The sequence below is a fragment of the Eubalaena glacialis genome, chromosome 1, assembly GCF_028564815.1.
Source record: "Eubalaena glacialis isolate mEubGla1 chromosome 1, mEubGla1.1.hap2.+ XY, whole genome shotgun sequence".
Classification (NCBI taxonomy): domain Eukaryota; kingdom Metazoa; phylum Chordata; class Mammalia; order Artiodactyla; family Balaenidae; genus Eubalaena; species Eubalaena glacialis.
Genome location: NC_083716.1, coordinates 37938404 through 38010492, shown reverse-complemented (window position 1 = coordinate 38010492; position 72089 = coordinate 37938404). Strand labels below are relative to the sequence as shown.

General features: G+C 39.3%; 1 protein-coding gene across 3 annotated transcripts; it reads left to right on the top strand.

Annotated features, from left to right (window-relative positions):
• Nucleotides 1-21094: 21094 nt before the first annotated feature.
• Nucleotides 21095-48534, top strand: FAS (Fas cell surface death receptor). 3 transcript variants are annotated; one of them, XM_061195383.1, is made up of 9 exons: nucleotides 21095-21424; nucleotides 34208-34370; nucleotides 40504-40641; nucleotides 41701-41809; nucleotides 43539-43597; nucleotides 43757-43828; nucleotides 45043-45104; nucleotides 46174-46198; nucleotides 46936-48534. In XM_061195383.1, exons 1-9 carry the CDS (start codon nucleotides 21395-21397, stop codon nucleotides 47265-47267), a joined length of 990 nt encoding a protein of 329 aa, XP_061051366.1. In that variant the 5' UTR covers nucleotides 21095-21394; the 3' UTR covers nucleotides 47268-48534. The 3 variants fall into 3 exon arrangements, with proteins under 3 accessions (XP_061051366.1, XP_061051356.1, XP_061051375.1); XM_061195373.1 differs by having other exon boundaries at nucleotides 43742-43828; XM_061195392.1 differs by lacking the exon at nucleotides 21095-21424 and adding an exon at nucleotides 21773-21890 and having other exon boundaries at nucleotides 43742-43828.
• Nucleotides 48535-72089: the final 23555 nt, after the last annotated feature.

Sequence of the window (72089 nt, the reverse complement as noted above, 5' to 3'; positions counted from 1 at the left end):
GAAGAAACATCCCAGAAAACATAAAGGTTTAGGGGTTTGGAGAATTATTATCTATGTTGCATTAGGATCTTTTCCCTCACATTGAATGGTACTCAATACAATTTAAAAGTAGGATCTTGATGGTTGAACCAACAAGTATAATCCTAAGTGATGGAAGTGGGGGAAATTGGGACACATTATTTCCATAAAATTAAAATAGCTTTTTCCAATGCCCTGTTTGCCCTGTCACTTCTCTCATCTCCCGAAAAACTTTCTTGACTTTAGTGTCAATATTCCATCTTTTTTTTTTTTTTAAAAAAACTGCTTTGTAAGAAACAAATATTTCCACATTCTGGTATGTTTGGGGCATCAACTGTGCCTAAACCCATATTGTAACCTGAGCTGTCACTCTGCCTCTATATGACTTTGATGTCTCTATTTGAAAGGAAACAACCGGCCCAGAATGGCGTATTGTCTTATTGTGCAAAGGAAACTTTCAGATATTTCGGTTTCATCTCTCATTATCCTTTTCTGGCTGGTTTACTCCCACTCAGATTTTTCAGATCTCTGAGGTGATCAACTTCTTGGAAGCCTTTCCTGAACACCACACTCCCTCCCAACTAGATCTCAGTATGTACTTTAAGAGCACTCAACCTTCCCCTCATAGTACTTATCAGTATTTGTGATAGTGTATGATTCTTTCATTATACCCACCTTTCTCACTAGGCTAGGGCAGGGACCCTGACTGTTCACCACAGTATCTCCAGTGTCTATTAAGTGCCAAGGGCATAGCAGGTGCTCAGTAAACGTCTCTCACATGAATGTTGGTAAATGATCAACTCTGCCTGGACTTTGATGATGAATGAATGCCTCTAATCCTTCAGGAAATAGGCAATTTTTGCAAAATATGCTGATAGCAGACCACACTAATAACTAAAGAAAGACTAATTTAAATGCATTTCTAGTGCTAGAACAGTGTTTTCAATATTCAGGGAATCCATAAATTCCTTATGTTTAATGTTAAAATGCAGGATATGATGCTTAAGAAAAATTTTTACTTTTATGTAAAAAAGTAAAGCTTGCAGCTTACCAGCTCTTTCTCCACTCACAGGCAAAGTCAGCACTCCATTCAAGTAGATTTATTTCTCCAAGAAGCATCACTCCAATCTCCACATCCTATTCCACTCTCCAGAAACACTCTGAAATCCCAGCAAAGTCTTGTTGACCTGACTGTCCTCTCCTCTGAGTTCCCTTTTGAATGCAGCAAATTGCTGAGTGTTCTCTGACTTCCATCCCCACTTTTATCCCAAGGTTTCCTTGGAGCTCAGGCCCCTGCTCCTAAGAGACGCCACGCAGTTAGGAATGCGGGGACCATCTGAATAGAGCTAGTTCTAGCTAAAAACAACTCAGCCCTAACAGTGAGTACTAGGGGGTGGGAAGAAGGACATCATACCAGAATATTAATATTGCATTTGGATAGTCCCGAAATTAGACACTTTGCGTAGCTTTAGAATTTTCCACTTGGTATTTATGAATCCAAAAATCTGACAGAGATATGTCTGAATTTGTGTCTGACACTGGGATTTTACCACCAAAACACAACAAAATGTAATGACAAACTTTGTCTTCGCTTACTCTTATCCATAAAAGGGACAAATAGTAGACATATTCCTGAGTGATGGAGTCTGATTTTTAAGCTCTTCTCAGACAACTGTGGGTTGGGGCAGGAAAGGGTTTTCCAGAACACCTAAGCTGGAGAAGGCAGGCTCCAACCAAAAGACATAGACTTGCTGAATGGATACAGAAACAATACCCATATATATGCTGTCTACAAGAGACCCACTTCAGACCTAGGGACACATACAGACTGAAAGTGAGGGGATGGAAAAAGATATTCCATGCAAATGGAAATCAAAAGAAAGCTGGAGTAGCAATTCTCATATTAGACAAAATAGACTTTAACATAAAGACTATTACAAGAGACAAAGAGGACACTACATAATGATCAAGAGATCAATCCAAGAAGAAGATATAACAATTGTAAATATTTATGCACCCAACATAGGAGCACCTCAATACATAAGGCAAATGCTAACAGCCATAAAAGGGGAAATCAACAGTAACACAATAATAGTAGGGGACTTTAACACCCCACTTTCACCAATGGAAAGATCACCCAAAATGGAAAGAAATAAGGAAATACAAGCTTTAAGTGACACATTACAAAAGATAGACTTAATTGATATTTATAGGACATTCCATTCAAAAGCAACAGAATACACTTTCTTCTCAAGTGCTCATGGAACATTCTCCAGGAGAGATCATATCTTGGGTCACAAATCAAGCCTTGGTAAATTTAAGAAAATAGAAATTGTATCAAGTATCTTTTCCGACCACAACGCTATGAGACTACATATCAATTACAGGGAAAAATCTGTAAAAAATACAAACACATGGAGGCTAAACAATACGCTACTAAATAACCAAGAGATCACTGAAGAAATCAAAGAGGAAATCAAAAAATACCTAGAAACAAATGACAATGAAAACACGATTACCCAAAACCTATGAGATGCAGCAAAAGCAGTTCTAAGAAGGAAGTTTATAGCAATACAATCCTACCTCAAGAAACAAGAAAAATCTCAAATAAACAATCTAACCTTACACCTAAAGCAAATAGAGAAAGAAGAACAAAAAAAAAAAAACCCCCAAAGTTAGCAGAAGGAAAGAAATCATAAAGATCAGACCAGAAATAAGTGAAAAAGAAATGAAGGAAACAATAGCAAAGATCAAAAAAACTACAAGCTGGTTCTTTGAGAAGATAAACAAAATTGATAAACCATTAGCCAGACTCATCAAGAAAAAAAGGGAGAAGACTCAAATCAACAGAATTAGAAATGAAAAAGGAGAAGTAACAACTGATGTTGCAGAAATACAAAGGATCATGAGAGATTTCTACAAGCAACTATATGCCAATAAAATGGACAACCTGGAAGAAATGGACAAATTCTTAGAAAAGCACAACGTTCCGAGACTGAACCAGGAAGAAAGAGAAAATATAAACAGACCAATCACAAGCACTGAAATTGAAACTGTGACTAAAAATCTTCCAACAAACAAAAGCCCAGGACCAGATAGCTTCACAGGTGAATTCTATCAAACATTTAGAGAAGAGCTAACACCTATCCTTCTCAAACTCTTCCAAAATACAGCAGAGGGAGGAGCACTGCCAAACTCATTCTACGAGGCCACCATCACCCTGATACCAAAACGAGACAAAGATATCACAAAGAAAAAAAACTACAGGCCAATATCACTGATGAACATAGATGCAAAAATCCTCAACAAAATACTAGCAAACAGAATCCAACAGCACATTAAAAGGATCATATGCCATGATCAAGTGGAGTTTATCCCAGGGATGCAAGGATTCTTCAATATACGCAAATCAATCAATGTGATACACCATATTAACAAACTGAAGGAGAAAAACCATATGATAATCTCAATAGATGCAGAAAAAGCTTTTGACAAAATTCAACACCCATTTATGATAAAAACTCTACAGAAGGTGGGCATAGGGGGAACCTACCTCAACATAATAAAGGCCATATATGACAAACCCACAGCCAACATCATTCTCAATGGTGAAAAACTGAAACCAGTTCCACTAAGATCAGGAACAAGACAAGGTTGCCCACTCTCACCACCACTATTCAACATAGTTTTGGAAGTTTTAGCCACAGCAATCAGAGAAGAAAAAGAAATAAAAGGAATTGAAATCGGAAAAGAAGACAGTAAGGCTGTCACTGTTTGCAGATGACATGATACTATACACAGAGAATCCTAAAGACACTACCAGAAAACTACAATAGCTAATCAATGAATTTGGTAAAGTAGCAGGATACATAATTAATGCACAGAAATCTCTTGCATTCCTTTACACTAATGATGAAAAATCTGAAAGAGAAATTAAAGAAACACTCCCCCTTACCATTGCAACAAAAAGAATAAAATACCTAAGAATAAACCTACCTAAGGAGACAAAAGACCTGTATGCAGAAAACTATAAGACAAAAGAAAGAAAGAAATTAAAGAAATGATGAAAGAAATTAAAGAAGATACAAACAGATGGAGTGATATACCATGTTCTTGGATTGGAAGAATCAACATTGTGAAAATGACTATATTACCCAAAGCTATCTACAGATTCAATGCAATCCCTACCAAACTACCGATGGCATTTTTCACAGAACTAGAACAAAAAATTTCACAATTTGTATGGAAACACAAAAGACCCCAAATAGCCAAAGCAACCTTGAGAAAGAAAAACAGAGCTGGAGAAATCAGGCTCCCTGACTTCAGACTATACTACAAAGCTACAGTAATCAAGACAGTATGGTACTGGCACAAAAACAGAAATATAGATCAATGGAACAGGATAGAAAGCCCAGAGATAAACCCATGCACATATGGTCAATTTATCTTTGATAAAGGAGGCAAAAATATACCATGGAGAAAAGAAAGCCTCTTCAATAATTAGTGCTGGGAAAACTGGACAGCTACATGTAAAAGAATGAAATTAGAACACTCCATAACACCGTATACAAAAATAAACTCAAAATGGATTAAAGACCTAAATGTAAGGCCAGATACTATCAAACTCTTAGAGGAAAACATAGGCAGAACACTCTATGACATAAGTCACAGCAAGATACTTTTTAACCCACCTCCTAGAAAAATGGAAATAAAAACAAAAATAAACAAATGGGACCTAATGAATCTTAAAAACTTTTGCACAGCAAAGGAAACCATAAAGAAGACAAAAAGACAACCCTCAGAATGGGAGAAAATGTTTTCAAATGAAGCAATTGACAAAGGATTAATCTCCAAAATATACAAACAGCTCATGCAGCTCAATGTCAAAAAAAAACCCAATCCAAAAATGGGCAGAAGACCTAAGTAGACATTTCTCCAAAGAAGATACAGAAACTGCCAACAAACACATGAAAGGATGCTCAACATCACTAATATTAGAGAAATGCAAATCAAAACTATGATGAGGTATCACCTTACACCAGTCAGAATGACCATCATCAAAATATCTACAAACAATAAATGCAGGAGAAGGTGTGGAGTAAAGGGAACCCTCTTGCACTGTTGGTGGGAATGTAAATTGGTACAGCCACTATGGAGAACAGTATGGAGGTTCCTTAAAAAACTAAAAATAGAACTACCATATGACCCAGCCATCCCACTACTGGGCATATACCCTGAGAAAACCATAATTCAAAAAGAGTCATGTACCACAATGTTCATTGCAGCTCTATTTACAATAGCCAGGACATGGAAGCAACCTAAGTGTCCATCGACAGATGAACGGATAAAGATGTGGCACATATATACAATGGAATATTACTCAGCCATAAAAAGAAACAAAACTGAGTTATTAGTGGTGAAGTGGGTGGACCTAGAGTCTGTCGTACAGAGTGAAGTAAGTCAGAAAGAGAAAAACAAACACCGTACGCTAACACTTAAATATGGAATCTAAAAAAAACTACCTAGGGGCAGGACAGGAATATAGACACAGATGTAGAGAATGGGCTTGAGGACACAGGGAGGGGGAAGGGTAAGCTGGGATGAAGTGAGAGAGTAGCATTGACATACATGCACTACCAAATGTAAAATAGATAGCTAGTGGGAAGCAGCTGCTTCACACAGGGAGATCAGCTCGGTGTTTTGTGACCACCTAGAGAAGTGGGATAGGGAGGGTGGGAGGGAGATGCAAGAGGGAGGGGATATGGGGATATATGTATACATATAGCTGATTGTTATACAGCAGAAACTAACACAGCATTGTAAAGCAATTATACTACAATAAATATGTTAAGAAAAAAAAAAAAAATAACCCTTCCATTGTACTGATCTAATTCAAGATTTTGGTTCTCAAATTCTGTAATTCTATAGTTAAAATACACTTCCTCTTCAGTGATTTGAAAATGAATAACATTATCTGTAATGAATGCTGAAGTCATTACAATTCAGCGACATTATGTTAAAATGTATTATTTTTAAATGTATGCTAAGTATTGAGACTGATTGTAATTTTAAATGAATACAATTGTGTTCTCTTGGCATTTTAAAATGTATATCCATAATTAAGAAATTATGATAGAAAGAAAATGTTGAACAGAATTCCTTGAAAATGTTTCATTAAATAAAGCAAAATGTAAATGTCCAGGAACTTGGATAGAATTGAGGTTTGAAAATTAAATAATTATTTCTTTTGTCAAATGTTATTAGACCCTCTTAGAGGCTTAAATCAATACCATGTTTGTAGAAGAGGTTTACATTGAGATACTTGACTCTGGTTTAGGGAGTTTTGCCTATGCCCCCTAGATTCCTTTGAATAAGCAGCAAAATGTTCTCCTCCGGATCCCAAAGGAAAAACTTATTCCAGACATCTTTGGCATTGAATGAATTAACACTTTTGTGGACTGAATTACTAAAAAGCTAAAAGGAGTCTTGACTCACACTTTCACATAAATAGGTGAAGGTGAGAAAACATAACTGTCAATACACTTGTTGGAACTCTACACATCTGCACGAGCCTGTTTTCTGTGGACTCTGGAAGAGCTTGTGCACACCTCATCTGACCTGTCAGCTAGTGGAAGGAGAGAGAAAAGACTCTGTTGTATTGGTACCAACCACAAAGGAAGGAAGAAATGAAAGCTGTCAGGCTTGTGCTAAGAGCTAGTCATCAGTCAGGCCCGGTCCATTTGCACTAAAGCTCCAGCTCACCCTACTGCCAGGGAACCTAGAAGTCCCAGGGTATCTGGGGACCACCCTGGGAAGGGGATTTTATTAAAGTAGGTCTTCTCTCCCATGAACACACAGTAAATTGTGCCACTCCTGGCAGCAGCTTCTCCATAAGTCCTTCTATTGTACCTGAAGCTGTTATAGAAGCAACCCTTTGTCCTCTTGAATCTCTTAGCCATTTTGCCTTTCTTATACTAATAATAACACTAATAGGAACTAATATTCATCAAGAAATGACTATGTGTCAGATTCTGTGCAACAGCCTTTCCATGAATTACCTCTACCATCATAACAAGCATATAAAGTACTTTCTGTTGTTAACCTCTTCTTTTTACAGACCAAACTAAAAGCTCAGAAAAACTAAGCAACTGTTCCATGACCACCTACTTAATGTTTGTGGAGTCAGAATTTGACTTCCAGAATCCATGTTATGAGCCCATAGATTATACTGGCTGCCTCTGTTCTTCTAGGAGACAGGACCCATGTCCTGCCCATCTCTACATCCTAAGTCTTCCCTTTCTCCTGCCGCTGCAAAGGTAGAGACTTGCCCAAAATGCAACACATAGTTTTAGAATTAAAGCCCAGAAGTGAATTGGTCTTCAGTTTCACTTCTGGGTGGGGACAGGCTGACTTGTTATTACTTCTTCATTGAGGGACATGAAAGGGTCATGTAGCAATGTGAACTATTTGGGTACAGAATTGAAAGAAAATAAGTTTTCTCCATATACCTTCAGAATAATAAACCAAGTGAAAACCAAACCGTGGTTGATAGGGTAACCTAGAAAGTTCCCCTTCTCCCTCACCCTGTTTAATAAAGCAAATCTGTTTTCACTTGGCCACCCCACTGTATACACCCAGAATTCTACCATCTTCCATAAGACAACAGTAGAGAAAGGCCCTTTGATACAAGTGAGCCTTTGAAAGCAGTCAGTATGGGAAAATGTGGTCTGTACAGACAAAAGCTTCAGTCCTAAGAGGATGCCGGCACCCGACACTCTCCCAGAGCAGGCCTGAGGACACAGCATTTTCCTTGTCCTGATGTACATCCATACTAAGCCAGTTGTCCTTCTGTCTCTTCTGTTTATTACAGGAAAAAGTAGGATGACCAGGAGCAGAGAAAGGAGAAGAATAAAATGTGCGTCAAAAAAATGGGCACTGGCGAGAAAAAAAACATGCTATTTTATGTTTAGGAACACGGTCCAATGTCTGAAACACTGGAAAACAGAGAAAAACGAGCACAATTCAAATTATAGATTCTTTAGCTGCTATTAAGCCAGTTCTAATGGGCTGCACTGGTGTGTGTATGTTGGGGTGGGCGACAGAGATGGGGGAGGTGAAAGCTGAGATAAAGGGAAGAAAAAAATGGGGTCAGTGAGGTTCCAGGCTCTGCAGCAGAGAGGTTTGGCAGCCTTGGCTCCTAAGGAAGCCAGGCCTTGTGATTCATCACAGACCAGATTCCTGCTGACTTCAGAGAGAGATGTTCACGAGGAGAAGATGCCAGCTTTCAGGAGGGACGAAAGTCTGGCCAAGTAGTTGTCATGAACCCTTAAAATGTAGGCTCGTCATCTTGAGATGATATTAAACTCTGGTTAGTGTAGTAGTCATAAGCCTAGCAAAGAATGGGAAAGAGAACATAATGGTCTCAAGCTGAGGCATCTCTCTCTTTCCCTCTCTGTCTCTCTGCTGTTCTATTGTTGATGATGACATTGTTGTTTATCTTAACATGTCTGCAAACCCTGAGTTTTGGGGAAGGACAACATGGATGTAATTATTTTGATCTTCCTGTCAAAAATCAGGACAAGGGCTTCCCTGGTGGCGCAGTGGTTGAGAATCTGCCTGCCAATGCAGGGGACACGGGTTCGAGCCCTGGTCTGGGAAGATCCCACATGTCGCGGAACAACTGGGCCCCTGAGCCACAACTACTGAGCCTGCGCGTCTGGAGCCTGTGCTCCGCAACAAGAGAGGCCGCGATAGTGAGAGGCCCGCACACCGCGATGAAGAGTGGCCCCCACTCGCCGCAACTAGAGAAAGCCCTCGCACAGAAACGAAGACCCAACACAGCCATAAATAAATAAATAAATAAATAAATAAATAAATAAATAAATAAATTTTTAAAAAATAAATAAATAAAATAAAATAAAATACATTTACTTACAAATTAAAAAAAAAAATCAGGACAAAATTAAAACCTCATTCAATCAGAAAAGGTTAAAGGGGCTTGCCCTTATAATTTGCTAGCCATCTGGTCCTGTGTCTACAATCAAATGCCAGGTGACGCCATGCAGAAACAGCAAAAGCCATTTCCAGTGTCTATGTCCTCATCACACACCTCCTCATACAGTGGAAAGTGCTTGGGAGACTTTGGAGGTAGACCCTGACAATACGGAATAGTAAAAGTTAACACTTCCTACTTTTAAGGAGCTTTGAATCTTATTATGGAGATTGACAGACAGAAGCAGCAAAGCAGAGTTGCAAAGTCTGTGGGTTCTGAAGACATCCAGATGGGCCCACAGACTAAAGAGGGCTTATTTCCACTTGAAATTTTATTTTGTGTTTCATTTTGTTCACTGTCTCCAATTTCCTCACCTTTATGGTTTAGATGAAAATTGAACAGCTCAGTTTTAGGCACATGAAGAGTTTGAGGTGACGACTGGAAAATGAGAAGGAACGTAAACCTAAATCAGAGCATGAGGTAGAGATTTGAAAGTCGTCTGGAAAGAGGTGATGGTCAAAGCTTTAGGGCATCTTTGAGAAAGTGAGGGGAACAGAGGGCTGAGGAGAGCATTCATATAAGCATCAGGAGGCCAAGCATAACCAGTGTGAAGACAGCAGGGTAGGGGGAGGACCAGAACAGCGGTGTCTGGTGAACCAAAGGGGATAAGTGTTTCTCAAGCCGGGGAGGCCAGGGCTGACTATTATAATCACTCTGTAAAATCCATGAAGGCAGGGACCACACTGGTCTGGCTCATTGCTATTCCCAGGGCCTAGTACAGTCCATGCCACAAACTAGATACTCATTGATATTCACTTAATTAAGAAGATTGTTGGGATCCAGACTTCAGCTCAAAGCCTCTGTTCGAAGACAGTACCATACGACCCAGCAATCCCACTACTGGGCATATACCCTGAGAAAACCATAATTCAAAAAGAGTCATGTACCAAAATGTTCATTGCAGCTCTACTTACAATAGCCAGGACATGGAAGCAACCTAAGTCTCCATCATCAGATGAATGGATAAAGAAGATGTGGCACATATATACAATGGAATATTACTCAGCCATAAAAAGAAATGAAATTGAGATATTTGTAGTGAGGTGGATGGACCTAGAGTCTGTCATACAGAGTGAAGTAAGTCAGAAAGAGAAAAACAAATACCGTATGCTAACATATATATATGGAAACTAAGAAAGAAAAAAAAAAGGTCATGAAGAACCTAGGGGTAAGATGGGAATAAAGACACAGACCTACTAGAAAATGGACTTGAGGATATGGGGAGGGGGAAGGGTAAGCTGTGACAAAGTGAGAGAGTGGCATGGACATATATACACTACCAAACATAAAATAGATAGCTAGTGGGAAGCAGCCGCACAGCACAGGGAGATCAGCTCGGTGGTTTGTGACCACCTGGAGGGGTGGGATAGGGAGGGTGGGAGGGAGGGACACGCAAGAGGGAAGAGATGTGGGAACATATGTATATGTATAACTGATTCACTTTGTTATAAAGCAGAAACTAACACACCATTGTAAAGCAATTATACTCCAATAAAGATGTTAAAAAAAAAAAAAAAACAAAGACAGTAGAAAAGGATGCCCTTCTCTCAAGCAATTTGTTTTGTGATTAGCAATGTGTCTGGTGCCAAATAAAGTCAAGTCCATTTATAAGGCAAAGATAAGTAAGAGTGGGGTAGTTCAGTTTCAAGTTGATATGGATTTATCTGAAGTGTAAAGTTTTAAAAAGAGATAATTTTCACAGACTCCAGATATGAAACTCAGTCTCACTCAGTCTTCAAAAGTACTGAGAAGAACCCTCTTGCACTGTTGGTGGGAATATAAATTGGTATAGCCACTATGGAGAACAGTATGGAGGTTCCTTAAAAAACTAAAAATAGAACTACCATATGACCCAGCCATCCCACTACTGGGCATATACCCTGAGAAAACCATAATTCAAAAAGAGTCATGTACCACAATGTTCATTGCAGCACTATTTACAATAGCCAGGACATGGAAGCAACCTACGTGTCCATCGACAGACGAATGGATAAAGATGTGGCACATATATACAATGGAATATTACTCAGCCATAAAAAGAAATGAAATTGAATTACTTGTAGTGAGGTGGATGGACCTAGAGTCTGTCATACAGAGTGAAGTAAGTCAGAAAGAGAAAAACAAATATTGTATGCTAACACATAAATATGGAATCTAAAAAAAAAATGGTTCTGATGAACCTAGGGGCAGGACAGGAATAAAGACGCAGACCTACTAGAGAATGGACTTGAGGACACGGGGAGGGGGAAGGGTAAGCTGGGACGAAGTGAGAGAGTAGCATTGACGTATATACACCACCAAATGTAAAATAGATAGTTAGTGGGAAGTAGCTGCATGGCACAGGGAGATCAGCTCGGTGCTTTGCGACCACCTGGAGGGGTGGGATAAGGAGGGTGGGAGGGAGATGCAAGAGGGAGGGGATATGGGGATATACGTATGCATATAGCTGATTCATTTTGTTATACAGCAGAAATTAACACAACACTGTAAAGCAATTATACTCCAATAAAGATGTTAAAAATAAATAAATAAATAAAACGATGAAAAAGAAAAGAAAGTGCTGAGAAAGTTCTACATTTGGAAAGGTCGCAATGGGGTGAAGCAAGTCAGGGAAGGCTACGAGTTTTCAGTTTTGCCTTACGTGAGAAGTGGGATTTGGATCATCAAAGTGGAGGAAGAGCGTCCTTCCAGAGGGGCAGTTTGGATGACAGGGTGGGGAGAGGGTGTGGGGAGGCCAACTGCCAGGAAGTCAGCAAAAGCAAAGGGCAAAGACAATACACCATCAGAGAGGGAGTGGGGTCAGTTGACAGAGGGGTAAGACTGGTGTTCCAACCCAGCGCTAACATATACTGGCGTGCCATACTCAGGCAAGTTACTTAAATTCACCACGCCTAAGGTTCTTAACCTGTAAAATGAGGATAATCTTAAATAGTAAGATATTAGGATCAAATGAGATTGTGCATAAAGCACTTTCTAGTGCAGTTAAACTCTTCATAAATGTTAGTAATGTGTCAATCATTGGGCTGAGAGAGGAAATGCTTTTTTTGAAGAAATTGGCCAATGCTTTATCCTTCATCATTGTGGTTTAGGAACTTTCGCTATACTGACAAACGTGAAAAGAAGATAGGAAATTCTATTTTGCATGAGGGTTAGACTAATATCTAAGGAAAAGAAAGCAAAATGAAGAGATGCAATCCCACAGTGAGGGGAAGCCCCAAGGGAAAGCAAGGGAGGGATATTTTCCAATTCCATCCAATGTCTACTTTGTTAATAAGGCCACAAAGAGGTAGATGGGCAGAGATGGGAGACATGAGGTCATAGGAAGAGGGAACTGTGAGAGAGGTAGGAAAGGTGAGGTGGGGAAAAGGGTAGGAAAAACTTAGGCAAGGTATTTTAGACGCTTTCAGAAAGAGTCCCAGAACCAGATAATATATGTTCTAGGCTGTGCTCTGGTGTATGCAAAGGTTTCCGATTGGCCCTATATTAAAAAAAAAAAAAAAAAAAAAAGCAAGAGGCAAACTCTCATTCACTAAAAAGGTGGTAGATATCAAGATATTGTGCAAAGAGCATAGGCTTTAGAGTCAGACAGACCTGAGTCCCTACTTGCCTTGAGAATTTGATCAAGGTACCTGCTTATGTGAAAAAGAAAAGAATGAATATATGTATATGTATAACTGAATCACTTTGCTGTACACCTGAAACTAACACAACATTGTAAATCAACTATACTCCAATACAATAAAAGTAAATAAATCAAAATTTTAAAAAAAGTTAGTCTTTCCTCGTAGATGTGGGTAGAATTAAATGAGATAATATATGGAAAAGGGTCTGATGCATAGCGAATGCTCAGTTAGCTAGTATGTGCTGGCTCAGGAAGAGGGCAGCACACTGTTAAATGTAAGAAGCAATTGTTTGGCTCATATCCCAGCTCTACAATTTACTCACTACGTGAGAAGTGCAAGATCCTTAACCACTTGGGGTCTCACTTTATTGCACTTATATGATGGGTATAAGAAAGACCTATCTCTTGGGATTTTTATTAGCATTAAATGACATGATATTTATAAAACCCTTAGAATAGTACCTGGCTCATATTAAATGCTCTAAATGTGTTAGATATTATCATTAAAAGGTAATCAAAAGCTGCACGTGTACTAAGTTTAACATAAAAAAATTTTTACATGGGAGATCCAATGTGGGTTTTTTGGTTTTTTGGGTTTTTTTTTTGAGAAGGGGAAAGTAAGACATAAAAGGCAGAGTATGTGGCACCGAACTGTAAGATACATGTCCCCATGACAGAAATAAAGAAGGCAGAGATTCGCTGAGGGGGGAATTTATGGACATTTATGGTCATATTATTCTGATTGGCTGAGGGGATCAGAAGGCTTCTTGCCAGTTTTCTTTCTGTTCACGGAAATAAAAGCTCAGTGCGTTTGAAAAGGAACTAAGTTTTTTTTTTCCCTTCTTTCTCTTGATAGGAAGGATTTATTTATGTAGTCAGGGCAGACTTGTTTCTGCTAAGTGAAAATTTGGCCTAGGGAGTATAAGAATAAGCTAAATGGAAACCGGATAAAAATATGTTTATTATGACATTATTTGGTTTGTTGACTTCCCTACATTCCCTACCTAATACCATAAAAGAAATCCTCAAATAATAATACAGCTGGTCAAAATGTTAAAAGTGGAGTCAGCTTGTTTGTATCTGTATGAGATCAGACAACTGGACTGATGGCTGGTTTCCCTGAGCTGATTACCTTGCCAACCCAAGGGTCCTCTCCAGCTGTGCCATCTACATCTTGTGGGAGCTTGTGAGAAATGCAGAATCTCATGCTTCTCTTCAGACCTACTGCATCAGAATCTGAATTTTAATAAAATCACCAGGAGATTTATCTCCATATGAAGGTTTGGAAAGCATTGAGTTAGAGTGTGGAGTTATGGCCACACAATCTTAATCATTACAGTCTTCATTTCAATCCAATTGACATGGACAAGAGCGGGGCGAATTCTTAGAAGGGGCGAATGGATATAAAGACAGCAAAATTTCTTACTTGATAGAATTGCTCAGTGCAATAAAGAGTACCCTTAGCTCATGAAGTCTTAGGAAATAAAGCCTGAAATTGAAGAAAATAAAATGATAAAAGTATGACATTAATCAACAGGAAACCATGCGTTCAACAGAACCACGAAACAATCAGGTTCTGTACTTGCTTAGAGAGTTTATGTCTTGATCATAAGGCCATTGATGTAACTTGTTTGAAGAGGAAGTAGATTCAGCATGGACTTCAGAACTTCACCTCGGCTACCTCATAACCATGTGACTTTGGGTAAGCTGCTACAACAAGTTTCTTATCTATGAAATGGGATGGTAACAGAACCTACTTCATGGGGTAGTTATGAGGCTTAGATGAGTTAATAGGAAGGCGAAGAACGCACAAATGTCTGTGTTAAGATTAGTTATTATTAAGCGTTAGACATTGCTATTAACATCTGTTTATGTATAGCTGATTCACTTTGTTTTACAGCAGAAACTAACACACCATTGTAAAGCAATTATACTCCAATAAACATGTTAAAAAAATCTAATTAATATTATTGGATATTATTATGAATAATACCTTAGTTTTGTTGGATTTCACATTCCTTTCTCCTTAAACAATTCTCCCCAACATATTTTCATGGTTTAAATAAAAATAAGTTTGAAGAAAAATTTTAAAGCCCCTTGGATGACTTGGAAATTCCAAGATTTCAAAGCCAGGTGAGTGGGCGATGCCTGCTTTGTATCTTTGCTCAGTCTCAGCCTCTCCAAACCCAGCAGACTCATACCCACTACAACACTTGGGAGAGTCTTCTAGAGAACCATCCTTCCTAGAAGGTGGTGGGTATATGCGAGGAGAGGATGCTTAGAAATTTAAAACAATTTTAAATCATATATCCATGACACCCTCCCTTTTTGGGCATTTCTCATTATGGGTTTGAACAACTTTATAATAATCACTGAGGCACATCACAAAGCAAGTTATTAAGATCTTTGTTCTTTGTCAACACCCATTTGGTGGACTTGAACCAGCAAATGAACCACAGACATAGCACAAACTGGGCATGCAATTTGCATTTAGTTCTTCATGAAACCTTTGGGCCTGTCTAAATGGTCAAGTCACATATGAAGAGAGAGACCTGATCAGAGCCAACAATAGATGATCATGAGAGCGAGGAGCCTGAGCCAATGATTTCTTTTCCAAAAAGTTTAAAATATACTGTTTCCTTTGTGGAGAAGCCAAGATGAGGGGCTGCAGGCAATGTTTACACTCTCTAACCTGGTGAAGAAGGAAAAGCAGTACAGATAAATAAAAGGGCACCAATGTTGGTAACTTTGGGCCAAGGCCACATAAGTTGTTACCTATGAAAGGTGCTGGTGATCCACGCAGTCTTGAGAGGACATTTGCACACTGCAAAAATTAAAATAATATTACAAAATACAAGACCAACTCCCAGACAAATCATTATCACTGAAAGCGCTTAGGTTTGCCAGGTGAGAAAATTGAGGCTGAACGAGGTTAAATATTATGCAAAGCTTCTCACAGCTAGAGAAGTAACTGAACTAGGATTTAAATCCACGGGTCTACCCTCCTCACTCTTCTGTATTAGTTGACTAAGTCCATCTTCTGCAGAAAACTATCTACTTCTTCCTTCTCTCCAGGTGCTCTGTGCTCTAAATTAGCCTCCTGTTCCCCTATCATCTCTCCTCTAATACCTTACTCTGCATTTTCTCTCTAGCTTTACAGGACTTGCTGTAACCCTCCCCTCTTCCCCATCCATCATCTCCCTTGACCTGTCACTCAGCCTGTTCTAACAGGGAAAGGTTTGTGCCCTGGTGGAGGGTTGCCCCCAATCACACTCCTCCAGCACTAGATGGGGCTTAACAGGCAATGACTGTCCCTAACCCCATGCTGCTCTGACATCTCTTGCTGTTGACATTACCTAGAGATGGGCCTGAGGCCCAGGTTTGCTGGTCTTTTCTCTGGCAGTCATTTTGGAGGCAGAGAGGAAGGCTAAAGCAGAGACTTTCATGTCTTAGGTCAACCTTTCCAGAAGTGTAGTGGTACCCTTACCACGGGTGGTTTGGGAAACATTTTTAGTGGTATGCAGGCAAATATTTTGTTTCAATGGTTGTGTATTTATTTTTATAGATACCTTCTATCTTTGGTAAGGAATGCTGATTTTCCATTTATAGTTACAAAGTAATGCTTTGTTTTTAAAAATAAATTACTTAGGAAACAAAGCAAGTTGACTTAAAAATATATATTAGTTAAATGAAAGTACAAGTGGACCACAGATATGGCAAAATGTAGACTGAGGCTTAAGAAATATAGCCTTAAAATAAGCCTTGGGGCTTCCCTGGTGGCGCAGTGGTTGAGAATCTGCCTGCCAATGCAGGGGACACGGGTTCGAGCCCTGGTCTGGGAAGATACCACATGCCGCGGAGCAACTGGGCCCGTGAGCCACAACTACTGAGTCTGCGCGTCTGGAGCCTGTGCTCCACAACAAGAGAAGCCGCGATAGTGAGAGGCCCGCACATCGCGATGAAGAGTGGCCCCCGCTCGCCGCAACTAGAGAAAGCCCTCGCACAGAAACGAAGACCCAACACAGCCAAAAATAAATAAATAAATTTATATATAAAAAAAAAAATAAGCCTTAAATCTCATCTGCCCCAGATTAGCACTTCTTGCAAAGTGGTCCCTATCTTTTCGTGTGTCGGTTCTGAACACCTTGGGTGGGCCCACTTTTCGTGCGTGGATTCATAGAAAATCTGTGCTTTCAGGGCACTCGGGAGGAGTGCCCAACTGGATTACAAAATCAGGCCCTACAGAAAGCTGTTTTCTCCAGCTACTTGCTGCCCAGGGTGCTCTCTGCGTCCTAGCCACTACAGTCTAAATGCTCTCTAATCCATTGTTTTTTTCAAGTTCTTGCTCAAGAGGTAGGTTAATATACCAGTTTTCACGGTGGAAGACGTTGGGAGATTGAGTAACTTGCTCCACATCCCAGGGGCCAAGCTTTCCAGCTTCTGTCAGCCAGGCTCCAAGCACTTTTCCTTGGAGAAAAAGGAAAAGTACCTTTCCTGTACCTTTGGGCCCATGAACACACTCATATAGGAAATAATACAGGAAAGTGGTTGTAAGCTACTAAACTTGTCTTTCTTTCTACCTGAACTGTGACCCCAATTCGCTACCTGTCCTGTGACGGCACCTCATTTAGGAAGAGCAGTGCCAAAGTAGTAAGTAGTATTTATTGAGTGTGCTAGGTGCTTTGTATCCTTCATTTCTTTAACCCTGAGAGATATAAGATGTTCTTTGGGAGATGAAAATGTCTCTATGATCAGGTTCACAGATTACATATCCAAATCAAAACATTCTCTCTTCTTTCTTCCATTTCCCAAGAACTCAAATGTATTTCTATTCATGGATGGAAACAGTATTCAATTTTCTTCATCACTTGGCTGATGTGGTATCTGGTGCCCTCTAGCTATAGAAAAATTCTTTGGTAGAAGTGATGTCCCTAGATCTTCGGCCATCTCTACAGGCTTGTTTAGGCCTTTATCCTTACTTGAGCCTGAAACTGCAACAGTCCATTTGTAACAACTAATTTTGATAACAGAGAATTTCTTACACTGATTATAAGCTCTGATGACATAGTAGTTAAGATTCTTTTAGCTGTAAGAATCTGGCTTAAGCAAACACTGAGAATGTACTGAGCCAGGTAACTGTGGGTAGTCTGGGTTTTGATTTCAGGACTAAATCAATCCAGGACTCAGGCGACACTACTAGGCTCAGCCTCTCAGTGTGGTTTTCTCTCAGCGTGGGTTGACTCTGTCTTCAGCTCTGGCAGGAACGACCTCACCAGTTCCACACTTCAAATATTCCCACTTCAAATGCAGCGGAGAAAAAAAAAAAGAGTTTGTGTCCCACTGTTTCCAGGAAAGCTCACAACAGAATGTGATATGCTGGTTGCCTTAACCAAGTGGGATTCCCTGTCCTCCTCTCCCCTCACTACATACACACACAGGCCCTGGGATTGGTGTCAATGCCACTGTGATGGTTAATCCTATGTTGACACATAGGATTATGTGTCACTTTGACTAGGCCACAGTACCCAAACAGTTGGTACTATCTGAGGTGTTTCTAGGTGTATTTCTTGAATGGGATTAATATTTAAATCAATAGACTTTGAGTAAAGCAGTTGCCCTCCATAGTGTGGGTAGGCCTCATCCAATCAATTGAAGGCCTTAAGAAAAGGACTGACCTCTCTTGAGAGAAAGGGAATTCTGCCAGCAGATGGTCTTTGGATGAGAACTGCAACTCTTCCCTGGGTTTCCAGCCTGCTTAGCCTACCCTGCATATTTTGGATTTGCCGGCCTACATAATCACATAAAACAATGCCTTACATCTTTCTCTCTATATATACATAGGTCTATCTCTCTATCTATAGATAGATAGATAGATAGATAGATAGATAGATAGATAGATAGATCTAGCTATATAGATCTTGATATCTGTCTATATATATCCTATTGGGTTTGTTTTTCTAGAGAATCCTGACTAATACAACCACTCACATCAAATAGCTAAGAAGAGGGAAGAGGAACAAAGGCAACTTAGAGATGCTATTACCAGGAAGAAGGGGAACAGATGTAGGATAAACAGTCATGAATGTGCACTGCAAGTGGGGATTATTAAAATCAATCTGTTGCTATTTAGTAAGAGCAATTTTCTTGACAACAATTTTTAAAACATTCGTGGAGAAGAAATAAAAGTAGTCTTGGTGGTAAAAAGGTATTGGGGGTTTTCTTCCTCCCAGCTTTTTAAAATAGGCAGATGTGTGTTCAAATGTTATTCAGAATGAAATGTTCAATGGCAAGGATATCTTTAGAGTAGAAGAACAGGCTTTAACTCATATGGTGTGGTTTCAGTAAAATCAGGACGGTTGTCCAAAGTATCTCCCACATCTGGTAGAGTGCCGGAAATTCTGTTATTAAAATTGTATTTCTTTGCCCTTGAAGGCTTGGAGGCCCGTAGGAATGCACTGTTAAATAAAAATAACCCTTAGAGATGTCTGAACTGTTTCTCCCAGAACACCAGCGTTCCTAAGGTGGTCATTCAGAAGGTGTTCTTCAAAGGACTCCATAAAGAAGACAAAGAAGGCTGGGGAACAGTATATATCATAGCCCCCTCCTAGACAGTCACAGTGTATATTAGCATATTGAAGGCTCTGAGAAGTCTTGGATTAAGAGACCTGTTTAAATTAACCCAGAATTTTCTAAAATCATTTGATCATGAAACACATTTCTCCCCACAAAGCATCTATAACTATTTCATTGAACTTGAGGGTAATTGGGTGGAGGGGGGCGGAGCGGGTTAGAAAGAGCAGGGCCTCAGGAACAAGAATATCTAAGTTTAATTCCTGGATCTGCTATTTATTAACTAACCAAATTGCCAATGTTGCTTAAACTTTTTTGGCTACAATTCTTTATTTATAAAGTAAGTTTAATAATCACCTACCTCACTGGGTTAAAATGGTAAATATTAAGTAAGGAAGAACCATTTGTAAAAGTTGCTGGCTCATGATTCACTCTCATGAGATGCTGATTTTGTCAACTGTTCTGTCTCTCTCTCTTTCTCTCTCTCCTCCCTCCCTTCCTCCCTCCTTTCTTCCCTTCCTTCCTTTTATGATTTTTTTTTTAATTTCAATAAACTTTTAAATTTCAGAACAGTTTTAGGTTTACAGAAAAGTTGCAAAGATAATACACAGTCTCTCCACATCCCACACACACACTCCCAACTTCCTGGCTCCAGCCCCCTACCATTCACTTCTTTTTGTGTCTGTTTTGGGCTGGGAACTGTAGGAACGGGCCTGGCCAGCCAGGGTCTTCTTCACAGCACTATCAATCTGCAGGGAGATGAAGCAGAGACAGGTAAATCCATACCTACAAGACTGGGGCCATGAGGGCAGTGCAAAACACCAGGTGAGTGAAAGCATTTAGGAGGGTGACCTCACCCAGACTTGGGAGCCTGGAAAGGCTACCAGAAGAAAATGTCCACAGAGAGGGAGCCTGATGGATGAGGAATGAGCCAGGCAAAGGGAGGGAAAGGAGAGTGTTCCTAATGGCATACAGCCAACTGGGAAGGAAGAAGAGCACCAGAGTGAGGGTGGAAATCTTCGTGAAGGACGCCAAGGAAATACCGCTTCACTGGTGCCCAGCCTAGGAACTACTTTCAGAGTCATGCTCGTGAATGATGTCATTATACAAACTTTCTTCTGTAAAATTCTTGCAGAACTGGCTAAACAGACAGATCAACTTTTCCAAAACAATAGTGACTTCGAGCTGTTAACCAAAGCACTAAAGTACTACTTTTTTTTTTTTTTTAAAGAAAATTGGCCAGGAAATAATGAGTAACAAAGGAGGGGAAGTATTGTGAACTTCTAACACAGCTGGAGCTGTGTGATTTGTCTTGGGAGTTAGCTTTGTACTCCTCTTGAGAAATAAAAGGTAAGGGGTCCGCCCTCTTCGGAATCCCCAGAGCACAATATCTGAAACTTTTCGTTCGGTAACTCTCACTACATACACTAGTCCGGGGACTCCTGTGAGCCTCTCAGGTCACCACCATAACACGTGGAGCTGAGGGAAGACTGGGTCTTTTCTGAGAATCCCAGCAGTTAGCCGAGGCTCCCGCACGGAGGCAGGATGTCTACGCTCTGGACCCCAATCCTCCCCAGCCTTCCCAGTTTAAACTGCGGAAGAGTTTAGAAAGGACATCAAGTCCGCTCTCAAGATCCTCACCTGAGCTAGGCATGCCAGCCGACTGCGGAAACGCCCCCAACGGGGAATGCCCGTTTGTGCAACAAACCCTGGCTCTTTCCGCACTCCCGGTTCTACACCCCCGTCGCCCCCCCCCCCACCCCGCCCCGTGCGCGCGCAGGCTGAGTTGCAGACTCGAAGGCGCCCTCCCCCACCCGGGCGTTCCCCAGCAAAGCTTCCTCCTCCAACCTCGGCTGCCCCCCGCCCCCGGGCCCGGGGACCTTTCTTTAAGTCTTTTCGGGTCTCTCAGAAGAGCCACACGCAGGTGCTCGGAGACGCTACTGGAGAAAGAGAAAAGCGCTACCGGAGTAACTGTGCGTGAGCGCCCCGGGGCGGGCCCCGGCGGGAACACTCTCCCAGGCTGGCTGGAGCGCGGGGAGGGGCCCGGCGGGGCTGTCACTTCTCACGGGGTGTGTGACCCGCTCGGGTGCCAGTTGGAGAGGCTCCTTCACTTTAGCGATTGCTCCACAGCCATGTGCGAGATCTGGGTTCTCTGGCCACTGGTGAGTCTTCTCCTGCCCGGGCGGGGGCCTCTCCCAGCTCGGCCACTGAGCGCGCGCGGTGCGGGCGGGCGCTGGACTAGCTCCGGGGGCGGCGGGGGGTATGCGCGCGTGGGCGGCGGGCTTGTCCGGCCTCTGACAGGCCGGCTCACCAGGGCTGCCAGGACTTTCCCTGAGGGCGGGATCTCAGGAAACCGGGGAACTCGTTTTTCTTGGGGCTGGATGTAGAGCGGCCAGCCCGCGGGGCAGGCGGAACAGCTCCGGGTGCTCCTGGGGGACGCTGTCGGCCGCCCAGAGAGGGGTGGGCGCGGGGGGCGGGCCGGGGCCTGCGAGGTTTGAGGGTCGCTGGAGGGACCGGAGACAGGAGGGGATCTTCTGGACAAGTCCTTACAAGTCACGCCGAAGCCCCGCTGCTGTGCTGGTGGACGTGCGCGCCGCGGGGCGGTGAGAACCTGCGCTCCCTGAACTGGTAATACAAGTTTTCCGGTAGTTCCCAACTTTAGGGAATAAATCAGCCCCGAGGCGGTGGTTAAACCTGAGGCTTTGGACTGCACCGTTTCTTTCTCGAAAAAGTTATCTTGGGGCTGAATGCGCCTTAAGAGACTTGTTTACCTTCTTATCACTACACAGAAAAAGAAACTGTTTTGTTTCCCTTCCGGTAATCCCTCTCCTTAAGACCGTGAGTCACTATCTCAGGTTTGGTCTTTTTTTTTTTTTTTTTTTTTTTTTTAATTTTCTTCTCTCCATTTTCTTTCTTGTTACCTTTCATTGCTCGCTGAACTCCGGGGCGGTAGGGAACCTGGGCCTCACTGCTCAGGCGGTGGTACCCGCTGCCACTGCGCACGCGCCGGGGAGCCCGTTCTTGGCCCAGAAGCCTAAGCAGTAGCCACCTCTTTTGGAGAGTCCCTACCTCGGCAATGCCAGCCTGGTGATGGCTGATCGAAGACACTTGGCCTTAAGAGGTTCATTTGAGTTCCGAATTCTCTGAAAGCCAACGGATTCTTATTTTGTTGGGCCCCATCAAAGTGCCAGGCACTGTGCTTAGAATGTCTACGAATGTGATGTCAGTTAATTAGCAGCTGCGCAGTAAGGAAGATGTCCTCATCTCCGTTTTACAGATGGCGAAATGGGGTTCAGAAAGCTTAAGTAATTAGACCGAGTCCTAGCAGTAAGCGGCAGGGCTGGGATTTAATTTAGATCCAGTTCCAAAGCCCGGGCGGTTCGTTGATTGCACCTGATGTCCAGATGACACCAAGAGTTGAAAGGAAAAAAAGCATTGATGTCTGGAACAATCTTATGATTGGAAAAAAAAAAAATTCTCCCTGATCCTTTCAGAAATAATGTACAATATTTGGGCTCCTTTAGAAATTTTCTTCGAGAAAATTTAGGATTCAAAATTGAGAAACCATTTATACAACCTCAGATCACACTCTTCTCTTCCTTATCATTAACCACTGCCTTATTGCAGTGTTAGTTGCTTTGACAATCTCTTAGTTCTTGGAACAACAATACTAATAAGTGTAGCAAAATTATCAAAGCCCAGAGCTATGCTTAACTTTTATACTATAGCATCTTTACCAGAGGTGCATGTTTAAAGCACCAAGGAAACTGCTTTTCTGAAAGAATGCACACACATTCATACACACACATATGTGCATATATATATACACACACATTTATTTATATATACATGTTATTATAATATCTATAATATATATTAAACATAATTTGCTTATTACCGTTATATATGATATATGGCCTAAGAAATTAACATTTATCAAATAAAATTTATCAATACAGACGTGTAAAAAGAAAAAATCTGACGTAACCCTATCACCTAGATAATCATTGTTTGCATTTTGTAGTATATCCTCTATTTCTCTTTTCTAATATGACTCTTAAATTTAGTTACACAGAATGCTGCTCTGCACCCATCACTGGCACAGTATCACGCCTCTACTCTTAAAGAAGTTTCCACACCATTATGTCACCTTGTGTGTCTCCAGAAAATGCTTGCTTTTATGACTTCGCACTTAGTAGGGCTTTATTTACTAGTGTGCAAATAAATTAAATGGGGGCGCGAGTGCTGATCACATGGAACACAGAAGCAAATTTGGTTTAATCATGTCAGTGGGCTGGAAGTGGATGGGAGGGAGCGGCCATATTTTCTCTTTTCCTCTTTCTTCCTCTACTCTTCTTGTCTCTAGCGCAATCTATGGTCAGCAAATATCCCATCCTTTACCTCTTTGCTTCTCTTCCCTTCTTTCTTCCCTCTTGGAGTTAGTTTTCTCTCCCCTAGTTTCTGGGTGTCATTTCCATGGGACCTACGATAAGTAAGTTTGAAAGCCCCAAACAATTCACAGGTGTCTAAAGGATACAGAAGAAGAGGCAAACTTACTTTAGAAATTCGTGTGAGAAATAGCTGTGAAGACTGCTGCTGCTTCTTTTAATAGCACATAGTCCTGATAGGTTTTGTCTTGTACTGTTTAGGTCTATGGTTAGGCAGTTACTAGATTAGCCATTTTCCTCTCCTTTATTTCTTAGAGCACTTCTCAAAATTATGGTTGAGGACAAGGAGAGGGCAGCTGAAAAAGAAGTCGGTGTATTTATAGGTAATCATACAGAAGCGTTTCAGGGACAAAATAAAGGACAGTTGTTTAGTTTATAATTTAATAATTTTTCTTAAACCAGCCTAAGAAACATGAAATAGGTTGCGATGTGTTTCTGTTTATTGTTGTTTTTAACAGGTTTTCCTTAAATCATAAAAAACTTGAAAATTCTTATGAATAAAATAAAGTATGAAATGTAATTTAAAACATTAACAACCAGGATGGAAAAACAGAAATTTATAAAAGATGGCAAGATTGGAAAGGAAAAATGAAATTGATATATGGAAATCTTCGGGTCCTTCACGACTAGCTACAATTGGGTGAATGAAAAATCTTCTATTGTCTGTCTCCATAACACAATTACCACCCTTAGTGGCAAAATTAGAGTTTAATTTAGAAAAAGCAATTTTTATTCTTGCGTTGAGTTTATAGAAGGAAAAAGGTGAAAGGCAAAGAGGACTCAGGATTTGGATGTTGTCTCTAAGTAAGTTTCTTTGGGACACTAAACAAGTAATTTACTTCTAAATAGTTCTTAATAGTGGAAGTGTCAGTATTTCAAAGGAATCTCTCTGAAGGCTACTAGCACTATACCACAACTGCCAAGGACAGAGTAATCATTTTCTAAGAGATGATCAAAAACCTGAATAAGGAAATCCCCCACTTGAAAACCCCTAGTGAGTTAAGTGCCTTTTGGTGAATTATCTTAGGTTCCAAAAGTCCCTTAAATGAGCACATGTTTTGTAATAAGTACTAAAGACTTATTGACTTATGATGAAAAATAATAATATAAGTAATAATGTAAAGATAATAACATATATAGCTTATTACCAAAAAATTATTTGTAGGACCATTGTAAGTACCTTAATGGATAGTATTGTATTCTTTTTTTTTTTTTTAATTAATTAATTAATTTATTTATTTATTTTTGGCTGTGTTTGGGTCTTCGTTTCTGTGCAAGGGCTTTCTCCAGTTGCGGTGAGCAGGGGCCACTCTTAATCGCGGTGCGCGGGCCTCTCACTGTTGCGGCCTCTCGTTGCGGAGCACAGGCTCCAGACACGCAGGCTCAGTAGTTGTGGCTCACGGGCCCAGTTGCTCCATGGCATGTGGGATCCTCCCAGACCAGGGCTCGAACCCGTGTCCCCTGCATTGGCAGGCAGACTCTCAACCACTGCGCCACCAGGGAAGCCCAGTATTGTATTCTTTTTGCTATGTGTGTGTATCTATTCACAAAAGTGGGAAAACAGCATTTAACTACCTAATAAGTCCTTTCATTTTCTGGAAGACCCTTGCTTTAAAATGAAAGAAATAAAATGAATAAATAAATAAACAAAATGAAATAAAATAACGTATCTTTAGCTTTTTATGTAGTTGGACTCCTAACACCAATTAAGTATATTCCATTCAGTCTTAAACAGGAACAAATAATTCAAAAGTACTTGCCTACTTTTATAATATTTTCTTTGAAGTGAGACTATGAGTTGTAAGGCCCAAATTAGAAAGTTGATCATTGTAAGATTGTTAACTTCACCTTCCTCAGAAGGAAATGGGCTAGTTCTCCTCTTTGATCACAGCTCCCTTTCTGATTTGGAATGAGCTTTTGTGCAACCAAGCCATCCCCATCTTTGGGCAGTTAGAAACAGCAGCCATTGCTCTATTGGACACCTGGCCCGAGATCCACTAAGTGGGGGATGATAGACTGGTTCAAGATCCACTAAGTGCGGGATGATAGTGACTTTCGTATGAAATTGTGCATTTTGAGTAAGGCCAATCTTGTAAGTTAGCAAATCTGACTACAAATTCAATCGGCAGATGTACTCAGCCCAGCAAGGCAAGCAAGCCTACCGTAGGTAGGTTTTGTTAAGCTGTGAACTGGGATAAACTTGGACAATTAGAATAAACTTTGCTTCGGAGTCATTAACGTCAGGCTGTCCTACAGTCAAGTGATGCAGCATTATGGATTTAGTCACCTCTGTGTTCTGGGAGGCCATCAAAATATAAGATGTGAGAAACATCAACACTTTTGATTTCTGAGGTCAGAGATCTTAGAAAAAAGAGAGGGGAGAGAGAGAGAGAGAGAGAGAGAAAATGAACTCAGAACATGTGGTGTAAGGCTCTTGCCCCTTGCTGAGGATTGAGCTATGGGTTTTAGCCATCCTCACAAAAGGATCCTTGTTCCTAATGGACTGTTTTTTCACATGGATGTCTGTATGGATTTAGGCCTGATTTCAAAAATTGGGCTTACACTGCCCCAGACTATGTTTTGTCTACCCTGCACAGTATTGACACATACAGTATGTATGTATGCAGGTATGTATTTTCAATATTAGCTGCCACCACTTATATGTTGGAAGATTTTGGTTTCTCTTGAAACATGGACGATCTGGACCCACATGCCACCTGACCCCCACTCCCCTGGATCAAATGGCTGCCCCTTTGGTCCACGTGCACCTCTCCATTTGACCAGCGCCTCCTACACTTTGTTGTCTGTTCCACCTGGATGCTTTACTCCTTTGAGAGCCCTGTGACCCCTCTGGGCATTTAAGAACTCTAGGGTTCTAGTTTCGGACTTGGTAGCCCTCCCATTACCCATTTCCTCCACCAAAGATGACTTCTTTTCTTTTCGGGCTTATTTTTAGAAGGGTCATTATTTCTCCATGAAAAGTCAAATTCTGATTTGCAAGTGCAGAGCACAGATGCTGTTAGTCTATAACACTCTTATCTTCTCACATGTAAATGTAGTCGCCTGCTAACCTCAAATTTTGCTTCCTTCAGTTGGTCTTCAGCTGGGAGGAGCATCAAAATAACCACCAGGGTTATTAAATATTAAGTAACAAGGTTGAACATAATCATAAGGAGACCCCATTCTCAGAGATCCAGATTCTTTAGGTCTGTTTTGGGACCTAAGCATTTTTTAACTTTTAATCCATCACTACATGATTCTAATGTCTTTCAGGGTTTTGAAAACGATTTTTCTAACTCTAGCACTACACTCAAAATCTAATCCCAGATAGAATTCTCTGGGTAGCCTCATTTTGTTTTATTTATGGCTTGATTCAGTCAGGGGTCCTACCAGTCATGTACTCCCACTGCCTCAACTATCTCTATCCTGGTCTTCCCAAGAAACTAGCCTTAAGAAAGAATGAACACATTACTGGAATAAAATTACCTTGTGTATTTTTATTTACACATTTTGAAAAAAGTAAGAACGAGTGGAACCTTCACTTATCTCTTTAATATAGGAAATTTTATTTGTTTTTATTTCAGTTTTTCAATAATGCACCTACTATAAAATGTCATTACTATTTCCTTACCCTTTACACAAATATATTAGAGATGCATTATACAATCGGAAATGGTGAACTATTAATGGTCTTTTTAGAATTCCTTTTTCCTAAAGTATTGATAAGTAACTAAAAGTCTAAAAAGCGAATGACCAGAACTAGTCTGTTGTTCCAGTTGTGTCCTGGACAGTAGGGGACAGTGAGATTTCAACCCCCTGGTGGGGCCTGTAAGACTGGGAAGAAGTTCAGGTTCCTATGGGCCCCTGATGATTCCGGTTCTGAAGACTATTTGCAATCTCTTGGCTATTTAGTTCAGTGATAGTTCAAGATGGGAAATCCTAGTGCCCAGCTATGAGGAATTCCCAAGTGTGTATGCACCACTGACCTCCCTCAAATCCACAATCTGAGGGAATTAAGAGATGGTGGTTTAGGCCTGTATTCATTTCCTGTGGCTGCCGTAACACAGCACCACGGACTGGGTGGCTTAAACAACAGAAATTTATTTTCTCTCAGTTCTGGAGGCTAGAAGGAGGCTAGACCCTGAGGTAATGATCTCTTCCTCGCCTCTCTCCTTGGCTTGTCAGTGGCCTTCTCCCTGTGTCTTCACGTCATCTTCCCCTTGTCTGTGCCTGTGTCCAAGTTTCTTCTTATAGGGACACCAGTCATATCGGATTAAGGTGCACCCAAGAACCTCATTTTAACTAATTTCCTCTTTAAAGACCCTATCTCCAAACATGGTGACATTCTGGGGTACTTGGGGTTAGGACTTCACCATAGGAATATGGATGAGGGAGATACAGTTCAGCCCATAGGAGTCTGAATCTCTTGAGCTAGCTGTGTGACATGGACCAGTCACCCCACCACCAGTTTGGGGCATAGCTTCTCCTATAAGATGAAGGGCTTGGGTTGGGTCATCTCTAGAACTCTTCACCATGATTACTGGAGAGCTTGTAGTCAGCTTGAATATTTATAATCAGTCTGAAGTGTGTGCTCAGTATTGAAAAATCTCACTGACTGTTCCAGACGATGTCTACTTATTCTTGCCATTTGAAGGGCTGCTATTTTTCACCACCAGACACCTTTTTTTTTTTTTGCCTCTGCTTTTTAAAATTCTTTTCCTGTTTGCTTTGAACTTCACTAAGAACAGAAAAAAAAAAAAGGTGATTTTTTAAACTTCCTTTTCAAACCCTAGCTCATCTCGTAGGGCCAATTGCCACACTGCTTCTTTGAAGTAATGCTGATGGGATTCTCAGTTTCTTCCAGTAGTTTGTTTAATTCAGTCACTGCAATGTTACTCTATTTGTAATTGCCATATTAAATCTTGGGTGTTTATGATTCCTGGGAAAGTGTGGAGAGCTTGTCAAAGTGAAGTGATATACCTCAAGGGTGGTCATCAGTTTCTGGGTCTGGCCATTCCTGCTCCATTCCTGCTTTGTTTCTTCTATGTAGTAACCAGGCTGGCTATGAAAAGTGATTCATCACTGATGCAGATAATTAATAAAAATCCAACTGTTCTCTCAGTTTCTCATCATCTGATACAAGGGACAAACTCTCACATCACCCTGTTTCTGAGAGTTTCAAATGGAGCAAATGCAAAGATTGGAGGATAGGAAGACTTCTGATTCCTATTTGTGCATTGCAGATCCCCACCCCTGCAAGGGACTCACAGTGGGTATGATGGCTGTTCTCAGAAACTCAGCACCCAGATTGGAGGAAGGGAAACCTAAACTCCCCTTCTTTTCAAGCTGCAGACCAGGGCTGGGAAGTTTCACCTTCCCTGCCAGCCAGAACCCCAACCTGGACAGTCCTGCTACAGTTTTCCCAGACTAGAGGGCAGGGGACTGACTTCTGGTTTCCAAGAAGTTCCTGCCAGACTCCCTCCACCTTCAACATGCATTTGCTTTGAAGGTTCGTTGTATAATTAACACACAGGCGTCTTGCCAACAATTGTCTGAAAACAAATTGAGTTGTTTGTGTGCCTAAGTGGAGAAAGCAACTAGGAAAGTAATTTGTAAACCTGAAACAGCCCAGAGGTGTTTGGGCCAGAGGTGTCGAGTCCTCCCTTAGCCAGTCCTAACTGTGGGTTATTAGACGAGTCATTTCATATACCCTGTGCTCAGCTTCCTCAGCTATAAAATAAGACCATAATAATTCCTCATGTGTAGATTTATTGTGATGACCACGAGGTGATGTATGTGAATGAACTTTGTAAAAAGCCAGGCAAATGTCTAGGGTTTGGTTTCCTGACTTAACATTTTCACGAACGATTCAGAAGGAGAGAGAGAAGCACATTTTCTGATTTGCAGAAAGTATTAAAATCCTGTAGATAATGAAAGACGCAAGGAGATCCATTTTTAAAATCTATATTGAAACTGAGCAGATGCTCATATGGTCCCTTTCTGCTTTGACGTTCCAGGATTCTATGAGATTGCAGCGTCTATGGTTATGATCGGCTGTATGATCCCACTATGGCTTCAGTGGTCAACATGTTAATTACCAGTGTGATTCAGGAGACATTTACCTTTATCTCTCTCAAGAGCTAGCTGCTAATAATGCTTTTGCTGAGGTCCTCAGGTATGTCCCCATTTGGGCTAAGCCAAGTTCCTGTGGGTGTGACCTGCCTGGAAAGCCCTTCCCAGCTAGTCATCCACTTGCAACAAGTCACTGCCCAAATGTCTTCTTATTCCGTGGCCTTCCCAGACCACTCTTCCTAAAATATCACTACCTCACCCTTCAAACTCTCCATGCCCCCTAAGCTTGCTTTATTCCTTTAAATAGCACTTATTCCTCCTTGACATATTGCTTATTTCTTTGTTTCTTTATCATTTCCCTCCACACGATGCTTAATATTATGTGTCAACATGACTGGACCATGGCACCCAGATATTTGCTCAAACATTATTCTGGATGTTTCTGCAACAGTTTTGCTTGTTTGTTTGTTTTGGATGATTTGTACATTTAAATTGGTAAACTTTGAGTAAGTTAGATACCGTCTGTAAGTGAGTGGGCCTCATTCAGTCAGTTGAATGCCTTAATAAAATGAAGACTGAGATTCCCTAAGGAAGAAGGAATTCTGCCAGACTGCCTTTGGACTTGAGCTGCAACTCTTCCCTGACTCCTCAGCATACTGGCCTACCCCATCAGCAGAATTTGGACTTGCCAAGCCTTTACAGTTGTGTGAGCCAATTCCTTAAAATCAATCAATCTCTCTCTCTTACACACACACACACGCGTGCGCGTGCACGCACACACACACTATTGGTCCTGTTTCTCCCAAGAACCCTGACTAATACAGTACACTTCGTTTACATATAAACTCTATGAGAGCTAAGTCTTTATCTGTTTACTGCTCTGTTCTTGGATGTCTGTCTGGCACATAGTAGGTACTCAACAAAGTATTTACTCATTTAAGTAATTGATTAATGAGTTAGCTAATATTATTCCCAGCGGATTATAAAATTGAGGTCTCTCTGACTTTTTAATCTTTGTCATGATGGAAGTTTAAAATTAATTTTATTTCTTTTTTTTCCATTTGGTTATCATTTGCCTTAGTTTATCCACTTTTCACATCTTTGATTTAACTCATTTTCTGGCCTTTTCAGCTTTTTTGAAAAACAATTTTTTGAGCATTCTGATCATTTAGTTCTTTGTGGGTTTCCTGCCTTGTCGCAGTCAAAAACACCCCAGTTTCTGCCTGGAAAGTTTGGGTTAAATCTTTGCATACTACAAACTTGAGCTAATGCAAAAACTTAAAAAAATGCAAGCTGTGTGGAACACTGCTTACATAATATCTTGTAAGAGTTAGAACATCCTCTTTAGACCTATCTTTCTTTATTTATCCTTGACATAATTCTTTGATGCTGAACTAAGTAGGAGATGTTTCCAGAAATTCAGCTCTGTGAAGCAGGTGTGATCAAATATGAGATGAGTTTGGCGCTGGTATCTCTCCATGGCCAGTGATGTTTATGTCTTTCACTGTTCTACTCCAAGATTCACATTTCTCAAATTCTGAATGTATTTTGGACAGTGGGTTTTGATTTCCAGTCAAAAACTTCAAAACTAAAGCAAAATTAGAAAGTACATTTCTTTTAGACATCTCCAGAAAGTTTAGTATATGCACAGTTTTTTTGGAAATAACACTAAGGTAACAATTCATAAATGTTACATTACATAAATGTTAAGCACTCTCTGAGTGCTTGATCATTTAAACCAGGAATTGTGGACCTGCTTGTAATATTTTCACATGACTGCTGGATGCAATTAGCATACCAAGGAAAGGATGGGACCTATAGCTGTAGGGGACACACACACACACACCCACCCCCGACCATTGGGTATCAACTTTGAGCACCTTTGACTTGTCAATTTTGGCTACCCAATTTTGACTCAGATCTCTTTGAGTTTAAATCTGTGTCATTTTCTTCAGTTTCTGGTGAGAAACCAGAATTGAAAGAGAAGGAGAGCAAGTAATATCTCACTGTTAACTCCCTCTTCCCAGCCACAGAGGTGGCTGATAACAGAAAGGAATTGCTTCTACTCAGTTTGGTTGCTTAGATTCAGTTTTCCATTATCTGTTGCAAAAAGGACTTACTGATTTCTTCTAGCTACAGAGATTTTTACATTTGTTTGAGAATTTTCATGTGCTGGCAATGTCTGGAATGTTACATGGTTAGTATATTTAATTTCTGACTGTCAAATAGAACAAAGTTTGTTATGGAATAAGGATCCTAAAAGGTGAATGACTTTCATTTGAAAGCCCTTCCCATCTTAGCAGTTAACCCTTTGGTGTGATTTCAATCACATTATTATTTCCTAAAGTGCCCAATTCAGTTACTGCTCATTAACTATGGATGCTCTGATCTAGAAGAGGGACTAATATTAACGGGATGACAGGATGACCTTCTGTAGAAAAGGTAAGAAGTGGGGAACTGTCATCTTGAAAAGAGAAATTGATACTAATAAATACTTTTTGTTCAAAGCTGCTTCAGAAGAAGATCATAGATTCAAATGTGTTTTAAAAAGTAAGAGTCATGCAAATATAACGTTAAAAAATCCCCCAGTGATTAATACATTACAAATAATATGCCCATGTGCAAATCTGCTGTTGGAAACTTAACATTCATTTTCGATTATAATCAATGTTACTTGTCTCTGTGTTCACAGAACCTGGCACACAGAAGGTGCTAGTGAAATGTCTGTTGGGTTGAAAAGGCAGTGGTTTGATAGTGAAGCCAGTATATTTAGGCATAATTCCTCTGATCTGTTTACCATTTCCAATTATTCTTTACATAGAATTGTTCATATAGAGAAAGTAAGCTATATTTTATGGTGAGTTGGGTGTAGGGGAAAAAACACTGTAATAAGAGTGAGGAGACTTAGACAAGTCCTAGCTCTCTACCTTTTGCTCATGAGTGACCCTGGATAAGTCACGTATTTTCTTGCTATTTTGGTGTGATTTTCCCTCCTGGAGTCTGGATGTTAGAAATGCATTTTTAAATACATCAGTACATCCATCCCAGGAGGAAAAGATGGCAACCGCATCTCCTTCGTCCCTCCTTCCTTGGAGGTCCCATGGTATCTTGTGACTTAGAAGGGATGCAGGCTTTGGTGACAAAGGGGGAAGGGCTAAAAGGGAAGATGTATGGACTCCTGTGGCAGTGATTTATACACGAAGAATATTTAGTTCCCTTGACCCAGAAGATGCCATAAAGTAGAAAAAAAAAAGTATGCCATGAAAACTATGAAAAATGACCTTGAGGAAAAAATCCTCAGAACCAGTAGTTTAAAATTTTTTGATGCTTAGCAATGAATTTACATATTCCACATAAGATGAAAAATTATTTGTATTTGTGTTTAGAGAGACAAACAATAAATGTTTAGAAAACCTGAGAAAGGAATCAAACAGACATTACCCCCAAATGTTTCCATACATTTTAGAGGCTCATTTTTCTAAGGAACTCAAGCCTAACTAAGATAAATTTGACACAATGTCACTTGGACCTATGGGTTTTGTCTCCAGAAAAAAAGGAACAAATAATAAATTAAACATTGGTTCTCTATTAAGAGAAGTTCATTTTTCCTGAATAAAAGTGAAGAAAATCCTGTTGGATTTATTGTATGGTTAGATAACCAGGAAGGAGTTCATCAAAACTGTAGATTCTATTGCTATATGTAAAAAAGGAAGAAACAGAACATGCTGTAAGCTAAGTACAGCTTAGCTGTACTTGGGAGAAATTATCACTTTTTATCCTCACAATAACCCTTCAAGACAGAAAGTACTGCTGTCACTTACAGATCAGGAAACTGAGGATCATTGAGGCCCTTTAACTTGCCCAAAGTCAGTGTTGGCAGCAGAACTGGGATTCAAACCACAGTCGTTTTGAAATTTCACGTTTTTTCCTACTCTGCTATGTTGTCCCTCACTGGAACTTTATAATAATAATAATAATAATACTGCTTACCAGGCACCTATTTATTATGTGTGAGGAATTGTGCTAAGAACTTGAAGTGCATTATTTTATTTAATCATCACAACAAACCTATGAAGAAGAGATTATTTCCACCTTACAGATAACAAAACAGAGACTTGGAGAATTTAAGTGACTTTGCCCGCAATCATAGGGCTGATGAGTGGGAGCCGTGACTTTTGAGCCCAGAGCTGTGGCTCCTACCATCTGTGATGCTGTTTCTCGGGTAGTTTGGAGAACCCGAGGTCTGGACTGTCATGCAATTGATCTGCTCCTTTTTTGGAGACGAGTCGGTGGAAGGATGGAACCCACGTTGATTTTGCCCGTGCATGACAAATAAAATACAGCCATTTTGGGCGGCTTACACCTATTTAACAAGTTGCTTAGTTCAGGAGTCAGTAAAATTCTCTTCATGTTTTTCTTTTACAGATACTTACCTCCATTGCTGGACCATTGTCTAAAGGTGATAATGCCCATGTGGCTGACAGCAACTCTGAGATGCTGAAACTGAGTAAGAATATTACTAAAAAGGAGAGCTGCGTTGAAGGCCTGCATCGTGAGCACAAATTTTGTTGTCAGCCGTGTCCTCCTGGTATGTTATACAAAAAAAATCTAGCGATCAGAATGAAAATCAGGGTGAGGAGTAGCATATAATAATAATGAAGAGAGTGTTTTTACAGCGTTTAGTTCTCCTGCATTATGGCCTGACTGGGAAGGAAAAAAAATATGACATTATTTTCCGAAGACCAGCTTATGTCATCTTTATCACACTGGTTTGATGTGAGAATAAGTAAATATAATTTATCAATGACATGTACCTCAGAAATGAGAGGATTTATTTATTTAGCTCCATTTTTCAATAGCAAAAGCAGACTAATTTGTGGATATTAAAACTTAGCACATCAGAACTGGTTAGAATATATCATAATAATTGTGGAGCTCTGAAAGCAAGGGACTTCTATCCTTAAGAGATGTCTCAACACTTCCCTTCGATCAGAAAGTCTCTGAGAAAGCTGTTTGTCCTAGCACTGAAGCCTGCAAAATACATTTGCATTTTACAACCGAATAACTAGATAAGCTAGGAAAGCAACGGACAAAAACCAACCATTTTTTAAAATCAGTATTTTTGAAATGAAAATCGATTTCAGATTGGAAATCCTTCAAACAGTAGCAAATTGGAAGCTAAGCAAAATGCAATTGGGCAGACTTTTTTTTTCAACATGGAGTAGAGTTGACTACTATTTTATACAGATATGGATCTCCCAGTTGCATTGTGAAGGAAAACAGGAAGATAAAGGAAAACAACACAAGGGCATATGCGATAGATTAATAGAACCATAAAGGACGGTGGTAAGTTTCATGTTTGGCTTTCCAGGCCTCCAGCACTCTAGCTGCTAAACAGGCACGGGCCCTGTTTATAAAAAGATTCTAACAGTCCTTCTTGGCCTTCTCTCCAGGTTTTAATAACCCTTATGGAAAATCTCTCATAATCCAACCCATTTATATTTAAGCGTATTCACATTTACTCTTCTCCAAATGAGAATGAAGAATGGCTTTCTGGCTTTTTTGTAACTTGCTAAACACCATCTATTTTTCCTGTGAATTGAGACCTTTACTCCTATTTTTAAAACCTAAAATGCAAATTAAAATGAAGATAATAAGCTTTGAATATCAAACTGTTAAGGACTTTGTTTGCTTTTTGTTTGTTTGTTTTGCTTTGTTTTATTTTCGTTTTAGAAGTGATCTCAGTCCTGGTGAGTTTGCTTGTGAGATAACTCTCATATGTCATTCTTGGAATGTAAATTGTTAAAAAAACCTTTTAAGAAGGAAATTTGGATATGTGGATCAAAAATTTGAAAATACACTGTTACAGTAATAGGTTTATAGAAAAATGTCTTAAGAAGATAGTCAAAAATAAAAGAAAATATTGTATGTATGACATTTCACTATGATACCCAATGATGTAAGATTAAGTAAATTTTGGAGTATCCAAAGACTGGAATATTATGTATCAATCAAAGTCATGTTTTCTGATATATTTCTGATATAAGCCTCAATGTATATAAATTCCCTTAAGAGATTTCTAACTGATCTGCTGGCTGGATTAACTAATTCTCTCTGCTCCATCTCTAAAAGATCCTGGATGGTGTCCAATATATACTAAACACTCTTTCCACTTCTATTCCTTTTTTTTTTTAATTTTAAGCTTATCAATATTCAGATTGCTTCCAAATTTGTTTATGCTCGTTGGTGTTGTGATATTAATATGTAATTTAATTAAATATTACATAAACCAATATATGAATACACAGAAAAAACAGATTTTATTTCTATGAAAATTATTTTGAATGCTTTGGAGAATTTCAGTAAAGTCGGGTTACTGAAAAAAATGTTAATGAATTAGGTGGAGGCAAAATACATGGAAAAATCACAAAAATGTTAAAGCCTTTCATACAGACTATTGGTGTCTTTAAGTTTTCTTTCCATCAAAAAGAAAGGAAGAAAGAAAAGAAAGAAGGAGGAGAAAAGAAAGAAAGAAAGGGAGAAAGGAAATCAGGGACTTCCCTGGTAGTCCAGTGGTTAAGAATCCGCCTTCCAATGCAGGGGACTCGGGTTTGATCCCTGGTCGGGGAATTAAGATCCCACATGCCACGGGGCAACTAAGCCCGCATGCCGCAACTACTGAGCCCACGCACCTCAACTAGAGAGCCCGTGTGCTGCAAACTACAGAGCCTGTGCACTGCAACGAAGATCCCATGTGCTGCAACTAAGACCCAACGCAGCCAAAAATAAATAGATAAATAAAATAAAGATGAAGTCGGATTTTGCCCCCCAAAAAAGAAAAAGGAAATCATAGGCGATGCATTTTGGATGTGACTTAAGTGAGAAAGACTGTGGAATTCTAATAACTTGTTTCTACATCACAAGAGTGGCAAATAATTATATAGTTATATTTATAAATTGAAATACTGACAGTAGTTTTTTCAATGATCCCTTACGTGAACTGACATTTTTAATCAAAAAAGTCCTCATCACATCACCATATCCAATAAGAAGGATTCTATGGTACACTGCACACATTTTATATATATATATATATATATATATATATATATATGCACACACATACACACATATATATGTACACACACACATATACTCACATGTATATATGTGTGTATTTATATGCATAGGAATGCACCAAAATGAAAACAGTATCTCAGAGCGGTTGATGTATAGGTGCTTTTTACACTTTCCTAAATTTTCCAAATTTTCTACAATGAGCATATGTACTATTATACTCAGAAACAAATATATTTTAAAATATTATTTTCAAGAAAACAACTACTTTTTTAATATTTTGATAAATTTAGGTTGTATACATTGGAGGAAAGAAAGAACTTGTGATGTTATATCCCTGTCTTGCTGTAGGCATTGTGCCAGGCACATTCTGCAAGGTAATTCATTAAAGAGGCCAATTCATTTAGAAAGCAGTATAATTCCACTGACAAGCAATTAAAGTTGTACTTTGGCTTGGTTTTCTTAAACATACTGCTGCAATGGTATAGAACCCTTATGCACTGTATTTAAATTTGGTTCTGAGTTTCCACAATGTATTTTTTTTTCTATTGACCTATCATTGCCTTTGTTTACTAAAATATTGTACATGTTTAAATTTCATAATTTGTTTATGTAGTATTTTGTTTTATCAAAAAGAATGCTATGAAATCATTAAGAAAGTCATGTTCCTAGGAGAGACAGCATACATTATTTTTGCTGTTCATGCACATACGGCAGATTAAACTTTAGACTTAAACTGCACACCAGCTCTGGGAAACATCCTGGAAGGTATTACTGGGCACTTCTGCTAACATCCCATTGGCTGGGACTTAGTCACATGGCCATGCAAAGGAGGCTGGGAGATGTAGTCTTGACTCAGGGCAGCCATGTCCCCTGGTAAATATCCTGTTCCTATGGGAGAAGGGAAAATGGATATTGGGTGACAATCAGGGATCTCTGCCACATTGACTAATCCTTTTCAAAGTCCTAAATTAGGGAAAACGTAAAGACATTGTAATGTGTTGAACTGTGTACTAATCACCATTTGCAGTTAGGTTTTTGGCCTACAGAGTGGGCATACCAAGTAAATAATTCCTCCATAGAGTGAGCCCAGGAAGGCAAATGGGGAAGCTTTGACTTCAGAGAGAGAGTTATGGGACAGCGTTAAAAAGGAAAAGGCAAAGCAAGTAAAGAACCATGTCCCAGGGCACACATTCTCCAGTGCAGCAGACAAGCCACGGGGACTGTGAGATGAAGGCAGAGAAACAGGACAGAGCCCCTGACCTCAGGGAGCTTCCAGTCTTGGAATGTAAACTCCTACACTTTACCAGCTGTGGTAACACTTCAAAAGTTTTGTCTTAGTTTGTAACATGGTAGCTGAAATCTTTACCAAGCAGATATTGAATAGTGTTTAATAGCTCAAGTTCTGGCATCAGACCCTGCTTTCAAATCCTCCATCTGACACTTAGAGGATGACCAACATATTTTGGTTTGCCTGAGACGTCCCCAATTTTAGCACTAAAAGTCCCACATCCTGGGCAAACAAGGATGGTTGGTCCTCCTAGCTATTAACAAGCTTCATGTCCTTGGGCAAGCTACTTGACTTCTTTGAGTCTGGTTCTTTAACTGTAAAATGGACATAATAATAGTTCTGACCTTTTATGATTATTGTGAACATTAAATGGAAATATGTTAATAGTGTTTAGCAGAGTCCTTGGCTTAATAAAGTGTTAATATTATCATTTATTATTACCATTATAAGAATTGTTATGGATCTGATGGGTGCATTTTACTTGCATTCTTCTGGATGGAAACTACATGCTGTACTGGAATAAGTGAAACTGAGTATTTGTGTTGGTTTTATAACATATTGCTCATGAATGGCAAGGAGCTACTGTTACTGAGGAATTTTCTTTTCAAATTTAATATAGATCTCCAATGTTCCTTCTTTCACCTTCTCTGTATACTAATCTTTTTTGTTGTTGTTCTACTAATCTTTCTTTGTCGTTGTCATGGGATCTAAAATGAGAATATTTTCTGAACAGTCATGTAAAGTAATTGTCTGAAATGTTACAATAAATTTTCTTTTAAAAGGCAAAAAAAAAAAAAAAATGTTTTGAGGTTATTAAGAAAGTCATGTACCTGGGGAAAGAGCATAAATTATTGTTGCTGTACATGCGAGGGGGGCAGATTAGATTTTGCCTATTCTTTTTAATTAGTTATAACATAATAATTACAGTCACTAGTCAGGCTTTTCTCTTAGATTTCCCTTTATATTTTCTATCTCTTTCGTCTTCATTCTCTATTCCCTTGCCCTAAACTAGCTTTCCCCACAGCACTTATCACCACTTGCCGTCTTGTATTTATTTGTGCATTGCCTGCTTCTACCTTGAGAATGAGAAGCCTTTGGAGACCAGGCTTTGTCTTATTTCCTGCAATATCTCCAGCTCCTAGAAAGTGTCTGGCACACGATAGGTATTTAATAAACACTTCTTAAATAAATGAATTTTCCAGAAGGCATTGTTGTATAATGCTTACTAATAGAAATCCAATGACTCATTTTATTTTTAAAGTAAGTAAAAGTAAATGCGAATATGATTTAAACTTTTGGGTATTAAGATAGCAAACCTGGTAATAAATTTTGTTGTAAATACGTTCATGCCTGCACATCATAATGTATTCTGTCCCTTAATGGCAAAGGAATAGAAAGAAAGGGGAGTGAAAAGGGAACTGTGAGCACTTACTAGGCAGGTCCTGTGCAGTAATATTAGCCATGCAAGAGAAGTATGATTATCTCCATCACATGCATGAAGAAATTAGGCTTAGAGAGATTAAGCACTTTTTTTGTTTTGTTTTGTTTTATTTGGCTGCGTTGGGTCTTAGTTGAGGCACGAGGGATCTTTTGTTGCAGTACACTGACTTCTCTCTAGTTGTGGCACATGGGCTCAGTAGTTGCAGCGCAAGGGCTCTGTAGTTGTGGCATGCAGGCTCTCTAGTTGTAGTGCTCAGGCTCAGTAGTTGTGGCATGCAGGCTTAGTTGCCCTACTGCATGTGGGATCTTAGTTCCCTGACCAGGGATCGAACCCGCATCCCCTGTACTGGAAGGTGGATTCTCAACCACTGGACCACCAGGGAAGTCCCAGATTAAGCACTTTGTTAAAGATATTGTTGCTATTAAATATTTGACCAAAGTCTTTAGAACTTCAAATGTTCTCTTCCTTAAGCAATACTGTCCTTGTCAGGATTTGTGGACTTTGGAAAGTAAAATAAGTCAGAGAAAGGAGAATTAATTAGGTAACCTCAGTGGCCAGTGGCAGTCATCTCTACCATGAATATATACCTAGCAACCTTCTTTCCTCCTCCCCCCAAAGTTGGTAAAGGCGTCTCTTCTAGTGCTTTTGGTCATTCTAACCTCTGTTTTATATGTTCCTATTTTTAATCATCCTATTTCTGTAGGCATATTCCTCAGTGAATCTTTTAGCTTTTGTCATGGGAGAAATTCTGTCTCTTGCCACGATTTTTACAACAACTTTCTCCCCTACTATATTTATATTTCATTAGCTTAGCCCCTCCACTCCTGTTTTATTGTCATCCCTGCAGACTTCCCTTGCTGTTGCATGACTACCTTGCATTTAAACACTTGCTCCGGTTTTTTTCTTGGGCAGGCAAACGGAAAAATGATGACTGCAAAATTGATGGAGGTGAACCAGAATGTGTGCTCTGTGCAGAGGCAGAGGAGTACACAGACAAGCACCATCATTCTTATAACTGCAGAAGATGTAGAGTTTGTGATGGAGAACATGGTAAGTGTCTTAAAAAACAATCGAAAGGGACCAATCATGGTACTGCATGTAGCACCATGTATAATACAGTCTGAAATTGGGACCTATTCTGGCCCTATGTCAGCATACAGGAGGGACAGGATGGGCCTGGCTGGGGTGAAGCAGGACCAGGTACTGAGTGACATTTATGAGTCAAGTCTAGGCAATTCTCCCGGATGTAGGGGAACGACTAAATGTAGACATGGTGAACAGGGTCCATCAGCTCCAATCAAAATTGCGGGGACTTTTTTTTTCCTGCTTTGATTTATGCTTGTATAATGGCTTTTGTTCTTAGCCAGAAAGAGCTCAGACGCCTGCAGATACAAGGACAGAGAAACCCAAGAGGTGGGTGGGTTGCTCCCCCTTCTTTGGGGATCTGGTTTGTCCTGATAATTCCAACTGGGGACCTGAATTTTCATGGATATCCCAATCTATCTTGAGGGTTCAGATTAAAATAAAATGGAAGTATTCCCAGTTTTGTTAGACATCAAGAACTCTCTGGATGTAAAGCTTTTCTTATCCCTATTTAGACTCTAAAGCAGTGTTTCTCAACCCTGGCTGTACATTAGAATCAAACAGGAAGCTCTGAAAAATGCCAACATCTAGGTCCCGTCTCAGAGCAATAAAATCAGAATCTCTAAGTGAGGGTTTTGGCATTGGTCTGATTGAGTAGGTCTGGGGCAGGGCCTGACATTCTGCATTTCTAACAGGCTCCCGGGTGAGGCTGCTATTGCTGGTCTATAAGCCATACTTTGAGTAGCCAGGCTCTAGATGAGAAAAAGGGAGCCATTTAAGTACAGGTGGGGTTGTCTAGGTTGCTGGATTGTCTGTCTACTTAAAACTCTGCCAAATGATTTCAACTCTTTCAACCTGGGGTTGCCTATTTGGCATTTAAATGCTAGTTGTGTTACTAAAGGTGTGATGGTGTGACTGCCAACATAAGCGCTGGATCTCAAAAATCCATGCAGCTCCTGCCCATCCTTTTCATCGTCCATTTATAACTAGCTGCTCTAATTAATAGTCTGCAAATTGGTTTTCTAGGCCTAGAAGTGGAAAAAAACTGTACCCGGACCCAGAATACCAAGTGCAGATGTAAACCAAACTTTTTTTGTAACGTATCTCTGTGCGAACACTGTAACCCTTGTACCACGTAAGTTTTTGTCTTTCTCTGGTTAAAACACTAGGTATATCTTGAGAGAGAATGTTTTCCTAAAGGGAAGCCTCCAAGCAACTAGATAACCATTTCTTCACCCAAACATCCTATATCTAAACATTTATTGAACACCTCCTGTGTGCTTGATACTGTGCTGGCTGCTCAAGCCAATGATATGAGCAGACACGGGCCAGGCTTTGAAGGTCTAAGGCTAGAGGCAGAGGGTGTCAAGAAAAGCAATGGTTATTGTGTTCACACCACGTGGCAAGAAGAGACTTGTACTCAGGGTGTTGAATTATATAGGAAAAGCTTTCAACTCTGCCTGGGGAGATGGGTAAAGATATGACACATAGCTTGAGTCTTGAAGGAAAGAAAGAGCCTTACCAGGTGGACACGGATGGAAAGGACTTTTCAGGCAGGGGAACAGCCGCTGCAAAGAGATAAAAGGAAGCTCTGGAGAGCAGACGACCTGGCTGGAGTGTAGGAAAGACTGAGAAGGAGCCAGGGTCAGATCATGAATGACCTGTCTTTCATGCTAAAAGAGCTTGGTTTTGACCCAAAGATAGAACACCTGATTATAGATTTCACTTTTCTTCTGATTAATTGGGTGATTTTGAGCAAATCACTTAACCTCTCTGAGCTTTGGTTTCCTCATTCATGGGATGCAGATAATATTCATTTGTCTTATCAACCTAATTTCTGTGAAGATCAGACTGGGTAATATGTGTTGTAAAAACAGCTTTCGCTTTGTAAGATGTTGTTTTGTATAAATATAAATATTTAGGATTATATTCATGTGCCTCTCCTTAAACTTGTAATTCACCTTGGGAAATTTTTAGGAGTTCACTTAGTAGACTTGAAAAGCAGGGACACGATGCCTTATGTCTCTTATTTACTAGAAAATGTTAAATTATGTGCAGTTAACCTAGACTCTCCTTTCTAGCCTAAGTGTCTGAGAGTACGGTCATGGTGACAGTATAAGTGGGGATTGGGAGGGGAACTAATGTAGTAAAATAATGATAATAATAAAAATAATAATTATAAATACTTCATAATCTTGATTTAATTTTCTTTTCACAGTAACCCTCTGAGGCAAGTAATATTATCTCCTTGTTATTGATGAGAAAACAGGCTCATGGTGGTTAAGTGATTTGCCCAAGCTCACCTAGTTAAGTAATAGGCAGAGCCAGGTTATAATTCAGACAATTTGTCAGTGTTTGGACGTCTGAAGAAAATCCCACAGGAACCTCTTGAGTGTTGTAATCACCACTTGATGCTAAAATGGGTAACCTTTAAGGACCACCTAGGTAGACTCCCTAAGCAGCAGCCTGGGCAGTGGCTATTGTCTGGCCATTTTATTGTTCTATGGGACTGTTTGGAAATTGCTTTTGGCAATTTATGATTTTAAGAGCACAGTTTATGACCAAATTAAACTTTATTTTTGTGTCTATTTCATCCTTTTTCTTATATGTTGATGTTTTAATACCTTCTTTTACCTCAAGGCATTTTAAACCATAGTCATTCTTTAGGATATGTTTCATCTAAACAACCAAATTATGTTATGAATTTGCACCAGTGTAGTTGCTAATTTAGAAATATTTGAGGGAATATGTTTGCCAAAAATGCAAAAATGAATAAAATGGCCCTGAATTTATAGTGTGTCATTGAAAATGATCAAGGAATCAGTCCACCAGGCTTTTTGAATTCCCTCTGTATTTTTTTCTAGGTGTGAACATGGAATCATTGAGAAATGCACACCAACCAGCAACACCAAGTGCAGAGAAGGTAATTATTTCTTTTTATGATTATATTCTCCTTTCTCCCAACCCCACTGTAAAATATGAAGAAAAGCCAATCCAAAACTTTTGATTCTTTGAGAGTACTTTGTTTTAATCTTAAAAATTGCTTACTTTCATTTACCATGTCCAGTGTTCCAATCTACAGGATCCAGATCTAACTTACACAGTTTATGGGCCCTCCTGATCCTCATTCTAATATCTGCACTAATATACAGGGGTAAGTTCTTACTTTGTTCAAACTGTAGATTGAAGTAACTTGGGAAGTAGTTGTTCACAAGAATTCCCTCCTGTCTCCTACCTACCAGGAGAAAGAAAGCTCCTACCAGGTAGGCAGCTCTGGTATGGTGTTAAATTCCTGCTTCTAAATGCACCCCTGAGAGCTGGTAAGAACAGATGATGTTATCTCTCAGCTACTGTTTTTGAGCAACCATTCTGGGGCACTGATTGGGTGTTCCCATCCTCCCCATGAACAAAGGTATTTGTATTTAGGCAGTAGCTGAGTTGGCCAAGAATCGGAAGTAGTCCTTCAGTCTACATTGAGATCATCCCATGCACAAAGAGAATTCAAGGAGCGAAGGCATTGCAGGGGACACTTGATAAATTCACCCCTGTCTGTGCCTCCTCTCCCTTGTCCAGACTCCATGCTTTTTGATTATTTCTCCACCTTAACTTAAAATACTGTGGCAATACCTTTTATGTGAGGGTTACTTAGTAAAGTCAGCACGTAAACCAAAATTGGATATACTTATAATTACTCTAGAAAAATCCCTTTAGATCATTCATACAACACATGGTGGTGCCAACTTTCAATAACTCTGAAACATCCAATTTTTCTTTTTCTGTTGGAACAAATCACTGTTTCTCCAGGTCAGCTGAAGATAAAGAGATTGCCTTGCCGTTAGAGATTGTTTAACTAAAAATATAAACTCAATGTTTAAACACTTAAATTGTGCTTGGAGACTTCTAGATTTCTTTCTTCCACCTCATACTGACTTCAAGGCATACACTTATTGAGTATATATATTTGAGTTATTTGTGAGTGTGTGTACTTGAGTTTTGGGGCATTAAATGCCACTTCATGGCAAACTGATGCCGACTTTCCATAGCCTATGGCTTCTGTGCCCAGCTTCAAGCCAGTGAGAGGGAGTGGTGATGGCCATACAATAAGTCAAAAGCCAGCTTCAGGCTAGGCCAGTGTGTGGTAACTGGATGGCTCCATTAAGGTGTGGCATATCTCTAGACCACTTGACCCGGTGGGATGGAATTTTCAAAATCAGGACGAATCTGCCTCTTATGGTACTCGGTTGCTTTAAATTTCAATGAATGAGTTTCTCCTTTCTTCTCACACTTCTCTTAGTATGAGAGTATATTCTCACATGCTTCCTACAAGGCTGAGACATGAGTCTGATAGAAATTTCTTGGATCTTTCAGAGGTGAAAAGACGGCGCAGGAATAGAAAGAATGGTCACCAGAAATCTATAGCCTCAAATACTGTAAGTGTTGAAACATGCATCAGCTTTCTTAAAAAAGTAGAGAACGTAGTCATTCAGCTTTTTACTTTTACTTTTTTAAAAACAAACATTTATGATGCTTGTGTGTGCATGGGTTATAGGGGCATCAAAAATGAACTAAGATATGGTGCCCAGTTGATAAGAAGCTTCTATACAAATAACAAGAATTAATTCTTATTAATAAATTCTCACTTACACAAAGGGAGTTGAGAAAAGGATGTGGCCATGGAATGGAATACCATGGAATACCATGTTCCATGTTGGTATTATCCTGAAGAGAAATGCAGAGAGACATCCTTTACCAGAGCAGGGATTCAGTATCCAAGTCCAGGCACAGAGATAACACTTAAAGCCATTGTAAAGGTACATCTCAGCTCTCTCCAGACACTTGTTACCTTATCTGTCACCATATCTTTTTACAACATGGAATCAAAGCATTTCAAATAGCAAAAGAGGGAGTTCCCTGGTAGCCTAGTGGCTTTCACTGCTGTGGCCTGGGTTCAATCCCTGGTCGGGGAACTGAGATCCCACAAGCCACGCACAGAGCGGCCAAAAAAAAAAACACAAACACACACACATATAGCAAAAGATACACTGGGGAGAGTAACCAGTTCACTTGATGAATAACGATTTTCTCATTTGGGGCCAGTGGGGCTTAGGGTTCTTTAAATCAATATGGTACAAAATCATTTCAACTTAAACTATGTTGTCGTGTCAAAAATTAGAACAGTTACAGTAAAGAAAATTTTAGAATGATTATGGTTATTATGTTTATTTTCATGAGTCTATATAAAGAATAATCTCAGCACATTCCACAAATTACTTAGGTTCCTTGCCTCCGTAAAAAAAAAAAAAGCCAATATTCCCTAGTTTCTGGTTAGGCTGGAAACTTTCAGAATAAAAATTTGAATGGTGAAAGAATCCTCCTTAGTCACTTAGTCTAAATTTATACATTTAGAGTATTTTATTACATTTAGAGTATTCTATTACATTTAGAGTATTCGAAATATATTTTATCTCTCTCCTTCCCTCCATTTTTTTTTCTCCCCAGGAAATGATGCCAGTGAATTTCACAGGTAAGACTTTTATCATTTTATTTCATCGAGATGGCTTCCTTTGGAGTCACAGGCTAATTTTAGAGTTAAATAATTTTGCGAAGTTCAGTAACATATAGTGGGGTCTTGCCGTTTCTTGAGGTTCCAGTTTTTCCTGCTCACCAAAAAGGGTTTATTAAGCAGTTTGTTTAAATGTATAACCAATACTCAGGTAGCATAAGATGCTGTATTCTGAAGGCTTAATTTTCCTTCACAAGCAGTTAGGTGTAGTATAGAACTCCTGCCTACATTGACTCAGAGGCTAATCTGAATTGTAGACTCAGTTATCATTGGTGTATCCTAGTTCCGTAACAACATTCATGATTCTATTCTGTTCTGTTCTTCAACCTGTGAGTCAGTGATAAGATGGTCATATAAACTCTTGGCCAGCCTTTTAGTTGTGTGGGTCATTGATCATCAAATCCATAGGGACGTTAGAGATGATCTTTTCCAGCCCTCTTACTTTATAGATGAGAAAAGAAGGCACAGAGATGTTATGTATCTTGCCCAGGTAATAGAGCAAATTACTGGGGACACAGGAGGAGTTGGGATTAGAACTCAAGGTTGTTTCTGTTTTTGTTTTTCCCTGACTGGCTCTTTAGATCTCTAGGACTTACCCATATTCTTAAGTACTGTAAGAGGAGAAATAAACATGGTTTTCAGAAGTGGGAATTTTGTTTAGAAAAACAAATTTTCAGAGACTATTCTCTATTTTACAGACGTTGACTTGGGAAAACATATCATTAGTATTGCTGAACAAATGAAAATAACTGAAGTTAAAGAATTTGTTCGGAAGAATGGTATGGAGGAAACTAAAATAGATGAGATCAAGCACGACAATCCCCAAGATACAGCTGAACAGAAAGTCCAACTACTCCGTAATTGGTATCAAAGTCATGGGAAGAAAGATGCATATTGCACTTTGATTAAAAGTCTCAGAAAAGCCAAACTTCATGCTCTTGCAGAGAAAATTCAAGATATAGTCCAGAAGGACATTACTAGTGAACATGAAAATGCAAACTTGCAAAATGAAAATGAAAGCTTGGCTTAAAGTGAAAAACAACTAACTCAGTTCTGAGAATATACTAAAGAAAGATTAATGTTAGAATAAGTTCTGGGTAGCTGCAAGCTGTAAATATTGCTTGGCTTTTTTTTTTACTGGGTGTCTTTTCTTTTTTCATTTATTAGATTTGTAGAGCTAATATGTTTACAGGCTTTGAGCATCTCATGATTCTGCCTTCAAGGATGTTTAAAATCTAGTTGGGAAGATGGACACAGTTAAGAGTAAATACAGGGGCATGTTAAGTGCGCAAAAAAGAGCGTATGCAAAGGACAAAAGATTTGAGATCATGTTCAAGTATCTAACATATGATTCTGTAAGTATGAATGTAATTAACATATGTAAATACAAATGCCTATCCACAGGCTGACCTCATTCCATAAATCAGTAGATGTGATCTTTTGTTGTCATGTCACAATCAACTGCCTCTAAATTACCTCCCCAGCTCCACTGATAATTCTAGAGATTTTACCATATTTGTAGATTTTGTTTACAGCTTTGAGAGGAGCATACTCAGGGAAAGCTTGCACATACATCTGAATGTAGAATTTAATAAGGTTCTACCTCAAAGGTCTTTGCACAGATTATTGGCATTTCATGGTGAAATATTTCAATTTTGAATTCACATAGAAAATGCAGACTCAGTTATAATGCTTGGCTATTTTATATTTGTTCGTCACTTTGGATCAAAATAATCCACTTCTTTCTCAGGTGTCAAAACATTTTGATCAGGAAAGAATTACTAGATCATTGGCACCTCTCCATTTGCTCCTTGATGTGCGTCTTGGTGGCCTGTGTACCCCCAGACTTGGAAGGACTGCCTAAGAAACACTTAACTGATTCACGCAAAGCTGGGACTGCCCTTGGAAACACCTAGCTTAGTTTGGAGAGACTAACTGCTCTTACGGAAGGTAGCTTTGTGGCATAGCATGAACCCATGTCTACCACCAAAGCTGATAAGGTAGATTCTTACTTTGCTCCATCCGCAACAAAATGTTCAGTAACTCCCCATGTGTTCTCTCTTGATGCGAAGGCAGCTTATACATAGCAAAAGTGAAATCATATCAAGTTTCAGGAATTGCTCTTGTTATTTCCTGTAGCTTCTTAGACAAACAAGCCCCTCTCCCCACTACCACTTCCTTACTTTTACATTTAAACACTTTCGAAAGTTTATACTAAATGTGAATGTTAATAAATACTATTAATATTTATATAGTTGTAAGCTAAAGACATTTATAAGCTGAAACAGATACTCAGAACTACCTAAAGAGCTTCCATTGATGGAAGGTGTTTTCCTTTTATGTTTGGAAATAGAAAATATAGGTAAAACTATTTAATTAAAATCATGTTTTTGGTATCTCTGGTTATCTCTTTTTTTGGTGGGGGCTTGCTTTTTGTTTTTGTTTTCTTTTTTCTATCTATTGCTAAATGTAACCTGTTTATAAATCTTTCATCCTTCCTTTGGTCTCTTAGGAAGTATTTCCTTTTTAAAGCCCTTTAGTAGTTAAATAATTTCCTCCATAGGCTGTTACTCTCAAGAATACCCCTCTCCTAAACAACACATAATTAGTTATTATGTGAGGATTTACTATAACAGGATTATATATCAGGCACTGAACGTGTGGTTAAGAAAGTAAATATTTCAAAGGGTTGGTTTTACTGGTAAGAAAGCTAAATGGGGATTTTGAAATAATCCTTCCTGCATACTTTCCATTTCTGGCTACGTAGTGACCACTGGACTATCTCTCTTTTTTTAAAACTTAATTTTAATAATATATTTTGTTTAACCCATCATTTCCCAAATATTATCATTTCAACATGTAAGCAGTATAAAAACTATTAATGATACAATTTACATTTTTTTTCATAGTAAAGCCCACAAAATCTGGTTTGTATTTTATTTATACTTACAAGCACATCTCAGTTTGAACTGGTTACGGCATTGATAGTTCAGCTCTATATCTTTGTTAGGGCAGATCTGGCAACCTTAACTCTATGGCTGGTTTAGCCCTACTACTACTTTAGCCCTAAAAGTAAAGTAGTAGTTTAGCCCTACTACTTTAGGTCTACTACTAAAATCCTGTACTCTCTGCGTCTTTTCAATGGGATCTCTTCACTCTGGTTGGTTGGAGTGTCAACAGTCTCCTACCCCTATGTCAGCTTTGGGAATTGTTCTGCTTACAGCACCCGTAGCTGTCCTTTGCTGGCTCTTGGCATGTGCACATAGTATCAGCCAAAGACTCCAGAGAATCTCTGTACCGATTTCTGGAACTCTTTTTCTATGTAGCTTCCTTCTTTTCAGTATTCTGTTCCGAAAAGCCTGGCAGCCTCAGCCTCCTAAACTTTACCTTCTGGCCCTCAACTTGACAAGATGACTGTTCTCTGCTTAGAGTTCCTCCTGTACTAGGATCGGGAAAGGGCTTGTGGGCAGGAAGGCTGAGTGATCATAGGGATCACCTCATAAGTTTCTCTCCTCTAAGGCATAGTCCGCACTATCTGTTACCTGGTTTTCTGGTTCTAGACAGCAGGGGGGCAAGTCTGATACTAGTTAATCTTCACGGCCAGAAGCAGAAGTCCTACAGGCACACCTCATTTTATTGTGCTTCGCTTTATTGCATTTCACAGATACTGTGTTCTTTACAAACAGGTTTTGTGGCAACCCGGCATTGAGCAAGTCTATCAGCGCCGTTTTTTTCCCAACAGCATCTGCTTACGTCATGCACATTTTGGTAATTCTTGCAATATTTCAGACATTCTCATTATGATTATATTTGTTATGGTGATCTGTGATCAGTGATCTTTGATGTTACTGTTGCAAAAAAAAAATTACGACTTGCTGAAGGTTCAGATGATGGTTAGAATTTTTTAGCACTAAAGCATTTTTAAATTAAGGTATGTACATTTTTTTAGACATAATGCCATTACACACTAAATAGACTGCAGTATAGTATAAACATAACTTTTATATGCACCGGGCGACCAAAAAATTTGTGTGACTCGCTTTATTGCGATATTTGCTTTATTGTGGTGGTCTAGAACAGAATCCACAGTATCTTCACCTTGTACTTTGCAAGGTGAAGTTGAGTTAGAGAACATCCTGTACCTACTCTGATAAGTTCCAATCCGAGAATTTCGGGTTCCTTTGGGAGGACGAGGGAAGTTGAGAAGGTCTTGGGACTTGGTGGTATGGCTCTTTCCCTCATAGTTTCACTTGAGTGTGACCGTTCCCAATAATCACGGCCATGATCCAGAGCTTGAGGTGGCCCTTTGGTTCCAGATCACCCTTATTGTGGTGAACCTGGTCTGGTCCTCTTTGTGGTGGACATCCTGGGTAAGAGTGTCACCCATGAGCTGCAGAAAAAAGGTTAGAAAGAGGTCGTAGATCATATGGTGAGACTGGCTTACTCAGACATCTTGGTCTTCCTCATTGGTTTGCATATGGAGTTCTCCCAACTTCGATTTGATCAGAAATTTTTTAGCTATTGAATCATCAGTTTCTGTAGAGCTGTCTGGATAAGGTATATAATCAATGCAACTTAGAATTTTTTCCATCCTCGCTCCTGAAAGGTAATTTATCTGAGTATGGAATTTTATGCCAGAATACTTGCAGTTTTCCCTCATCACTTTGAAAATGTTAATCTACTGTCTTCTTACATTTATCGCTGCTGATGGAATGTCTACTGTTGGTCTAAATATCATTCCTTCAAAGGTAATGTTTATTTTTAAATTCTGATAAGTTTTAAAGTTTCCCCTACCTTTTCCTTGGTGTTCTGCTGTTTCACTACAACGAGCTTTGATGTAGATTTATTTTTACTTAACTTATTTAATAAGAGTAAATTTTTAATCAGAAAGATAGGGCTGTAGCTTCTGTCCTGTCTGGAAAATTCTCAGCTATCTTCTCTTTCAGAAGAGTTTCTTTTGAAACTCTTAGTATTATCTGGTGAAGCTTCTTGGCTTATTCTTCAGGTCTCTTTTACTTTTTAAATTTTTTAATATAATTGTCTCTATATATTGCATTGGGGGGAATTCCTCATCATTCTCTTCAAATTAACTATTTTCTTTCTTACTAATCAGGCTGGAGTATTATATCCACTGAGGTATATATTTTGTTGTCTACATTTTTCATTCTTAACATTTCTAAGTGCTTCTTTCACATTTTCACTTGTACCTGTTTCATTTCTGCTTGTTTTTCATTGGCAATTTATTAGAGTTCAATAGATTTTATTCTACCATCTATCTCTTTCAAGATCTTACAGTTATTTTAAAGTCTTTTTTAGAATTGCTTTGTTATCTTAACCTTAACTGCATGCTGATTTTGTAGTGCGGCTTTTCTGGTGTTATTTTCTTCTTGTATTTTTGAGCTCTGTATGTTCATCTTAAATAACAGATTTGTTTTTTTTTCTTATTTCTCTTCACTCACCTCTATCTAGTAGTTTTGTGGCTTCTTTTACCAGGGCTTCCAGAGTCCCCAGTTCTGAGCCTGGATTTATAGATGCGTTTTGCAACTCACAGCCCTTGGTGACACTGGGGTTGTCACATATTCAGTCATGTATCTGGGGGCAGCTTGGCTCAGTTCCATGTCATGAGGTTGTGCCTAGGTCTTCCCGGATCCCAAGCCCCACAGCATCATAAAAGCCATAGTCATAGCCATAGGCAGTGTTTGGCAGAAGTTCTGTTTAGCTGTCTTTCACCAGTCAGAAAGCTCTGCTGCCTCAGTCCCCGATTTTAAGAAGGGAGCCTGGCTCTTGTCCTCTGCCTCAGGTGGGCACACTTATTCTTGGCTAAACCCAGGAGCAAACTCTGCTTTCCTTCCAGGCATTGATCTCACAAGGCTTTGGCTTCTGTCCAGGTCATTAATTATCTTGCTGTTGTTTTCCATTCTTCTAGCAAGGAGGGATTTCTTATTCTTTAGCCTGGCTGTGCCTTTTAGTTTTCCTTTTAAAATGTGTTGTGTATCATTGCTGTTTGTTCAGATTGGGAGGGGGTGGCCCTCAAGAAGCGCACTTACAATTCTATATTAACCCCAAGGCCCCAATTTTGTCATTAGATGATCAGAAACAATGTTTTGTTTTGTTTTACATTTTTAAGTTACAACTGACACTCAAGTTGTTTTCAGTTACATAGAGCCCTTTCATAGAAATCAAGAGAGAAGAACAGAGACTGTAGGGTTTCCCAAGTGGACCTGAGGTTTATTATAGTGGTGAATCTAGAGTCCTACAGATCTGGGATTAAATATTTATTTCTCCTTAAGGGTAGAAACACATGTTTTAATCTCTTTGAGCCTTAGTTTCCCCATCTATAAAATGGGAAAATTGTTTCAATATTTTGGTGTTTTTATGGGGACTAAATAAAATGTATATGAAGTATATACCATGGTGCCTGACTCTATACCTTGGAAGATAGTAATAAAAAATCCAACTGAGATGCTTAAGCAAAATGTAAGTTGATTGGCATATTTTACTAGAAGTTCAGAGATAGGGTTCAGAAGCACTAACCCAGTCCAGTGCCTCCAGTCATGATTCCTTGTGATTCTCTTGGATTGACCCTCTTCATGTGGATCTACTTGTGGGACTGATAGTGACAAGCTGCCAGGACCTACCTGTGTATCACAACATCCAGAAAAGACAACAGTTATGTAGGGGGGTAAGATGTGCTGGTTGGCTAAATCCACATGCCTCATTCTTTGAGCCTGGGGTAGGATCAGGTTCCCCTGAGTTTCCAAATATGTAGTTGGGAGGAGGACTCTTGTTAAGAGGGTAAAAGGGGGTTCTGGGTAGGAGTGCTAGGATGTTTTGGGTACCCAACTCAAACTGACAAGAGAAAAATGTAGTACCTTCTAGCACAGGCAGTCCAAAGGCATGGCTCAGTGGTACGGCGAAGCCTGCTTGTACCAGCTCACAAGAGTCAATTGTTCAACACTCAGGAATTTTGTAAGCCAACTGTTAAACTGTTGGTAGCTTGATATTGCTATGGTGGGAGTAATTACCTTACATTTTTAAAGTAGAAGAGATCAGTTTACTATGAAACCCAGTGAACATCAGGAGACTTCTTCAGGTTTTGCTTAAAAGTCCTATGTTTAATTTCTAGCCACCAAGCGAGCATCTGTCTGGTAATACTTACATTGATGAAGCTAAGACCAAGCTCTTTCTTCTTTTTTTCCATGAGAATGTTTGAAGGGAGGGATTAACTTCCTGATATCAACAGTAATCTTTTTTTTTTAATGAGAAGAGACGAATCTAGCTGGTAATATTAGCTGCCTTTTGAGACGTCTCCAGTCATCAACTGTCAGCTCCTATTGGAGCCACTAACCCAGAAACACGGAGGCTGGCTGCCACCGGTGGCCACCGAACCAAGAAAGCAGACCCTCTCCTTTCCCTCCTGCTCACCCCGTTTTCTCAGCTTTCTCCTCTTCACCCTCCTCTATAGCACCGGCATGAAATCACCTCTCTCTTGCCCTCTCCTCTCTTTGACTTCTCTTCCCCATCTTTGTTCTTCTTTTCCTCCATCCCATGCTTTTGCTGTGTGCTTTCCCTTCTTTCTCTCTCTTTCACATTGGTTTCATTGGGAAGGTTATGTAACCATGGCCAAAAAATATTTTTAAATTAAAAAAAAGACTAAGGATCTAGAGATCCAGGATATGTTGGTCCCAGAAAATATTTCATCAGGGTACCTTGGCTCTACTGTGCATATGGCACTAATGATCTTGTGGCGTCTGCCCTAGATGAACAAGCTAACTTCAGCTAGGAGGAAAAAATCTCAACTACAAAATTAAAGGCCAAAGTTCAAAGGACTAGTCAGCTGGTCCTTCAAATGCATCAGTGGAGAGTGAGGATGGCTCAACACATATCCATCAATGAAAGGTGCACCAAGGTCAGCAAGAGGAAATGTTCCCTGTTCAGTGACAAGGCTAGGGACTTCCCCTGGGGGCGCAGTGGTTAAGAATCCTCCTGCCAACTCAGGGGACACAGGTTTGATCCCTGGTCCGGGAAGATCTCACATGCCACGGAGCAACTAAACCCGTGAGCCACAAATACTAGAGCCCGCAAGCCACAACCACTGAGCCGGTGCACCACAACTACTGAAGCCCACGCGCCTAGAGCCTGTGCTCCGCAACAAGCCACCGCAATGAGAAGCCCGCACACCACAACGCAGAGTAGCCCCCGCCTGCTGCAACTAGAGAAAGCCCATGCGCAGCAACGAAGACCCAACGCAGCCAATAAATAAATTAATTAATTAATTAATTAATTAATAAAAATAAATTTAAAAAATAAATAACAAGGCTACACTTTGCTTTCAGTTGGCCACAAGATGGCAGTGTTTCTCCTAGTACTAACTGCCCTGCTTGTATAAAAGACTTAATCCCTACCAAAACATACCCAGTCATCTCATATTTTGATTCTTTTTTTTTTTTTTCTTTTTTTCTAGTAGAGGCGAAGCACAGCCTGGAGTAGTAGGTCAAGACTCAGTCTAGAATCAGGCAAATCCAAGTTCAATTTCTGGCTCTGCCACAAACTAACTTACGACCTTGAATTGAACATCTCCAAGTTTGTTTCCTCATCTAGAAGATGAAAGACACATCTGGCTTGCCCTTCTTGTGACTTTGAGAGGAACAAGAAGAAAATACATGGGCAAGTGTAATAAATTATAATGTACTATGGAACGAGTTGTTAACCATTAATGTGCATAAGAATCACCTGAGGAAAATTTTAAACTGCATATTTCCCAGGTCTTGCTCCCAGAGATGTTCAGTAGATCCAGGGCCGTGCCTGGGAATGTGCATGTTACCAAGCACCCTTGATAATCATCATGCTGAAGGCCCTTGGACCATAATTTAAGAAACCGCATTGTACAAATACATACCAGTAGAAAGAGAGAGATTAAGGCACAGAAGTTATTCTTAACTTCCTTTGTAATGGCACTTATTATTTTCTATTTTGAATAAAATTTTATGAAATCCCCTCTCCTCGTAGATTAACTAATCAAAGCAGAAATGTGTATTTTGTTCATCCTTTCATGTTCACAGCAAGTATTTGGAAATATTTATTGTGTGATAATCAGATCTAGGACAGTCTGTAGAGCATCCCTAAAAGTTTTACCCCATTTATGGGTATATTTGGGTAACAGAACTTGACAGACTTAACAGAATTGTCTTAGCTTTGCTTTTGGACTCCCATGGGCTTATCTTTGCTTCCAAATAAGTGACCCAGTGCCTTCTGGTAATGGCTGGATCATGGGCTTCACCCTGCCGAAAGAAGCAGATGTGCAGGAAGTTTAGCAATGAAGTGTCAGGAATCTCCTGGAGTTCTCTGTCACTATGACTATCACAGACCACCAAGATTTTTTGACCAGTACTGGCAGCATTTTCACAATTTCTACGTAAAGCCTCGGCCCCCCTACTCTTCCAAGGATGCTCCTCCAGTGGGCTGTTGCCCCAGCAGAGAAGGTCCCACTCAAAGGATGAACAGAGCAGGAGAGCTATGCAGTCTGGCCCCTTGGGTGTGGGGCTAGGGTGGGATAGTTCAGACGTGACAACCCCAGCACCTGGATGTGGGTGTTTCTAGTTTCATCTTAGGCAACAGGAGATAGCAAAGTTTTCCGAAAGGGCTATAGAAATTTGCTTCACTTGGACCTTGTTCAGACTTCACACTGCTACAGAAAGGAAGGTGCTTAAACAGAACTACAGAATTTTTAGTCTTCTAGAAAATCCTTGTTGAGCAACTGTTTTTGAGCCAGGCACCATTTTAAGCCTTTCACTAAAATGTTAATAAAATATCCAAAGACTCTGCTATTTGTGGAGCTGAGATTCTAACAACAGGAGACACACAATTAACAATAAGTGGACTTGATTGCACTTGGTCTTTGTAAAGACCATTTGTTGAATTGGTGGAACCCTGAATCAGTAAATGAGGGGGGATCTCAACGCAGCACTTTCTACACCCCATCCTGCCAAGTCCTTGTGCAGAGTACACTCTGCCCTTGGGCATTTTCTTCACTTTGCCAGCTTTTCTAGGGATTGACCTATGCCTCACACCTTAGTCATCTTTTCACTGAAACAGAACTTCCTTAAGAACACAGCATTTGGAAAGTCCCTTTCTTCACCCCTCGCTTTTTGTTTTTAATTGAGATGAAATTCACATAAGATTACCCACTTGAAAGTGTACAGTTCAGTGGCATCTAGTATATTTGCAGTGTTGTGCAAGCACCACCTCCATCTAGTTCCAAAACAGTTTCATCACTCCCAAAGAAAACCCTGTATCCATTAAGGGGTCACTTCTCCCCCTCTCCTCCCTTCAGCCCCTGGGAACCACCAATCTGCTTTCTGTCTCTAAGGGTTTAACTTTTCTGGACATTTCATATAAATGGAAACATATAATATGTGGTCTTTTATGTCCGGCTTCTTTCATGAAACAGTATCTCCAAAAACATTCAAGTGAAGCTGCAGATTTTAATTCTGCACAGTCAGAAAAGGAAGTGTAATGCCAGCTGGTTCTTATCTGATAGTAACAATCAAAGGCTTTTCTGATTTCTTCCGCTTCAGAAGGTGACATATACAATGATTGTCAGACTTCTGTTTTCTAGGGCGAGTTTTCTTTGGATAAAGATCTAGAATAACACCTGAAACTAACACAACATTGTAAATCAACTATACTCCAGTAAAAATTTTTTTTAAAAATCCAGAATACAGGTGACAATGGTAATAGCTTTGATAGATCATTTCATAGCCTTACCTTAATTTCTGCCCTTACTGTCAATAAGAGCAAATGTTTCAGTAGGGAAGTTTAGTGAGATGTTTTCCTGCAGGGAGTGAGGATGGAGGGTCTCAGATGTGGAGAGCTTTGAGGTAGTCTTACTCTTCTATTTATGGAGAAATATCAATGGGCCCCTCAAGAATCCTTTTCAGTTTTAACTCCATCAGTGCATTTTATTCCCAGACTTTGAGGTAGGTATTATTACACCCATTTTAAGGATGAAGAAACTGAGGCTTTAAGAAGCTAAAGCTTTGTACAAATTTATACATCTTTCTGCTGACAACTGAGACTGAGTTTTTATACTCTAGAGAAAGTTCTAAAATAATGAGCAGTGTCATTTGCAGGAACTCTCAGTCATACCCTCACCAGAAGCCTAATGAACTTTCATTGAAAACCAACATGGGTCTGACATAAGATTTAGAGTTAGATGAGAGGGTGCCTGCCCCCACCTAGAGAAGGCTGTCAGTGACACTCAGTAAAGATGACCAGGCCAGGCTCAATTCAGCCAGGTATCCTCTATGCCTCATACCGCTTTTCACAAACTCTGTGTGTGTGTTTGTGAGAGTGTGTGTGTGTGTGTATGTGTGAATTCCCTATTCTGTTTCAAGTCTACCAAATGCAGTGGTTCCTAATGAGAGCGATAGTAGCATTCTTTGTTTCCACGTGATGCTTTCATGATTGCTCTTGACAAAATGTTTGAGATGGCAGCTAACTGGCTTTAGAAGCACACACATACACACAGACCTTTAATATTACCCTTTGTTAACTCAAGAAATATATATATTTCAGGAATATATATATATATTCTTGAGTTTATCTCATGGTGGAAATATATAGCAGAAAACATCTATACTAATTAACTAAATAATTTCTTCTCTAATGAGGGATATCAAGAAAAAGTACAGGTGCTATGAATTGGTGTAACAGGGAAACCTAATCTAGACTGGGATGGGGCTAGAAGATTAGGGAAGGGCTTCTCAAGGAAATGATGTCAAACTGTGTATTCTTCCATATCTAAATGTATCTCTATATAGATATGAACAGATATTCATGAAAAATTAAAACATGATTATCTCCGGGCAGTGAGCATTGGAATTATGTGGGATTATTCTTTTGCACACACACGCATACACACATATACAAAACAAAAGTTATTTTTTAAGGCATTTCCTATGCAGATAAGGTACATACACATTTGTTGAAAGTTAGGTTTAAGCACAATCAAATCAAAAACTGGTTTAATCTCTGCTGATTTTGTATCTTTGACTTTGTAACTTTTACTAAATAAGGAGCTATTTGATGTTCATAGAGAAACTTAGGAAATCTCAGATGTTTTATTTTTCCGAGAATTGGATTGCAAAATAGTTATTACAAACTCAAATAATGACAGTGTCTGCTGGACCCTAATTGAAGCCATCACACGGGGCTAATTTTCCTGTAACAGCAGGCAGTGAACCTCCTTTGTGATGAACTCACTCAGGTCACAGCACCTTTGCTGTGTGGGTATGTGAAGAGGCTACTGGGCAGAGTCTCCAGTACTCGGGAGCTTGCTGTCTTGTGGGAAAGACAAGCCAATCACATAAAAGTACATGCTGAGTGCACATGGGCTGCATTCTCTTATTCCTGCGAATAACCCAAAATGTCAGGCAGGACATTTTGACTGTGGTCATTTAACCTGTATGGTAATGAGGGCACATGAATCACCTTGTGGGGTAAGTTTAAAACGTAGAGGACTGTTCTCATGTGTAGATTCTAATGCAGAGGAGCAGAGCTGACATCTGAATTCCTAACATGGTTCTCCATTAGTGAATTCCAGTGAAGACCCCTTGAGAAATACTGACCTAGAGGACCTGTAGATGGGCTTCAAGGAGCCTTGAATCCTCTAAAATTATGTATTAAATTGAGGTTGCGTGTAAATTTGTCTAGGAAACAGCGCATCCTGTTCATCATCTTCTCTAAAATCCACGTTGAAAATGGGTTACAAATCACCTCCTTGAAGAATATTGATTGCCGTGCACTTCTCAAGGTCCAGATGCTCATCAGGCATTTCACTTCACTCCAACAAAAACCTATGGACTAAGTATTTTACAAATGACGAAACTGAAGCTCAGAGAAGTTAACTGTTCCCTCCACCTCCTCAACACCCCTGTACAATTAGCCCATTTAAAGTGTATAGTTCAGGGAGGGTGGGAGGGAGACGCAAGAGGGAGGAGATATGGGGATATATATATATGTATAGCTGATTCACTTTGTTATAAAGCAGAAACTAACACACCATTGTAAAGCAATTATACTCCAATAAAGATGTTTAAAAAAATAATGTAGGGCTTCCCTGGTGGCGCAGTGGTTGAGAATCTGCCTGCTAATGCAGGAGACACGGGTTCGAGCCCTGGTCTGGGAAGATCCCACATGCCACGGAGCAACTGGGCCCGTGAGCCACAATTACTGAGCCTGCGCGTCTGGAGCCTGTGCTCCGCAACAAGAGAGGCCACGACAGTGAAAGGCCCGCGCACCGCGATGAAGAGTGGCCCCCACTTGCCACAACTAGAGAAAGCCCTCGCACAGAAATGAAGACCCAACACAGCCATAAATAAATAAATTTTAAAATAAAAAATAAAAAAATAAAGGCAGAAAAAAAATTTAAAAAAAAATAGTGTAGTTCAGTAGTTTTTAGTATATTCATGGAATTGTGCAGCCATCACTATAATCTAAATTTAGAACATTTTCATCACCTCACCAAAAAAAACCCGTACCCATTACCAATGAGTCCACATTTCCCCACCTCCAGCCCTAGGTAACCACTAATCTACTTTCTGTCTCTATATTCTGGACCTTGGATGTCAATGGAATCATGCAATATGTTGCCTTTTGTGACTGGCTTTTTTCCACTTAGCATAATATTTTCAAGGTTCATCCATGTTATACTATGTACCAGTACTTCACTCCTTTTCACAGGTGAATACTGTATAAAATATACATTGTATAGATGTATCACAATTTATTTATCAGTTGATGGATATTTGGGTGGCTCAAGCTTCTTGGCTATTATAAATAATGCTGCAATGCACATTCGTGTACTAATTTTTGTGTGGACACATGTTGTTATTTCTCTTGGGTATATACCTAGAATTGCCGGATCATATGGTAACTCTATGGTTTACATTTTGATGAACTGTCAAACTTTTCTGCAAAGTGGCTATGCCACTTTACATTTCCAACTGCAATGAATGTGGGCTCCAATTTCTCCACATTGTCCCTAGTACTTGTTACTGTCTGTCTTTTTGATTATAGCCATCCCACGGGGATGTGAAATGATATCACACTGTAGTTTTGATTTGCAACTCAGTAATGACTAATGATGTCGACTTACAATTTATGAGCCTATAGCCATTTGTACATCTTCTGTGGAGATATTCCTATTCATATCCATTACCCATTTTTTGGCTTATTTGTCTTTTTTATTACTGAATTGTTAGTGTTCTTTATATATTCTGGATACAAGTCACTTATCAGATATATGATTTGCAATATTTCTCCTGTTCTTTGGTTGCCTTTTCACTTTCTTAATGATATCATTTGCAGTCCAAAGCTTTTTAATTTTAATACAGTCCACTTTATCTATCTTCTTATCTTGTCACTTGTGCTTTTGGTATTATATCTATGAACCCATTGTTTAACCCAACGTCACAAAGATTTATTCTTATGTTTTCCTCTAACAATTTCATAGTTTTATACCTTTAGGTTATGTCAATTTCAAGATAATTTTGTTATATGGTGTGAGATAGGCACCCAACTTGATTTATTGGCATGTGGATACCCAGTTGTCCCAGAACCATTTGTTGAGGAGACTTCTTTCCCCATTGGGCTGCCTTGGCACCCTTGTCAAAAATCAACTGACAATAAATATAAGGGTTTATATATGAACTCTTAATTCTACTCCATCAATCCATATATCTATCCTTATGCCAGGACATTTTGAAACAAGAAAATATGAGTGTTCTAGCTTTATTCTTTTTTTTCAAGATTGCTTTGGCTATTTGAGGTCTCTTGCATTTCCATATAAATATTAGGATCAGTTTTTACATTCGTGAGAAATAAAAAAGCCATGTAACTGCAAACCACATTTTATACTTTATCTCCCTCTTCTTTCTTGATATTAGACTCAGAATATATATGTCATTGGCAGACATATATACTATTCAAGATGCTGTGTTATTAAATAATGTTTCCATATTCAATTTTCACCAAACTCTCATCAAACAAAAACTTAATTATAGCTGTCAAAGAAGGAAAACCCAAAATATCTGTAATATTATGGACTTTCAAAGCTATGGGATCTTAATAACCTACTAAGTGTTGTGCTTCAAAGGCTTTTATACTGTTGATGACTGATTACTATATAGGAGTTAAGGTGACGTGCTTAAAGTATAACATTTGAGATAAAAATAATTTGCTGGTATATTGTTAAAATTTAACAACTTGTTTCTAAATGATGAGATGGGGATTCCATTCTGCTCTAGGTGAGCACTTTTCCATAAATAATGTACTGTAGGTAAGAGAAGTATTCCTACCAATGAAAATTCACGTTGTATATAATTACGACTCTCTTTTTTTTTTCTTCTAAACTATATTTTTCAGCATTCAAAAGGGGCCCAGAATCCTATGATTTTGAAAAACTACATAGTAGGAAAGTTAAGGAGAAAGAATTGCAAATATAATACTTTTTCTAGTAATGGAGTGTCTTGTTTATTAAATTCATTTAAGCAATGCTAACTGAACGCATACCATCTGTGGCAACAGAACAGACGAGGTCTCAACTTCACGATGCTAACAGTCAAGTGCAGGAGACCTTCCTCCAAGCCTGCCAATTTAGTACCGTGACCCGTAAGTTCCTTCCAAATCGTTCTGCATTTCTAGCAGCGTGGCCTTGGCCAACACATGTAACCTCTCTGGATCTTAATTTCCTCGCCTGTAAAATGTCTATAAGGTTAAAAAGATTAGATGATGTGAACAGAGCACTTAGTGTGCAGCAATGACATAGAAAAGAAGAATAGGTTATGTATGGAGCACAAATCTTCTGCGCCCTTCCAGATTCCTTCAACTCCACCTATCTCCCAGGGCCCCAACTACTACTCCACCTATCAAGTACAGTCCCCTAAACTCTGCTTATCCCTGTCATCTGCCACCTAAGGCCACCCAGTAACTCGCGCTGTGTTGACTCAGCCTTGACCGACCACCCGCGCTCTTGGCATTTCTGGTTCTGATCATCATTTCTGGGTTTAGACAGAACGCCACATATCAGGGTTTGGAATCTAGCATCCCAAGAGGTTACTGAAAAGACTAGATGACACAACCCAGAAGTACAGGGGCATTTCTCCTTGTGGGGAAAATTTTGACCATTGGAAAACATCCATTGGGAGGAATCTAGGCAGATAAATCCTCTCTCCTTCCTCTTTCCTCAAAGGATCGTTTCTCCTTGCCACTCAACTGGAGAACATCCAAGTAGACAGATATGCCTGCTGAGCAACCCTCTGTGTCTTTTCATGACTTGTCATGGAGGAGTAGACAGCGTCATTTCTGATGGCTTCACATCCTTCCTTGCCAGGAATTCTCAGAGACACATCTCAGCAGAGTTCAGGTCTAAATTTTATTGCCATTACTTCCTTTCTTGGTGTAAGAATTTTTTTCATGTAGATTTTGAGTAAGAAATATCTAAGACCTATGACACAAACATTGATAAACTAATAGAAAACTCATGCCTTGAACGTAAGTTCCTGGAAGACTTTTGCAGATCAGGCTCTCTGGAAAAGTCAGAAATTATAACACTAGAAAGGAAACATTCCAGGTGTTCTGTCTTAAGGAGAAATCGTTTAACCTTTAAAACCCAAGCATCCTCATCTTCTTTTTCTCGCTCACTTCCCACATCCTATCTATCTCCCATGCTAGCCAATGGAACTTATTTATATTTTTTTAACCATGTCCTTGATCTTTGTCCCATTATCAATTTATTCAGCCTCTACTCACCACACTTCTAGACAAAATCCTCGGAGTTGCTGGTTAGCCAGGCTCCAGTCTCACCCTACTTGAACCCATTTTCCAAATTGCCACCAGATCAGTCTTTCTTTCTTTTTTTTTAAACACTGTGTTTTTAATATTTATTTATTTCATTTAAAAATTTTCCTTATTTTTTTTTGGCTGCGTCGGGTCTTAGTTGCGGCACACGGGATCTTCGTTGAGGCATGCAGGATCTTCTGTTACGGCGCGTGGTCTCTTCGTTGCAGTGCTCGGGCTTCCCTCTGGTTGTGGAGTGAGGTTTTCTCTCTCTAGTTGTGGTGTGAGGGCTCCAGGGTGCATGGGATCTGTAGTTTGCAGCACACAGGCTCTCTCGTTGAGGCGCGCGAGCTCAACAGTGGTGGCACGCAGACTTAGTTGTCCCGCGTCATGTGGGATCTTAGTTTCCCATCCAGGGATTGAACCCAAGTCCCCTGCACTGGAAGGCGGATTCTTTACCACTGGACCACCAGGGAAGTCCCGAGATCAGTCTCTCTAAAATATAAGGCAGATTGCTTTGCTCTTCTGCTCACAAATCCTCAATAATTCCTCACCGTCTTTTAGAGAAAGCCTTCAGGTTAAACTCATTGTGTGACCACCTGCCCACCAGTATGGAGTAATTACAGGAGTATGATAAATATTGAGGAGAGAAATACTAAGTGCTGTGAGAACAGGGAAACAATCTTACACTCTGGTTGGAATAGTGGGCAACATTTTAAGAAATGTGTTGATATTTGAGCAATGTTTTTTTGGAAACTAGATTTAGAAAGTGTCCAACCATTGACTCTTTACTGTTCTTTCTCTTACATAAGGATATTCACTCTGGCAGATCACATCATTGACCAGAGTGTTCCCCACTCCTCCCTGTGAAAGGGTGATGCATGCATGTCCCAGTGTGGCTGGACATACAACTTCTGCTCTTCCTGCAGGAGGATCATCCTTTCCTGCCCCATTTGAAATGTTGTCCGTCTGGGCCACGTGATTTCTTTGCCCAATGACCTGTGAGTGGAAATGTGTGCCTCTTCTGAGTAGCAGCTTTAAGAGCCCTAGTGTGGTTCCTTTATTTCCTTTTCGCCCTTTACTATGACATCATTATGCTGCAAATGGAGGCTGCTCTTTCATCTGGGTCCAGAGCAAGGATTATTTGGAGTAGAACTGCAGCTGACCCACAATGGACAAGTGAAATGAGTGAGAAGTAAACTTTTGCTGTTATTAAGTCTCTGGGATTTGGGGGAGTTGTTCCTGTGGTAAAACCTAGTCTAAGCTGATGCACATGTTCACAGACAAGGTGTTTCAGTTATCAATTGTTGTTTACAATCCACCCTAAAATTAATGGCTTAAGACAGCAATAATCATTTTGATTGCTTACAAATCTACAACTTAGGTGGAGCTTGGGGCTGGGGAGAGTTGAGTAGTGTCTTTCTGTTCCCTGCAGTATAAACTAGTGCAGTTCAGTGGCTGAGGGCTGGAACCGCAAGATGACTCACTCGCTCCCTCTCTCCCTCCTGTGTCTGGTGGTTGAGGCTGGTTACCACCTGGGATCTCAGCTGGACTTTGGTCAGAACACCAACATGCAGTGTTTTGATTTACCTTCCTCACAGCATGGTCACTGGCTCTCAACAGCAAGCACGCCAAAAGAAGCAAGCAGAAGTTCCATCGCCTTTATAACCTAGCCTTAGCAATCATATAGAGTCATTTCTACATCACACCTCATATCCTAAACAAAACAATAAACAAAACAAAACAAAAGATTTGTATTTGTCATACATAGTTCTCCACAGAAACAGAACCAACCAAGATCTATATAATAAGAGAGAGAGTTTTAAGGGATTGGCTCATGCAATCATGGGGCTGGCATGCCTGCAATTTGCAGGGCAGGTAGGCAGGAATCTACATTACAGTTTTGAGTCTGAAGGTGGTCTAGAGGCAGAATTCTGTCAGATTTAAATCAGATGTTACAAATTCCCCAGGAGAAACACAGCTCTAACCACATGAGAGAGATTATCAGTTCTTTTTGTGATTCAACGACAACAACATATATTCATGGACACTAGTGAAAAGTAGCTATTCTACAAAAAATTTCATAGGGCAGAGGAGGTTAATAATGCACATTCAATTTGAGATACTCTAATTACAATGAAAAAAGATCAAATCAATTTAATGGGAAAGGAAAAATTCAGAATGTAGAGGTGGAAAAAATGATTTGAAAGAGTGAATAAAAGGAGAAGATGACAAATATTTGTCATTAAAATGACTTTAGAGTTGTGGTTAATATACTCAAACATTAAATAGATTTATAGATTTATTTCATCCAATTAATTGATAAAACAACCTAGGAAGGGGTTACAGGGTATCATCTAACCATATCATGTGACAAATTTGAAAGAACCCAGAGGTCAGGGTTTTAAAACTAATCACATAAAATGAGTATTAACTTGGAATCTCCCATTGCCTTCATAAAAACTCAAAAAGAATGTGTGTGTAGGTGGGTGGAGGGGGAGGGTGTTAGTGTTTCTGTCTGTGGCTCAAGAAGACTTATCTTAGAATTATGTAGCCTCCAGTTCTTCATACTGGTCCCAAGTTTTTGACTGATACATAATTGTATTCAAGTTATCAACTGTCAACCCAGAAACCAAAACCTAGTGCAAATTTTGAAGTATTTAACAAGAAAATTGAATATAAAAATTATAAATGCATTAAAAATGCTACATAATTTAATTTACTAAGTTTGTAGATAATTTAATATGTTTGAAATGAGGTTATCGAACGTTAATCAAAGCCTCTCCCAGAAATAATAGTTCTTGTTTTACATAACCTGTACTCAATTAGTAAATATACAAGATTGACAAAAGATGTATAAAGTCTTAAAGAAAACTAGGTTTCTAAATTTTTACTTTAATAAGTTAACCAGTACAATTGGAATCAAAGTAATATCACACATGACTAAATTAAACGTATTAATAAAATTTAGTGGATAAAGAGCTGAAATGTAGGACTAGCAGTGTTTGGAAGTTTCTTTTCTATTTCTACTTTATTCTCAGTACTGCAAATGTGTTTCTGGCACCACATTCTTCATTCCATTAATTAGTTTGAATCCCTCACCATTTTTTGAGTATAACTTATAATAATCCTAGTGGTAATAGTCTATTAAGTAGCTCTATACCAACAATGGCTTAGTTCTATATATAACCTCAGGTACTGGTCTGTATGAATTACAAAGAAGAAGCTCATAATTTTAATTGCCAAGGAACTTGCAAAATTATTTTTATGACAAAAAAGTTACATTGATTTGAGTCCATTATCATTCTATTTCCTTTTTTAATTGGGAAGAAACTAGTAAACTATTCAGAGACAAATATTCTCTTTCATCAAGAAGTTTTCCATATTGTATTCTTCTGAAGGCCAAAGAATGTGTTAAGTAAGCTTAAGTTATCAGTAAGATCTCTAACTCTGCATATAAACATATAAAGTTATATGCTAAAACTTTTAACTCTGAGTACTGTATTCTGTGTGATTAGCTTCCTATGCACTTTGTATTGTTAAAATTATCTCTCATAAATATATCTTACTTTTCTAATTAGAACAAATTTTTTTAAATTTAAATGATGTATACAATGTTCTAAATACCAAATAAGATAGTCATACTTACATAAGAATATATGACCACAGGGAACCAACCGAAAGAGCTCTCAATGGCCGAAGCTGGAACAATTTGAGCAACAAAATAACATAGTATTAGATTATAACCCAAAGTATAAAATAAATATCCACAAGTCCATACTGATATAAACAAATGATTGACTAAACTAACAAAGAAGGGAGAAGAGACAAGTCTCCCATGCAGAAAAATTCCAAATAATTGATGCAGATACTCCCTAATCTCTATGTGTGAGCTGTTTAGGGTGACTTCCTTCCAAAGAGTAGGATATGAAAATGGGGGGGAAAGTTACAGTGGAGAAACTGGACAAACACTATCTTAGCCACATGATCAAGGTCAACCTAAAGGTCATTAAGCATATTGACAGTGTGTAACCTTGGTACAATGTGATAAAAATGACACTTTACCAATGTGATCTTCCTTTCCCTAACTCATAGCCCCAGTCTAATCTTGAGACAACATCAGACAAATCCCAACTGAGAGGCATCATACTTGAGTAATAGTTCTCAAAACCATCAAGAAAACAAAGAAAACTGAGAAACTGCCACAGCCAAGAAGAGCCAATGGAGACATATGACTAAATGTAATGTGGTATTTTAGATGGGAAACTGGAACAGAATATAAACATTGGGTAAAAACTAAAGGAACCTGAATGAAAGGTGGACTTTAGTTAATAATAATGTATGAATGTTGCTTCATTAATTGTAACAAATGTACCATCTTATATAAGATATTAATAATAGAAGAGAGAGAGAGGTCAGCATTACAGGGGCATGAAATACTCCCTTTGTCTCTCCCCATGAATCTACAACCAGTAAAACATCCTTAATTCAATGATGGTTTCTCTTTCTAACACACCAGGACGCCAGAGAGTTACACATCTGTACATCTAAAGGTGGGGAGACTGGAACATATAGAAGGGACGAAACCAGGGGAACAGTGGAGGCGGTGCCTGTGATCCTGGACCCCCAGTCACGGTGGCTGAGCCAGCAGCCCCAAAGGATCTGGCAGCCGCAGGGAAGGCAGCATACACAACTCTGATGTCATGGCCACAGGAAACTGGGCAGCTGTGGCAGTGTGGCCTTTGGCCCTCTCCCTCCAGCCGTGAAGGTGACTGAGACTCTGGGCCCCTTGCCTACAGTGGCAGTGCCTGTGAACCCAGCAACCCCAGACACAGTAGAGACATCCACAACCCCAGCTCCTCCCCTCATCCCACCCCTCCACCCATGGTTGTGGAGCCCACCACCCAGGTGACCCTGGACATGGCAGAGACACCTGCTATCCCTATGCCCCAGGTGGCAACGCCAGTAACAACAGCGAAACCAACAGCAGCAAGGCACCAGCAACTGAGCCCAGAGGCACAAGCAACGACAACAAGGGTATAGGTGACACCTCTGGCAGAGGCAGTGGGGGGTGGAAAGCACTGATTCTCAAATACAGGCATACCTTGTTTATTGTGCTTTGCTTTATTGTGTTTTTTATAAGTTGAAGGTTTGTGGTAACCCTGCATTGTCAGATGATGGTTAGCATTTTTTAGCAACAAAGTATTTTTAAAATTAAGGTATGTACATTGCTTTTTAGACATAATGCTATTACACGCTTAACAGACTACACTACAGAGTAAACATAAATTTTATATGCACTGGGAAACCAAAAAATTCATGTGACTTGCTTTATTGCAATATTTGTTTTATCAGTAGTCTGGCACCGAACCCACAATATCTCAGAGGTATGCCTGTATAGCCAGAGGCAGCTCAGGTAAGAGGAGCAAGAAACATGTGCTATAGTGCCACTTACTGAAAAACAAATAATGGCCTCAATTACTAAACTTGAATTGTTAGAATCTAGTAAAAAAAAAAAAGCTCTACCTAAAGGTGAATGGTGTTTGCTACTCCAAATGCACCAGCAGAGGAACAACCCATCAAGTACCATGAAAAACCATGCAAAATAGTATCACAAAAAGAAAATGATAATTCTCCAGAAACCATACTTAAAGTCATGGAATACTGCAATCTAACTGATAGAGAATTCAAAATAGCTGTCATGAAGAAACTCAATGAGCTACAAGAAAACTCAGAGGCAGTTCAATGATCTGAGAAATAAAATTAATAAACAGATGGACTACTTTACTAAAGAGATTTAAACTCTAAAAAAGAACTAAACAGAAAATCTGGAGCTAAAGAACTCAATAATGAAATACAGAACACATTAGAAAGCACTGGAAATAGAACAGACCATATGAAAGAGAGAATTAGTGAGCTCGAAGATAGAAATTTAGAAATGATATAAGTAGAAGAGAAGAGAGAACTAAGATCTAAAAAAATGAAGAAATTCTATGAGGACTATCCAACTCTATGAAGAAGGGAAACATAAGGATAATGGGTATCCCAGAAAGAGAAGAGAGGGAGAAGGAAGCAGAGAGTTTATGTAAATAAATAATAGCTGAGAACTCCCCAAGTCTGGGGAAGGAACATATACAAGTCCATGAAGCTAAGGGAACACCTAATTACCTCAACAAAAAAAGGCTTTCTCAAAAACACATTATGTTAAAACTATCAAAAGTCAATGACAAAGGAAGAATTTTGAAGGCAGACAGGGAAAAAAGGCAGTAACCTGCAAAGGAAACCCCATTAGGCAATCAGAAGACTTCTCAGCAGAAACTTTACAGGCCAGGAGACAGTGGAATGACATACTTAAAATACTGAAAGAAAAGAACTGTCTGCCGAGAATACTCTATCCAGCAAAGTTATCATTCAGATATAAAGGAGAAATATTTTTTTGGATCTGTCTCCTCAGGCAAGGGAAACAAAAGCAAAAATAAACAAATGGAACTACATCAAACTAAAAAGCTTCTGCACAGCAAAGGAAACTATCAACAAAATGAAAAGACAACCTACTGAATGGGAGAAGATATTTGCACATCATATATCCAATAAGGGGTTAATATTCAACTATGTAAAGAATTCAAACAACTTAACAACAAAAAAACAAACATCCCAATTAAAAATGGGCAGAAGATTTGAATAGACATTTTTCTAAAGAAGACATACAGATGACCAACAGGCACATGAAAAGATGTTCAACGTTACTGTATTAGGGAAATGCAAATCAAATCTATAATTAGAATTATAAAGGCTATTATCAAAAAGAATAGAAATAACAAATGTTGGAGAGAATGTGGAGAAAAAAGCACACTTTTACACTGTTGCTGGGATTGTAAATTGGTACAGCCACTGTGGAAAACAGTATGGAGATTCCTCAAAAAATTAAGAATAGAACTACCATATGATCCAGCCAATTAATATCCACCTCTGGGTATTTATCTGAAGAATACAAAAACACTAGTTCAAAACAACATACACACCCCTATGTTCATTGCAGCATTGTTTACAATAGCCAAGAGATGGAAACAACTTAAGTGTCCATGGATAAATGAATACAGAAGATGTAGTTAGTACACACACACACACACACACACACAGTAGAATACTACTCAGTGATAAAAAAGATAAAATCTTGCCATTTGCAAAAACGTGGATGGACCTTGAAAATATTATGCAAAGTGAAATAAATCAGATGGAGAGAGACAAATACCATATGATTTCATTCATATGTGAAATATAAAACAAACAAATAAATAAATGAACAAACAAAAACAAACACATAGACACAGAGAAAAGAGTAGTGGTTACCAGGGTGGGAGAGGTGGGAGGGGGAGGGCAAAATGGGTAAAGAAAGTCAATTGTTAACATGATGGGTGGAAAATGTATACAGAAGTTGAAATATAATGTTGTACACATGAAACATATAATGTTATAAACCAATGTTGCCTCAATAAAAAAATAGGGGAAACGGGGTGCTAGGTATATGGAAACGCCCTGTATCATCATCTCAATTTTTCTGTAAACCTCTAAATCTGTTCTAGAAAACAAAGTCCATTAAAAAAAAATTCACTGTCTTCCAAACACAAAACTTTCCAAAATGGAAACACTTCCATCAACTATTCTGATGGAAGTCCAGGTCCAACTGGAGAACTTATGTGCTATGATTTGAGAGTGACTCCCAGGAAGCCTGTGCCCCCAAACTATTATGCAACGAGCCAGTCACTTCATTTCTTGAGCTCCTAAGGCCTTTTCTTAACTTGAGATATAAATACCTTGTGTGTTTGGAAGCCTTAGAGGGAGGTAGAGAAGAGGGATAGTGAAAAATGTGGAATTATACCATTTCTTTTTTTGTTCTCTGGGTGGTGCGTTTTACCTGTATCACAATTTGATTTCGTAAAACTGAAGTTAGAGCTTTGCCTTCTCCTCTATATTAAAACAGTTTTGTATCTGTCAGCCCAAGCTAATCTTTTCCACCTTCCTCCTTCTTGCTGTGTTGGACTTAAGTTATCCTGGGTTTGCCTCATTTGTTGATGCTGGATGTTGGATTGTAGCTGTGAGCTGTATTCCTAGTGCCAAGAATTTGGGAGTACTGTAACTGGGTAAAACATTTGTTTCTATTTTGAAAAATTTAAATATAGTATAATGCGATATATATGGTACAGATAAATATAATACAATATTACACAGTGTGATACAATAATAAGACATTCATGTACTCACTACCTAAGTGTAACAAATAACAGTTCTCATAAGTGATTCAAATATTTTAGTAAATAAAAAAATTAAAAATATATGCCCAGGAGAAAAACTATAAAAATACACAAAAATTCCACTCTAAGAATTCTGTATTGTACCTTGAATATAGTAGGAAGTTAAGATGTACAGCCTCAGCAAAAGAAAAATGAAAACTACAGTAAGCTCTGAGAAATAGGAAATTAATAGAAATCTGTACTCTTAAGAGGAGGGGGAAAATATCACATGAGTCTCCTCTTATAGTGTCAACAAGTAACTTACTTCAAAAAGGATACAGAAGGGAAAAAAAGAAAAAAAAAGATACAGAAAGACTAAAACACAACCTTGAGTTTATCTTTCCTGGAAAAATACAATAATGTACACACACACACACACACACACACACACACACACTAATTTGTCTCAGGGTTTTTTCTTTCTGGAACTTCCAAAATCACCAAGAGGTCAAATTTACTTTATTTCTAATTTCTTTGCCTCTTACTGTCTAAACAACCATCACCTTATCATCTGCTATAATATTCCTTGATTTAGACAGTTGAGTGATCTATTACATAACTCCATAATTAGTTCTTATCACTAATCATTTTGTTTATAATTTTATAACTTATCTCCCCAAGTGGACTGTAAATTCTTTTTTTTTTTTTAATTTATTTATTTTATTTATGTTTGGCTGTGTTGGGTCTTCGTTGCTGTGCGCAGGTTTTCCCTAGTTGCAGCA

Coding starts and splice junctions, on each gene's coding strand:
- FAS (XM_061195373.1), top strand. CDS start 21,395: ATGTGCGAGATCTGGGTTCTCTGGCCACTG. Junction 45,105..46,173: donor AATCTATAGCCTCAAATACT/GTAAGTGTTGAA, acceptor TTTTCTCCCCAG/GAAATGATGCCAGTGAATTT. Junction 46,199..46,935: donor GATGCCAGTGAATTTCACAG/GTAAGACTTTTA, acceptor TCTATTTTACAG/ACGTTGACTTGGGAAAACAT.